General features: G+C 51.2%; 1 protein-coding gene across 1 annotated transcript; it reads left to right on the forward strand.

Moving 5' to 3' along the window:
- The first annotated feature begins 32,059 nt into the window (after nt 1–32,059).
- LOC144511357 (mRNA decay activator protein ZFP36L1-like) lies at nt 32,060–34,562 on the forward strand. Its single transcript, XM_078241643.1, has 2 exons — nt 32,060–32,172; nt 33,020–34,562. The coding sequence occupies exons 1-2, from the start codon at nt 32,134–32,136 to the stop codon at nt 33,899–33,901; spliced, it is 921 nt and encodes a 306-aa protein (XP_078097769.1). The 5' UTR covers nt 32,060–32,133; the 3' UTR covers nt 33,902–34,562.
- The last annotated feature ends 24,988 nt before the right edge of the window (nt 34,563–59,550 follow it).

Here is a 59,550-nt window from a genome sequence, read left to right on the forward strand (position 1 = left end):
TGCAGAAGAGGCCATTCGGCCCTTTGGGCCTGCACTGGCTCTCTGACAAAGCATCTTACCCCGGCCCTAGCCTCTGCCCTATCCCTGTAACCCCACACATTTAGCATGGCCAATCCACCTAATCTGCACATCTTTGGATACTAAGAGGCAATTTAGCATGGCCAATCCACCCAACCCGCACATCTTTGGACACTAAGGGGCAGTTTAGCATGGCCAATCCACCTAACCTGCACATCTTTGGACACTAAGGGGCAGTTCAGCATGGCCAATCCACCTAACCTGCACATCTTTGGACACTAAGGGGCAATTTAGCGTGACCAATCCACCTAACCTGCACATCTTTGAACACTAAGGGGCAATTTAGCATGGCCAATCCACCTAACCTGCACATCTTTGGACACTAAGGGGCAATTTAGCATGGCCTATCCCCCTAACCTACACATCTTTGGACACTAAGGGGCAATTTAGCATGGCCAATCCACCTAACCTACACATCTTTGGACACCAAGGGGCAATTTAGCATGGCCAATTCACCTAACCCGCACATCTTTGGACACTAAGGGGCAATTTAGCATGGCCAATCCACCTAACCTGCACATCTTTGGACACTAAGGGGCAATTTAGCATGGCCAATCCACCTAACCTGCACATTGGACACTAAGGGGCAGTTCAGCATGGCCAATCCACCTAACCTGCACATCTTTGGACACTAAGGGGCAATTTAGCATGGCCAATTCACCTAACCTGCACATCTTTGGACACTAAAGGGCAATTTAGCATGGCCAATCCCCCTAACCTACACATCTTTGGACACTAAGGGGCAATTTAGCATGGCCTATCCCCCTAACCTACACATCTTTGGACACTAAGGGGCAATTTATCATGGCCAATCCCCCTAACCTACACATCTTTGGACACCAAGGGGCAATTTAGCATGGCCAATCCACCTAAACTGCCCATCTTTGGACACTAAGGGGAAATTTAGCATGGCCAATTCACCTAACCTGCACATCTTTGGACACTAAGGGACAATTTAGCATGGCCTATCCACTAACCTGCACATCTTTGGAGTGTGGGAGGAAACTGGAGCAACTGGACGAAACCCATGCAGACACGGGGAGAATGTGCAAACTCCACACAGACAGTGACCCGAGGCCGGGAATCGAACCCGGGTCCCTGGCGCTGTGAGGCAGCAGTGCTAACCACTGTGCTGTCCAATTTACCAGCCGAGAGCAAGCCCAAGGAAAGGGGAGCAAAATGGCTTGCGATGCAGCAACTTTTCTAATACTCTGGAAACACGGAATTCAAATCCCATCCCGACATCTGGGAGAATTTCAATGGAACAGATTAAAACATCTCAAATGGATATAACCATAAACAATTTGATTAACAATAACGTCCCATCTGATTTGTCAATGTCCTTCGGAGCAGGAGATCTTTTTGTTTAAATCATTCGTTGGATATTGGCGTCCCTGGCTGGGCCAGCATTTACTGCCCATCCCTAATTGCCCCTTGAACTGAGTGTCTCGCTCAGCCATTTCAGTTGGGAGTCAACCACATTGCTGTGGCTCTGGAGTCACATGTAGGCCAGACCGGGTAAGGACAGTAGATTTCCTTCCCTAAAGGACCTTAGTGAAGCATCAGCTATCATTAGCTAGTCTGGCCTACATGTGAATCCAGATCCACTTAATACAGCTTACTCATGGGGAAGCATTGGTGTCGTGGTATTGTCACTGGACTAGTGATCCAGAGACCTACGGTAATACTCTGGGGACCTGGGTTCGAATCCCACCATGGTAGATGGTGAAATTTGATTCAATAAAAATAAGGAGTTAAAATCTGGAGGTGAGGATGGAACAAGCAGAATATGACTACAAAACCCCATCCATACAGAAATGTTAGGCCCTCAGTGAATCAGGACCTTCCATTGGTCGGCACCAGGAGATTGACATCACTTCCGACTAATTAAAATCTACCAAAGTCACCCAGACACACCCACTTTATTGACTGATCCCGGGGAGGTGGGGTGGGCCCTGCATCCTCTGAGTTGAACTTGATCAGTCATTCCTGGTTAGGATATTCCTACACCGGCCATATAAACACAGTGGCTACAAGGGCAGAACAAAGGCTAAGAATACTGCGGGGAGTAACTCACCCCCTGACTTCCCAAAGCCTGTCCACCATCTACAAGGCACAAGTCAGGAGTGTGATGGAATACTCCCCACTTGCCTGGATGGGTGCAGCTCCGACAACACTCAAGAAGCTCGACACCATCCAGGATAAAGCAGCCCCATTTGATTGGCACCACATCCACAAGCATTCACTCCCTCCACTACTGACACACAGTGGCAGCCTTGTGTACCATCTACACGATGCACTGTAAGAACTAACCAACGCTCCTTCAACAACACCTTCCAAACCCACGACCATCTAGAAGGACAAGGGTAGCAGGCACATGTGGACGCCACCACCTGGAGGTTCCCCTCCAAGTCACTCACCATCCTTACTTGGAAATATATCGATCACTCCTTCACTGTCGCTGGGTCAAAATCTTGGAACTCCCTCTCTAACAGCGCTGTGGGGCGGCACTGCTGCCTCACTGTGCCAGGGACCCAGCTTCAATTCCCGGCCTTGAGTCACTGTCTGTGTGTGGAGCCTGCACATTCTCCCCATGTCTGCGTGGGTTTCCTCCGGGTGCTCCCGTTTCCTCCCACAGTCCGAAAGACGTGCTGGTTAGAGTGCATTGGCCGTGCCAAATTCTCCCTCAGTGTACCCGAACAGGCGCCGGAGTGTGGCGACTAGGGGATTTTCACAGTCACTTAGTTGCAGTGTTAATGTAAGCCTACTTGTGACACTAATAAATAAACTTTAAAAACTGGGAGTGCCTACACCACAGGAACTGAAGTGGGTTCATGGAGGCAGCTCACCTACACCTTATCGAGGGGCAATTAGGGATGGACAATAAACGCTGGCCCAGCCAGCGATATGCACATCTCATAAAGTTTTTTTTATAAACTGGGGACGGGCTTCAGGAAGAGGGGATTGTTGGGGCCACTCTCTGCCTGGGGACATTGGAACTCACTGGAGTAGGGTGTGCAATCACCCTATCCTGCACCAACACAAAGCAAGGTGACCAAAATAGAATCATTCCTTTGTGATAAATTGAGCTCAGTGACGTTCTGTTAATCAGTCAACTGAAATTAGTTTCCCTGGGTTGTAACAATTCCCAAACAGGTTTGTGCTGTTTATCAGCCAAGGGACTTTTTGCTGATTAGTATTCCTTTGCAAAATCGACACACCCTCTAATTATTCCAGTCCTACCATTAAGCCACATTAGAATAACTCACACATCATTGTCCCCATCAAACACTCCCAGGACAGGTACAACACGGGGTTAGGAACAGAGTAAAGCTCCCTTTACACTGTCCCCTTCAAACACTCCCAGGACACGTACTGCACGGGGTTAGATACAGAGTAAAGCTCCCTTTACACTGTCCCCATCAAACACTCCCAGGACACGTACTGCACGGGGTTAGATACAGAGTAAAGCTCCCTTTACACTGTCCCCATCAAACACTCCCAGGACAGGTACAGCACGGGGTTAGATACAGAGTAAAGCTCCCTTTACACTGTCCCCATCAAACACTCCCAGGACAGGTACAGCACGGGGTTAGATACAGAGTAAAGCTCCCTCTACACTGTCCCCATCAAACACTCCCAGGACAGGTACAGCACGGGGTTAGATACAGAGTAAAGCTCCCTCTACACTGTCCCCATCAAACACTCCCAGGACACGTACAGCACGGGGTTAGATACAGAGTAAAGCTCCCTCTACACTGTCCCCATCAAACACTCCCAGGACAGGTACAGCACGGGGTTAGATACAGAGTAAAGCTCCCTCTACACTGTCCCCATCAAACACTCCCAGGACACGTACAGCACGGGGTTAGATACAGAGTAAAGCTCCCTTTACACTGTCCCCATCAAACACTCCCAGGACAGGTACAGCACGGGGTTAGATACAGAGTAAAGCTCCCTTTACACTGTCCCCATCAAACACTCCCAGGACAGGTACAGCACGGGGTTAGATACAGAGTAAAGCTCCCTCTACGCTGTTCCCATCAAACACTCCCAGGACAGGTACAGCACGGGGTTAGATACAGAGTAAAGCTCCCTCTACACTGTCCCCCATCAAACACTCCCAGGACAGGTACCAGCATGGGGTTAGATACAGAGTAAAGCTCCCTTTACACTGTCCCCATCAAACACTCCCAGGACAGGTACAGCACGGGGTTAGATACAGAGTAAAGCTCCCTCTACACTGTCCCCATCAAACACTCCCAGATAGGGATAGACCATGAATAAATTTGCTGAGTTCCTGTGTGGCGCTCCTCTCAGTTTTAAACAATCTACACAGCAGAGCATTGACTTTTGTTTATATGTTTCCAGTTTTTAAAAATGTCCACTTTTCAAATAGCATTGTCAAAATAATTTGAGATACTAAATCCAACTCCCAGCCTAAACCCCAGATTACAGAATCGTTACGGTGCAGATGGAGGCCATTTGGCCCGTTGTGTCTGCACTGGCCCTCCAAACGAGCACCATGACTTAGTGCCGTTCCCCTGCCTTTCCCCCCCGTGACCCCCCTGCACATTGTTTCTGTTCAAATAATCATCTAACGCCCTCTCGAATGCCTCGATTGAAGCTGCCTCCATCACACTCCCAGGCAGCGCATTCCAGACCCCAACTGCTCGCTGGGTGAGAAAGTTTTTCCTCACATCACATTTGCTTCTTTTGTAAATCTCTTTAAATCCGTGTCCCTCTCCCTCTCGATCCTTTTCCAAGCGGGAACAGTTTCTCCCTGTCTACTCTGTCCAGACCCCCTCATGATTTTGAACATCTCCATCAAACCTCCTCTTAGCCTCCTTCTCTCCAAGGAAAACAGTCCCAACCTCTCCAATCTATCCTCATAACTGAAGTTTCTCATCCCTGGAACCATTCTGGTAAACCTCTTCTGCTCTCTCTCCAATGCGTCCACATCCTTCCTATAGTGTGATGCCCAGAACTGTCCACAATATTCCAGCTGAGGTCTAACTAGAGTCTTGTATAAGTTCAGTATAACCTCCTTGCTCTTGTACTCTGTGCCCCTATTAGTAAAGCCCAGGATACTTTATTAAGTATCTTAATAAAGATGCCACATTGATGAGTAATTTGTTGGGTGACAGAAGCAGTGATAAAGGAATGCATCTCTGATTGGCGGGATGTAGCCCCTCTTCCGCCTTCCACCAAAGACATTCCTGATTTGAGGAAGGAGGGAGGCTTTGCCTTTTGACATAATTCAGTGATGAGAACCAGTTTGATATATTGTTGGGAATGTGCAGAGCTGAGGTGTTGGGAGTCCAGTCTGGTGACTTGTAAGGTCATCCTCTTGGCATCCAAGAAAGATCATAAGAATATTTTTTGAGTAAGGGGTTTATGCAGGAACGGGCCGGTTAGCAGAGCCCAAGGCAGAAATTGATACGTGTGGATGAACAGAAGAGTTATGGAAAAGCGTAATGGGATGTTGGTCTTTATCCCCAGAGGATTAGAATAGTGCAAGGACCCAGGTTCAATTCCGGCCTCGGGTCTATGTCGGTGTGGGTTTCCTTTGGGTGCTCCGGTTTCTTCCCACACTCTAAAAACGTGTATGCTAGGTGGATTGGCCATGCTAAAGTGCCCCTTAGTGTCCAAAGATGTGCAGGTTAGGTGGATTGGCCATGCTAAATTGCCCCTTAGTGTCCCAAAGACGTGCAGGTTAGGGGGATTGGCCATGCTAAATTGCCTCTTAGTGTCCAAAGATGTGCGGGTTAGCTGGATTAGCCATGCTAAATTACCTCTTTGTGTCCAAAGATGTGTAGGTTAGGTGGATTAGAGATGCTAAATTGTCCCTTAGCGTCCAAAGATGTGTAGGTTAGGTGGATTAGCCGTCTAAATTGCCCCTTAGTGTCCAAAGATGTGCAGGTTACGTGGATTGGCCTTGCTAAATTGTCCCTTAGCGTCCAAAGATGTGTAGGTTAGGTGGATTAGAGATGCTAAATTGTCCCTTAGCGTCCAAAGATGTGCAGGTTAGGTTGATTGGCCGTGCTAAATTGCCTTTTAGTGTCCAAAGATGTGCAGGTTAGGTGGATTGGCCGTGCTAAATTGCCCCTCAGTGTCCAAAGAGTGAAGGTTGATAAGTGGAACTTTCCAATTTACAGATTTCTGCTGGGGAAACAATGCAAAGGGAACCCAAGCTGGGGAAAGGAAGTGAAGATACAGATTGGCCGTGATCTGACTGTACGACAGAATAGGTTTGTGGGGCTGAACGGCCTCCTCTTGTGTTGAAGAATCCCCCCACCTTGCTCGGGGGATAATGGATGATAAATAATCCAGCGGATTGTCTCAGAGAGTGTGGAAAGGAAGTTGTCGATATTGGCCGGGCACTGCTGGAGATGTTTCGACTAAAACTCTGATCTGCAACTGCCCCACCCAGTTAAATAGCCTCTTTACCACTGCTTTTCCCCCCCCCCCCCCATCCCCCGCAACCCCTGCACCTCCAGTGTCCAATATTTTAATAAATAATGAGTGAAGGTATTGGAATGAAATGCTAAAAAAACACACACAATTAGATTCAGATTTTTCCCCTGTTGCTTGTGTGATCTGGAGATTAATTTTCAATTGCGTGTAGGCCAAGTGAAAGGTCTAGTGACGCAGCGGAGAACAATCTCTGGCGTGTCCGCACTCGCAAACTAATGTGGGGGGGCGGAGGGGGAGGCGGAGGATGGGGGGGGGGGTGAGGAAGGGGGGAGAGGCTGAATTAAGATTGAAGTTTGCAGCCAGCATCTGACTCGTATGAATGAATTCTTTGGCACAGGCTGTGACAAAAGGCCCAGCTTGATCTCTAGAGAGTGCGTCACGGAGTGAGTTCCGAGCCAAAAAACACCAGTGAGAGAGAGAGAGAGAGTTAAGCAGCTCAGGTTATTTATTTCCGAGTGACCCAAAAGTTCTTCAATCTGCGCAACAGAAAAACTCACCTGAGGAAGGAGCGGCGCTCCGAAAGCTCATGATTCCAAATCAACCTGTTGGACTTCCACCCCTGGTGTTGTGACACTCCTCACTATGAAAAAGGGGATTTTAGCACAGGCCCCGGGGTGGGGCGGAGATGAGGGGGGGTTTCCCTGCCTCTCCTCTTGTCTGGGAGAGGCGGGAGTTGCAGACTTCTCGGAGAGTTGCACTTTCACATTTCCCAAATTCCCCTTTCCTGAAAAAATTCTTGGAAGGGGAGATATCATCCGTTTGGAACAAAACATTCCACATTCCAGATTTGGCTGCGTGAAAGGGCTTGGTGTGTGTGTGTGTGTGCTGTCGTTGTCATGGAGATCAGTTCTAATCAGTGTGTGGAGGGGGATTTACTGATTTGATTTTGATTTGATTTATTATTGTCCCGTGGTGGCACGGTAGCACAGTGGTTAGCACTGCTGCTTCACAGCTCCAGGGACCTGGGTTCGATTCCCGGCTTGGGTCACTGTCTGTGTGGAGTTTGCACATTCTCCTCGTGTCTGCGTGGGTTTCCTCCGGGTGCTCCAGTTTCCTCCCACAGTCCAAAGAAGTGCGGGTTAGGTTGATTGGCCATGCTAAAATTGCCCCTTAGTGTCCTGGGATGCGTAGATTAGAGGGATTAGTGGGTAAAATATGTAGGGATTTGGGGGTAGGGCCTGGGTGGGATTGTGGTCGGTGCAGACTCGATGGGCCGAATGGCCTCTTTCTGTACTGTAGGGTTTCTATGATTTTCTATGATGATATATTGGGATACAGTGAAAAATATTGTTTCTTGCACAGACAAAACATACCGTTCATAGAGAAGCAAACGAGAGAGTGCAGAATGTAGTGTTACGGTCATAGCTAGGGTGTAGAGAAAGATCAACTTAATGCGAGGTAGGTCCATTCAAAAGTCTGACAGCAGCAGGGAAGAAGCTATTCTTGAGTCGGTTGGTACGTGACCTCAGACTTTTGTATCTTTTTCCCGATGGAAGAAGGTGGAAGAGAGAATGTCCGGGGTGCGTGGGGTCCTTAATTATGCTGGCTGCTTTGCCGAGGCAGTGGGAAGTGTAGACAGAGTCAATGGATGGGAGGCTGGCTTGCGTGATGGATTGGGCTACATTCACGATCCTTTGTAGTTCCTTGCGGTCTTGGGCAGAGCAGGAGCCATACCAAGCTGTGATACAACCAGAAAGAATGCTTTCTATGGTGCATCTGTAAAAGTTGGTGAGAGTCGTAGCTGACATGCCAAATTTCCTTCGTCTTCTGGGAAATTAGAGGCGTTGGTGGGCTTTCTTAACTATGGTGTTGGCATGGGGGGGGAGCAGGACAGGTTGTTGTATTCGGAAGGTTCCCCATTCCCCACAGCAACCTGGTCATTGCAATGCTGTTGCTGGGAGCTTGCTGTGCCTACTTTGGCTACTCCATTATCAATTGCGCAGACTTTTCAACTGTTTCCATTGTGGGTTTTTCTCGGAACAGGCCGCTAAGCTCTCACCAGGGGCTTATAACTTGAGAGGGCGCTACTCTCCATCAAGCCATTGACGCGATTGGAAGGATTTACAGGTTGACACTCAACCTGTTTGGCCGCGTTATGAACGCACCTTCCTCAGCCACCAATTCCTGGGGTGGGATTCGAACCCGGAGCTTCTGGCTAAAGGCAGGGACGCTAAACCCATTGTGCCACAAACCCTCCTATTACCACAGCGATGGCACTTCTTAAAAGTATTTTATTGTCTGTAAAGCACTGAGCTGTCCCAAGTCGGTGGCACAGTGGTTAGCACTGCTGCCTCACAGTGCCAGGGACCCGGGTTCAATTCCCGGCTTGGGTCACTGTCTGTGCGGAGTCTGCACATTCTCCCCGTGCCTGCGTGGGTTTCCTCCGGGTGCTCCGGTTTCCTCCCACAGTCCGAAAGACGTGCTGGTTAGGTCCATTGGCTGTGCTAAATTCTCCCTCAGTGTACCCGAGTGTCGGAGTGTGGCGACCAGGGGATTTTCACAGTAACTTCATTGCAGTGTTAATGTAAGCCTACTTGTGACACAAATAAAGTAACTTAAACTTCACTGTTCCAAGGCCAGTGTTCAATCAGTGAAGCCTTTGGATTCGTGCAGGGCCAGTTATCACGGCCTGGCTCTCTAGCTGCTGCAGGCCTCTGCTTCACTGAAGAAGGCACCTGTTACCATGGTGACTCAGCCAGGCCTGCATGAGCTGACTGAATTTTGGCTTTAGTGTCAGTGGCGTCGATAGCGTGTGTGGTTTCTTTTTAACTCTGCTAAGTTGTTCCGTGCCCTTGCAGGCTGATTCTTCTGGTTTTGGTGGCTAGCGTTCCCTCAGATCGATTGGCAGAAGCTTGTGCGTTCAAAGTCCCACTCCAGTGACTCAAACACAACATGGAGGCTGACATGCCCAGTGCGAGGTGGGTGGGGTGCTATAGTTAAGAAAGCCCACCAACGCCTCTACTTCCTCAGGAGGCTAAGGAAATTCAGCATGTCCACTACGACTCTCACCAACTTTTACAGATGCACCATAGAAAGCATTCTTTCTGGATGTATCTCAGCTTGGTATGGCTCCTGCTCTGCCCAAGACTGCAAGAAACTACAAAGAACAAAGAACAAAGAACAAAGAACAATACAGCACAGGAACAGGCCCTTCGGCCCTCCAAGCCCGCGCTGCTCCCCGGTCCAGGATTGAATCCTGAATCCAGGATCCCCGCCCAAAAGGGTTGTGAACGTAGTCCAGTCCATCACACAAACCAGCCTCCCATCCATTGACACTGTCTACACTTCCCGCTGCCTCGGGAAAGCAGTCAGCATAATTAAGGACCCCACGCACCCCGGACATTCTCTCTTCCACCTTCTTCCGTCGGGAAAAAGATACAAAAGTCTGAGATCGCGCACCAACCGACTCAAGAACAGCTTCTTCCCTGCTGCCATCAGACTTTTAAATGGACCTACCATGTATTAAGTTGATCTTTCTCTACACCCTAGCTATGACTATAACACTACATTCTGCACTCTCTCCTTTCCTTCTCCCCTATGTACTCTATGAATGGTATGCTTTGTCTGTATAGCGCGCAAGAAACAATACTTTTCACTGTACACCAATATGTGTGACAATAATAAATCAAACCAAATCAAATGAGGGAAAGCCGCACTGAGGGAGGGCTCAGATGGGTGTTAAGTCAAGGCCCCTCCCTCCCCCACTGCCCGCCCTGTAAATAAAAGTCCATGGCTATATTCCAAAGAGGTACACAGGAAGTCTCTCTGTGTTCTGGCCAATATTAATCTCTCTATCAACATCACTGAAGGAACGAAAGCAAGATTATCTGGTCATTACCACACTGGTGTCGGTGGGTGCCTGCTGTACACAAATTGTCACATTTCCTACTCTCTCATTACACTTTGAAATGCAAAGCTTTCTCTCCAGGTCAGGTTGCATAATTCACCAAGGTTAAAATTGGAATAGACACATTTGCAATGGGTTTGGTTTGACACTGGATTAGACGCAGGGAGATCTTCACAGAATCATAGAATCCCTACAGCTCAGACAGAGGCCATTCTGCCCATCGAGCCTGCACTGACAACAATCCCACCCAGGCCCTATCTCCATAACCCCAAGTATTTACCCTGCTAGTCCCCCCGACAATTTAGCATGGCCAATCCACCTAACTCGCACACCTTTGGACTGTGGGAGGAAACTGGAGCACCCGGAGGAAACCGACGCAGACGCGGGGAGAACGTGCAAACTCCGCACAGACAGTGACCCAAGGCCGGAATTGAACCCAAGTCCCTGGCGTTGTGAGGCGGCATTGCTAACCACCATGCTGCCATGCCGGGTCAGGCTTTGGGATAGTTGGTCAGAGACAGAGAGAGAGAGTTTGAGGAACAGGGGGAGAGAGACAGAGATGGGAGGGAGAGACTTAGGGGAGCCATTTCCAGACCTAAGGGACAGCAGCTTAATCTATGGATTCCAATGTAGCAGCACAGTGGCACTTCTGCCTCACAGCGTCAGGGAGCCGGGTTCAATTCTGGCCATGGGTGACTGTGTGGAGATCACACATTCTCCTCGTGTCTGCGTGGGTTTCGTGCAGGGGCTCCGGTTTCCTCCCACAGTCCAAAGATGTGCCGGTTAGGTGGATTGGCCATGCTAAATTGCATCTGAGTGTCCAAAGATGCATGGGTTAGGGGGATTGGCCATGCTAAATGTGTGGTGTTACGGACATAGGGTGGGGGGCTAAGGCTTGGGCAAGATGCCCTGTCGGAGAGTTAGTGCACACTCGATGGGTCGAGTGGCCTCTTCTGCGCTGTAGGTATTCTAAGATTCCATGAATGAGGAAAATTGGGTGATCCGAAGGAGACCGGAATTACAGGAGCAGAGATATCTCAGAGAGTTTTAGGGATTGGGGGAATTTACGGAGATAGGGAAGGGTGAGATATTGGAGGAATTTGATCAGAAGGGTGAGAATCATAGACACTGTTGGAAGAGGAACCAATGTAGCTCAGTGCGCATAGGGGATAGGGTAATGGGTAGCAGAGTTTATGGAGTCTACAGAGGGTGTAAGATATCGCCTGTCCCGCCAATGGCACAGTGGTTAGCACTGCCACCTCACAGCGCCAGGGACATGGGTTCGATTCCCGGCTTGGGTCACTGTCTGTGCGGAGTCTGCACATTCTCCTCGTGTCTGCGTGGGTTTCCTCCGGGTGCTCCGGTTTCCTCCCACAGTCGGAAAGATGTGCTGGTTAGGGTGCATTGGCCATGCTAAATTCTCCCTCAGTGTACCCAGGCAGGCGCCGGAGTGTGGCGACTAGCGGATTTTCACAGTAACTTCTTTGCAGTGTTAATGTAAGCCGACTTGTGACACTGAATAAATAAGCTTTAAAAAGCAGTTTTGACACCCTGTCCTGCGGAAGTATAAAGTTTTAAAATCCACTTTGTCCCTGTTGATACCAGCTCCCAGATCATCACCAGCTCACTGATAGGAAGTGTCGCCTTTCCTGTGGGTGCTAGCTGTTGACGCGAGGCGTTGGTTTCCGACTGTTTGGGCTGGCTACTGGTGAGAAGCGTCACATCACAATAAATGGGTTGCTCCAGTAAGAATACGTCAGCAGACCCCTGCATCGATGTTGTGGCTACGAGATTGTTGGGTATTGTGAAATAGTTCCTACCCAAAAATCAGAGAGCAGCAATGAATTTCCACCAAAACAAGCTGATCTCCCCACTCCCAGCCACATTGCCTTCCTCATTCCCAATCCCATTCCCATTCCCATTCTAATCCCATTCCCATTCTAATCCTGTTCGCATTCTATTCTCATTCCCACGTACAGAGTTACTGTTTATTCAGCAGGGTAAGGATTATTCTGTAACTGCACAGAGTCACTGTTTATTCAGCAGGGTGGGGGTTACTCTGTGTATCTGTACAGTGTTACTGCTTATTCAGCAGGGTAAGGATTACTCTGTAACTGTACAGAGTCACTGTTTTATTCAGCAGGGTAAAGATTACTCTGTAACTGTACAGAGTCACTGTTTATTCAGCAGGGTAAGGATTACTCTGTGTATCTGTACAGAGTCACTGTTTATTCAGCAGGATAAGGATTACTCTGTAACTGTACAGAGTCACTGTTTATTCAGTAGGGTAAGGATCACTCTGTAACTGTACAGAGTCACTGTTTATTCAGCAGGGTAAGGATTACTCTGTGTATCTGTACAGAGTCACTGTTTATTCAGCAGGATAAGGATTACTCTGTAACTGTACAGAGTCACTGTTTATTCAGCAGGGTAAGGATTACTCTGTAACTGTACAGAGTCACTGTTTATTCAGCAGGGTAAGGATTACTCTGTAACTGTACAGAGTCACTGTTTATTCAGCAGGGTAAGGATTACTCTGTGTATCTGTACAGTGTTACTGTTTATTCAGCAGGGCAAGGATCACTCTGTAACTGTACAGAGTCACTGTTTATTCAGCAGAATAAGGATTACTCTGTAACTGTACAGAGTCACTGTTTATTCAGCAGGATAAGGATTACTCTGTGTATCTGTACAGAGTCACTGTTTATTCAGCAGGATAAGGATTACTCTGTGTATCTGTACAGAGTCACTGTTTATTCAGCAGAATAAGGATTACTCAGTAACTGTACAGAGTCACTGTTTATTCAGCAGGGCAGAATTTTACTTTCCATTTTGGTCTCTGCAGAGTGAGCTGCTGCTTTATTCTGAAACTCTGCCTGAGGTACTGCAGATCGCAGTTCATTTAAACTCGTCTGCTGGGAGTTATTGCCACCCCTGCAGTTTTCCCAGAAGTTGTCCATGCGGGTCGGGGGTTGGGGGGTGGTACACGGAATGCTGCAGAGTGAGCTCTGACTCACCGAGGACTGGAGCGACATTACAACTGCGAGGAGTTGCACGTACAGCCGCCCGTACACGATAACATCTGTGTCCCAGCGTCAGACTACATGCCTGAGGCAGCCAGTTTATGTGTGGTTACCGTGGTGAACTGCTGCACTGATGAAATACATCACACAGTGTTTAGGAAGATGTTCTTGTTTAATATTGGCAGCCCACACTCTATCCAGTGTACATACCCAAGTCACAGTCAGTGAATATATTCATAAAACTCAACATTTTATATCTGTAGCACATTTACAAAGTATACACACTGCAGGGTAGCTGCTGTGGCTCAGTTAGTAACACTCTCACCTCTGAAACCGAAGGTTTTTAAAAATTCATTTTAGGACATGGGTGGGTCAGCATTTATTGACCATCCCTAGTTGCCCTTGGCCTGAGTGTCTCACTCGGCCATTTCAGAGGGCAGGTGAGAGTCAACCACATTGCGGTGGCTCTGGAGTCACATGTAGGCCGAACCGGGTAAGGACGGCAGATTTCCTTCCCTAAAGGATATTAGTGAACCAGATGGGTTTTTCCGACAAAGGTTTCAGGGTCATCGGGAGATTCTTAATTCCAGATATTTTTTATTGAATTCAAGTTCCACCATCTGCCGTGACGGGATTCGAACCCGGGTCCCCGGAACCTTAGCTGAGTTTCTGGATTAATAGTCCCGCGATAATACCACTAGGCCATCGCCTCCCTTCTTTTGTGGGTTCAAGTCCCACTTCTGAAACTTGAAAGCTTCAATCTTAGCTAACACTCCAGTGCAGGTCGGAGGGAGTGCTGCACTGTTGGAGATGCTGGCCGAAATTCTCCGGTCCCACTCGCCCGGCTGCCAGCGAGAACGGAGAATTTGGCGCTCAGCCAAATCTCCATTCACTGCAGCGGGACTGGAGAATCGCAGCCGCGGGTGAGGTCGGTGAATCCCAGCCTCGGGCGGGGTGGGAGAATCCCAGCCAAGGGCGGGGTGGGAGAATCCCAGCCTCTGTCCTCTGTCTCCCAGGCGAGGTGTGTATTTAAGGCCCTTCAATGGGGTGGCGGGGAGTGGGGGTTGGGGGTGGGGGGGGGGGAATGCGGGGAGAGATCCAAGGCTCTGCAAGGAAGGAAATCCTGGCCAACGTTTATCTTTCAATCAAAGGTCAATAAAATCAGGATCACAATTCTGTTTGTGGGATCTTGCTGTGCACAAGTGGGCAGCTGTGTTGACTGCGTTACAGCAATGACGACACTTCATATAAGTCACTTTGAGGCATCCTGGGGTTGGCTAAGGAGATATGTAGCTGCAAGACTATCTTTTATTTCAAATAAAAAGGTGAATCTATAAACACAACATCTACACAGGTGTAGCGGGAGCTTTACTCTGTATCTAACCCCGTGCTGTGCCTGTCCTGGGAGTGTTTGATGGGGACAGTGTAGCGGGAGCTTTACTCTGTATCTAACCCCGTGCTGTACCTGTCCTGGGAGTGTTTGATGGGGACAGTGTAGCGGGAGCTTTACTCTGTATCTAACCCCGTGCTGTACCTGTCCTGGGAGTGTTTGATGGGGGACAGTGTAGAGGGAGCTTTACTCTGTATCTAACCCTGTGCTGTACCTGTCCTGGGAGTGTTTGATGGGGGACAGTGTAGAGGGAGCTTTACTCTGTATCTAACCCCGTGCTGTACCTGTCCTGGGAGTGTTTGATGGGGGACAGTGTAGAGGGAGCTTTACTCTGTATCTAACCCTGTGCTGTACCTGTCCTGGGAGTGTTTGATGGGGACAGTGTAGAGGGAGCTTTACTCTGTATCTAGCCCTGTGCTGTACCTGTCCTGGGAGTGTTTGATGGGGACAGTGTAGAGGGAGCTTTACTCTGTATCTAACCCAGTGCTGTGCCTGTCCTGGGAGTGTTTGATGGGGGACAGTGCAGAGGGAGCTTTACTCTATCTAACCCCGTGCTGTGCCTGTCCTGGGAGTGTTTGATGGAGACAGTGTAGAGGGAGCTTTACTCTGTATCTAACCCCGTGTTGTACCTGTCCTGGGAGTGTTTGATGGGGGACAGTGTAGAGGGAGCTTTACTCTGTATCTAACCCCGTGCTGTACCTCTCCTGGGAGTGTTTGATGGGGGACAGTGTAGAGGGAGCTTTACTCGGTATCTAACCCCGTGCTGTACCTGTCCTGGGAGTGTTTGATGGGGACAGTGTAGAGGGAGCTTTACTCTATCTAACCCCGTGCTGTGCCTGTCCTGGGAGTGTTTGATGGGGACAGTGCAGAGGGAGCTTTACTCTGTATCTAACCCCGTGCTGTACCTGTCCTGGGAGTGTTTGATGGGGACAGTGCAGAGGGAGCTTTACACTGTATCTAACCCCGTGCTGTACCTGTCCTGGGAGTGTTTGATGGGGACAGTGTAGAGGGAGCTTTACTCTGTATCTAACCCCGTGCTGTGCCTGTCCTGGGAGTGGTTGATGGGGGACAGTGTAGAGGGAGTTTTACTCTGTATCTAACCCTGTGCTGTACCTGTCCTGGGAGTGTTTGATGGGGACAGTGCAGAGGGAGCTTTACTCTGTATCTAACCCCGTGCTGTACCTGTCCTGGGAGTGTTTGATGGGGACAGTGTAGAGGGAGCTTTACTCTATCTAAACCCAGGCTGTACCTCTCCTGGGAGTGTTTGATGGGGGACAGTGTAGAGGGAGCTTTACTCGGTATCTAACCCAGTGCTGTGCCTGTCCTGGGAGTGTTTGATGGGGACAGTGTAGAGGGAGCTTTACTCTGTATCTAACCCCGTGTTGTACCTGTCCTGGGAGTGTTTGATGGGGGACAGTGTAGAAGGAGCTTTACTCTGTATCTAACCCCGTGCTGTACCTCTCCTGGGAATGTTTGATGGGGACAGTGTAGAGGGAGCTTTACACTGTATCTAACCCCGTGCTGTGCCTGTCCTGGGAGTGTTTGATGGGGGCAGTGTAGAGGGAGCTTTACTCTATCTAAACCCAGGCTGTACCTCTCCTGGGAGTGTTTGATGGGGGACAGTGTAGAGGGAGCTTTACTCGGTATCTAACCCAGTGCTGTGCCTGTCCTGGGAGTGTTTGATGGGGGACAGTGTAGAGGGAGCTTTACTCTGTATCTAACCCCGTGTTGTACCTGTCCTGGGAGTGTTTGATGGGGGACAGTGTAGAGGGAGCTTTACTCTGTATCTAACCCCATGCTGTACCTCTCCTGGGAGTGTTTGATGGGGGACAGTGTAGAGGGACCTTTACTCTATCTAAACCCATGCTGTGCCTGTCCAGGGAATGTTTGATGGGGACAGTGTAGAGGGAGCTTTACTCTGTATCTAACCCCATGCTGTGCCTGTCCTGGGAGTGTTTGATGGGGGCAGTGCAGAGGGAGCTTTACTCTGTATCTAACCCCGTGCTGTACCTGTCCTGGGAGTGTTTGATGGGGACAGTGTAGAGGGAGCTTTACTCTATCTAAACCCAGGCTGTACCTCTCCTGGGAGTGTTTGATGGGGGAAAGTGTAGAGGGAGCTTTACTCGGTATCTAACCCAGTGCTGTGCCTGTCCTGGGAGTGTTTGATGGGGGACAGTGTAGAGGGAGCTTTATTCTGTATCTAACCCCGTGTTGTACCTGTCCTGGGAGTGTTTGATGGGGGACAGTGTAGAGGGAGCTTTACTCTGTATCTAACCCCGTGCTGTACCTCTCCTGGGAGTGTTTGATGGGGGACAGTGTAGAGGGAGCTTTACTCGGTATCTAACCCAGTGCTGTGCCTGTCCTGGGAGTGTTTGATGGGGGACAGTGTAGAGGGAGCTTTACTCTGTATCTAACCCCGTGCTGTACCTGTCCTGGGAGTGTTTGATGGGGACAGTGTAGAGGGAGCTTTACTCTATCTAACCCCGTGCTGTGCCTGTCCTGGGAGTGTTTGATGGGGACAGGGCAGAGGGAGCTTTACTCTGAATCTAACCCCGTGCTGTACCTGTCCTGGGAGTGTTTGATGGGGACAGTGCAGAGGGAGCTTTACACTGTATCTAACCCCGTGCTGTACCTGTCCTGGGAGTGTTTGATGGGGACAGTGTAGAGGGAGCTTTACTCTGTATCTAACCCCATGCTGTACCTGTCCTGGGAGTGTTTGATGGGGGACAGTGTAGAGGGAGTTTTACTCTGTATCTAACCCTGTGCTGTACCTGTCCTGGGAGTGTTTGATGGGGACAGTGCAGAGGGAGCTTTACTCTGTATCTAACCCCGTGCTGTACCTGTCCTGGGAGTGTTTGATGGGGACAGTGTAGAGGGAGCTTTACTCTATCTAAACCCAGGCTGTACCTCTCCTGGGAGTGTTTGATGGGGGACAGTGTAGAGGGAGCTTTACTCGGTATCTAACCCAGTGCTGTGCCTGTCCTGGGAGTGTTTGATGGGGGACAGTGTAGAGGGAGCTTTACTCTGTATCTAACCCCGTGTTGTACCTGTCCTGGGAGTGTTTGATGGGGGACAGTGTAGAGGGAGCTTTACTCTGTATTTAACCCCGTGCAGTACCTGTCCTGGGGAGTATTTGATGGGACAGTGTAGAGGGAGTTTTACACTGTATCTAACCCCGTGCTGTGCCTGTCCTGGGAGTGTTTGATGGGGGCAGTGTAGAGGGAGCTTTACTCTATCTAAACCCAGGCTGTACCTCTCCTGGGAGTGTTTGATGGGGGACAGTGTAGAGGGAGCTTTACTCGGTATCTAACCCAGTGCTGTGCCTGTCCTGGGAGTGTTTGATGGGGGACATTGTAGAGGGAGCTTTACTCTGTATCTAACCCCGTGTTGTACCTGTCCTGGGAGTGTTTGATGGGGGACAGTGTAGAGGGAGCTTTACTCTGTATCTAACCCCGTGCTGTACCTCTCCTGGGAGTGTTTGATGGGGGACAGTGTAGAGGGAGCTTTACTCGGTATCTAACCCAGTGCTGTGCCTGTCCTGGGAGTGTTTGATGGGGGACAGTGTAGAGGGAGATTTACTCGGTATCTAACCCTGTGCTGTACCTGTCCTGGGAGTGTTTGATGGGGGACACTGCAGAGGGAGCTTTACTCTGTATCTAACCCCGTGCTGTACCTCTCCTGGGAGTGTTTGATGGGGGACAGTGTAGAGGGAGCTTTACTCGGTATCTAACCCTGTGCTGTGCCTGTCCTGGGAGTGTTTGATGGGGGACAGTGTAGAGGGAGCTTTACTCTGTATCTAACCCCGTGCAGTACCTGTCCTGGGGATTATTTGATGGGACAGTGCAGAGGGAGCTTTACTCTGTATCTAACCCCATGCTGTCCCTCTCCTGGGAATGTTTGATGGGGGACAGTGTAGAGGGAGCTTTACTCTGTATCTAACCCTGTGCTGTACCTGTCCTGGGAGTGTTTGATGGGGGACAGTGCAGAGGGAGCTTTACTCTGTATCTAACCCCGTGCTGTCCCTGTCCTGGGAGTGTTTGATCGGGACAGTGCAGAGGGAGCTTTACTCTATCTAAACCCATGCTGTGCCTGTCCTGGGAATGTTTGCTGGGGACAGTGTAGAGGGAGCTTTACTCGGTATCTAACCCCGTGCTGTACCTGTCCTGGGAGTGTTTGATGGGGGACAGTGTAGAGGGAGCTTTACTCTATCTAAAACCATGCTGTGCCTGTCCTGGGAATGTTTGATGGGCATGATGTGGAGATGCCGGCGTTGGACTGGGGTAAACACAGTAAGAAGTTTAGCAACACCAGGTTAAAGTCCAACAGGTTTATTTGGTAGCAAAAGCCACACAAGCTTTCGGAGCTCTAAGCCCCTTCTTCAGGTGAGTGGGAATTTTGTTCACAAACAGAGCTTATAAAGACACAGACTCAATTTACATGAATAATGGTTGGAATGCGAATACTTACAGCTAATCAAGTCTTTAAGAAACAAAACAATGGGAGTGGAGAGAGCATCAAGACAGGCTAAAAAGATGTGTATTGTCTCCAGACAAGACACTCTGCAGGTCCACGCAACTGTGGGAGTTACAAATAGTGTGACATGAACCCAATATCCCGGTTGAGGCCGTCCTCGTGTGTGCGGAACTTGGCTATCAGTTTCTGCTCAGCGACTCTGCGCTGTCGTGTGTAGCGAAGGCCGCCTTGGAGAACGCTTACCCGAATATCAGAGGCCGAATGCCCGTGACCGCTGAAGTGCTCCCCAACAGGAAGAGAACAGTCTTGCCTGGTGATTGTCGAGCGGTGTTCATTCATCCGTTGTCGCAGCGTCTGCATAGTTTCCCCAATGTACCATGCCTCGGGACATCCTTTCTTGCAGCGTATCAGGAAGACAACGTTGGCCGAGTTGCAAGAGTATGTACCGTGTACCTGGTGGATGATGTTCTCACGTGAGATGATGGCACCGACCTCCTCAGAAGACAAACACGGGACACAGTGGACAGAGTACCCTTCGTTGTCCAGTACTTCCCCGGAGCGGAGAAGCTACGGCATCTCCTCCGGAGCCTTCAACGTGTCATTGATGAAGACGAACATCTCGCCAAGGCCATCCCCACACCCCCACTTCTTGCCTTCAAACAACCGCACAACCTCAAACAGACCATTGTCCGCAGCAAACTACCCAGCCTTCAGGAGAACAGTGACCATGACACCACACAACCCTGCCACAGCAACCTCTGCAAGACGTGCCGGATCATCGACACAGATGCCATCATCTCACGTGAGAACATCATCCACCAGGTACACGGTACATACTCTTGCAACTCGGCCAACGTTGTCTACCTGATACGCTGCAAGAAAGGATGTCCCGAGGCATGGTACATTGGGGAAACCATGCAGACGCTGCGACAACGGATGAATGAACACCGCTCGACAATCACCAGGCAAGACTGTTCTCTTCCTGTTGGGGAGCACTTCAGCGGTCACGGGCATTCGGCCTCTGATATTCGGGTAAGCGTTCTCCAAGGCGGCCTTCGCGACACACGACAGCGCAGAGTTGCTGAGCAGAAACTGATAGCCAAGTTCCGCACACACGAGGACGCCTCAACCGGGATATTTGGTTCATGTCACACTATTTGTAACTCCCACAGTTGCGTGGACCTGCAGAGTTTCACTGGCTGTCTTGTCTGGAGACAATACACATCTTTTTAGCCTGTCTTGATGCTCTCTCCACTCCCATTGTTTTGTTTCTTAAAGACTTGATTAGTTGTAAGTATTCGCATTCCAACCATTATTCATGTAAATTGAGTCTGTGTCTTTATAAGCTCTGTTTGTGAACAGAATTCCCACTCACCTGAAGAAGGGGCTTAGAGCTCCGAAAGCTTGTGTGGCCTTTGCTACCAAATAAACCTGTTGGACTTTAACCTGGTGTTGTTAAACTTCTTACAATGTTTGATGGGGACAGTGTAGAGGGAGCTTTACTCTGTATCTAACCCCATGCTGTGCCTGTCCTGGGGAGTGTTTGATGGGGGCAGTGTTAAGGGAGCTTTACGCTGTATCTAACCCTGTGCTATACCTGTCCAGGGAGAGTTTGATGGGGACAGTGTAGAGGGAGCTTTACTCTGTATCTAACCCCGTGCTGTACCTCTCCTGGGAGTGTTTGATGGGGGACAGTATAGAGGGAGCTTTACTCTGTATTTAACCCCGTGCAGTACCTGTCCTGGGGAGTATTTGATGGGACAGTGCAGAGGGAGCTTTACTCTGTATCTAACCCCATGCTGTCCCTCTCCTGGGAATGTTTGATGGGGGACAGTGTAGAGGGAGCTTTACTCTGTATCTAACCCTGTGCTGTACCTGTCCTGGGAGTGTTTGATGGGGGACAGTGTAGAGGGAGCTTTACTCTGTATCTAACCCTGTGCTGTACCTGTCCTGGGAGTGTTTGATGGGGGACAGTGTAGAGGGAGCTTTACTCTGTATCTAACCCCGTGCTGTACCTGTCCTGGGAGCGTTTGATGGGGGACAGTGTAGAGGCAGCTTTACTCTGTATCTAACCCCATGCTGTACCCGTCCTGGGAGTGTTTGATGGGGACAGTGTAGAGGGAGCTTTACTCTGTATCTAACCCCGTGCAGTACCTGTCCTGGGAGTGTTTGATGGGGACAGTGTAGAGGGAGTTTTACTCTGTATCTAACCCCGTGCTGTACCTGTCCTGGGAGTGTTTGATGGGGACAGTGTAAAGGGAGCTTTACTCTGTATCTAACCCCGTGCTGTACCTGTCCTGGGGAGTATTTGATGGGACAGTGTAGAGGGAGCTTTACTCTGTATCTAACCCCATGCTGTGCCTGTCCTGGGAGTGTTTGATGGGGGCAGTGTTAAGGGAGCTTACGCTGTATCTAACCCTGTGCTATACCTGTCCAGGGAGTGTTTGATGGGGACAGCGTAGAGGGAGCTTTACTCTGTATCTAACCCCGTGCTGTACCTGTCCTGGGAGTGTTTGATGGGGACAGTGTAGAGGGAGCTTTACTCTGTATCTAACCCCGTGCTGTACCTGTCCTGGGAGTGTTTGATGGGGACAGTGTAAAGGGAGCTTTACTCTGTATCTAACCCCGTGCTGTACCTGTCCTGGGACTGTTTGATGGGGGGACAGTGTAGAGAGAGCTTTACTCTGTATCTAACCCCGTGCTGTACCTGTCCTGGGAGTGTTTGATGGGGACAGTGTAGAGAGAGCTTTATTCTGTATCTAACCCCGTGCTGTACCTGTCCTGGGAGTGTTTGATGGGGGGACAGTGTAGAGGAAGCTTTATATTTCAATCTGACTCTGGAGTTTACTTGCTCTTGAGGAGTTTAGTTCAATTTAGAGTGATGTTTGCAGGATGCAGTGCTGGTGTGGATGGGAACGTGATCAGTATCCTTAGACTAACAGAATACCCAATCCACACAGACAACATCAAACCCAGATCTCAGGACAGAAAGTGAAAATTACGACTGCTTCCTGTGGTGACTCACTGGACAAACTGAATGCAGTCTTTTATTGAGATAGTTCAGGAAAACACACGCCTAGAATTCCTGGATTCAGTCCCAGAGTCACAATAGAGTTGGGTGCCTGCACAGCTTCTGGACAGTCCCTGGTCACTCCCCAGTCAATCTCCAGTCAGTTTCTGGTCAGTTTCTGATCAGTTTCTGGTTGGTCTCTGATCAGTCCCTGGTCAGTTTCTGATCAGTCTCTGGTGGGTCACTGGTCAGTTTCTGATCAGTTTCTGATCAGTCTCTGGTCAGTTTCTGGTCAGTCCCTGGTCAGTTTCTGATCAGTCTCTGGTGGGTCACTGGTCAGTTTCTGATCAGTTTCTGGTCAGTTTCTGGTCAGTCTCTGGTCAGTCTCTGGTGGGTCACTGGTCAGTTTCTGGTCAGTTTCTGGTCGGTCTCTGGTCAGTCCCTGGTCAGTTTCTGGTCAGTCTCTGGTGGGTCACTGGTCAGTTTCTGGTCAGTTTCTGGTCGGTCTCTGGTCAGTCCCTGGTCAGTTTCTGGTCAGTCTCTGGTGGGTCACTGGTCAGTTTCTGATCAGTCTCTGGTGGGTCACTGGTCAGTTTCTGGTCAGTTTCTGGTCGGTCTCTGGTCAGTCCCTGGTCAGTTTCTTGTCAGTCTCTGGTGGGTCACTGATCAGTTTCTGGTCAGTTTCTGGTCGGTCTCTGGTCAGTCCCTGGTCAGTTTCTGGTCAGTCTCTGGCAGGTCACTGGTCAGTCTCTGGTCAGTCTCTGGCCAGTCTCTGGTCAGTCTCAGTCTGATCTCACTCTGCAATCTGGATCGGGCACACTCCTGGCACCTGATGTGGTCCCTCCTGGAGAAGGTGATGTCAAATTATGAGGAGTTATATTCATAGAGTCATCGAACCCCTCCAGTGCAGAAAGAGGTCATTCGGCCCATCGAGCCTGCACCGGCAGCAATCCCACCCAGGCCCTACCCCCATAACCCCAGGTATTTACCCCACTAATCCGCCTGACACTAAGGGGCAATTTAGCATGGCCAATCATGCTAATCCGCACATCTTTGGAGTGTGGGAGGAAACCGGAGCACCCGGAGGAAAGCCACGCAGACACAGGGAGAACGTGCAAACTCCACACAGGCAGTGACCCAAGCCGGGAATCGAACCTGGGTCCCTGGCGCTGTGAGGCAGCGGTGCTCACCACCATTCTCCTCATTATCCATAGCTCATTACTGTGTTTTCTCAATGATGCTCCCCCCACCGTCCCCCTTCACACCCCCACCCAGGATCCGAGCCGCTTTCCTGTCTGTCTCACAGCACAGAAAATGCTGGAAAATCTCAGCGGGTTTGACAGCATCTGTGGAGAGAGAATAGAGCCAACGCTTTGAGTCTATATCTCTTGGGCCTTAAGGGAATAAAGGGATATGAGGGGAGGGGGGGTGCAGAAGGCGGGGTCAGGATCTTGAATTTGACCAGCCAGTCCAAAGATGTGTGGGTTAGGTGGATTGGCCGTGCTAAATTGCCCCTTCGTGTCGGGGGATTAGTAGGGTAAATATGTGGGGTTACAGGGATAGGGCCTGGGTGGGATTGTGGCCAGTGGGAGCTCGATGGGCTGAATGGCCTCTTTTGGCATTGTAGTGATTCTCTGATTCTATGATCATAATGAATAGCGGAGTAGGTTCGAAGGGCTGAATGGCCTTCTCCTGCATCTAGAGTCTATGTTCCTATGAGTCTAGATGACGCTTTGTCAGAGCTCCAGCACCCACCGCATCTTGCTTTTATCTTTTTGTTTCCGATTCCATCATCCGCAGTGATTTGCTTTTATCTCCTGTCTCGCTGAGGCCCCCTACCCCCCCCCCCCCCCCCGCACCCCACCCCACCCACAGCACTCTAACCTGGAGGCTGCCTCACTGATAACTGACGCTGCGCCCACCATTTTGCCCCCATGAGCTTTACTGAGATTCACTTCGCTGGGGCTCTGGCCACGGGGAAGCCAAAGTCAACTTGCATCTCCCAGTTCCCGGAAGAACAGTAGCGAGCTTCCAGCCTGGCCCTCACTCAATTGCCCAGGGTTTGTGGGATGATTGCACAGCTGGGTGAGTCACAGAAAGCTGAGGGGGCAGTCCCGGGCCTTGACACCTCTCCTTGAACCTCCGTAGAAGGGAAAGGGAGGCAGCCAAGTCCAACACTGCGGACTGTGGCAGGCTTCATGTTTAAATACCCACCTGTTTCATTCAGGAAGAATACGACCTCATCACCTTCGTGTGTCAGTACTGCCTGAGAGACCTGAGCTACCCACTCAGGGGCCAGTGGGGGGGACGGGGAAGGGGGGGGGGGCGAATAAAGGTTTAAAGTTTATTTATTAGTGTCACAAGTCAGCTTACATTAACACTGCAATGAAGTTACTGTGAAAATCCCCCAGTCGCCACACTCCGGCGCCTGTTCGGGTACACTGAAGTCATAGAAGTCATAGAAACCCTACAGTGCAGAAGGAGGCCATTTGGCCCATCGAGTCTGCACCGACCACAATCCCCCCCACATATTTACCCGCTAATCCCTGAGGGATTATTACTGAGGGAGAATTTAGCACGGCCAATGCACCCTAACCAGCACGTCTTTCGGAGTGTGGGAGGAAACCGGAGCACCCGGAGGAAACCCATGCAGACACGGGGAGAATGTACAGACTCCACACAGACAGTGACCCAAGCCGGGAATCGAACCCGGGTCCCTGGCGCTGTGAGACAGCGGTGCTAACCACTGTGCCGTCCTATTATTTCAATTTTCCCAATTCCCAGTAACAACTTCAGGACGTCCCGAAGGGCGTCGCAGCCGATGAAGAACTTCCCGCTGCACTGTTGCACTGCAGGAAACCCAACCGCCAATCGGCACACAGCAAGATCCCACCATATTCCAAATGTCTGGACAACACCTTGCAGATGTCGACGCAGTACATAGGGGATAAAAAAGGAGAGGGTGCAGAATGTAGTGTTACAGTCATAGCTAGGGTGTAGAGAAAGATCAACTTTGCGCGAGATAGGTCCATTCAAAAGTCTGACAGCAGCAGGGAAGAAGCTGTTCTTGAGTCGGTTGGTACGTGACCTCAGACTTTTGTATCTTTTTCCTGAAGGAAGATGGTGGAAGAGAGAATGTCCGGGGTGCGTGGGGTCCTTGATTATGCTGGCTGCATTCCCGAGGCAGCGGGAAGTGTAGACAGAGTCAATGGATGGGAGACTGGTTTGTGTGATGGATTGGGTTACGTTCATGACCTTTTGTAGTTTCTTGCGGTCTTGGTCAGAGCAGGAGCCGTACCAAGCTGTGATACAACCAGAAAGGATGCTTTCTAAGGTGCATCTGTAAAAGTTGGTGAGAGTCGTAGCTGAGATGCCAAATTTCCTTAGTCTTCTGAGGAAGTAGAGACGTTGGTGGGTTTTCTTAACTATAGTGTCGGTATGGGGGGACCAGGACAGGTTGTTGGTGATCTGGACACCTAGAAACTTGAAGCTATCGACCATTTCTACTTCGTCCCCGTTGATGTAGACAGGGGCGTGTTCTCCTCTACGCTTCCTGAAGTCGATGACAATCTCCTTTGTTTTGTCGACATTGAGGGAGAGATTATTGTCTCCCTGATTCCTATTCTCTCTAGTTTTACTCGGGCTGCCTGATGTCACGCTTGGTCAAGTGCTGCCTTGATGTCAAGGGCAGTCACCAAATCATCCCAGAATTCAACTGTTTTGTCCATGTTTGGACCAATGGCAGGAGCTGGGGGTGACTCTGGTGGAACTGAGCGACGCTGAGTTGAATAAATGTTGTTCGATAGCTCCGTCAACAACACCTTCCATCACTTTGCTAATGATCGAGGGTACACTGAGGGGCGGTAATTGGCCGGGTTGGATTGTCCTGTTTTTTGTGTGCAGGACATACCTGGGCAATTTCCCACATTGCCCTCTACATCAGTATCAGTCTCAATCCAGGGGCGGGAAGCTTTACAATTAAACCTGGAGCTAGGCAGGGCTGCCCTCGCTCCTGTCCTGTTTGTGTGTTGTGTAGAACCCTTTGCTGGGTCCATCAGGAAGGATCCGGGCATAAGAGGAGTGACGATCCCTGGCAGCGGAGGCAAAGTCTCCCTGTACACGGACGACGTCTTGGTCTCGGATTCACTGTCACTGCGCAGACTGATCAACATCTGCAACCAGTTGCCACCAGGGTGGCATGGCGGCACGGTGGTTAGCACTGCTGCCTCACAGCGCCAGGGACCCGGGTTCGATTCCCGGCTTGGGTCACTGTCTGTGCGGAGTTTGCACGTTCTCCTCGTGTCTGCGTGGGTTTCCTCCGGGTGCTCCGGTTTCCTCCCACACTCCAAAGGTGTGCGGGTTAGGTTGATTGGCCAGGTTAAAAATTGCCCCTTGGAGTCCTGAGAGGAGAAGGTTAGAGGGGTTAGCAGGTAAAATATGTGGGGGTAGGGCCTGGGTGGGATTGTGGTCGGTGTGGACTCGATGGGCCAAATGGCCTCCTTCTGCACTGTAGGGTTTCTATGATTCTACTTGTGACTTATAAATAAACTTTAACACAGTTTGAACAGGCCTCGGGAGCCAAGGCAAACCGGGGCAAAAGTGAGGCCATGTCCACCGTCAGGTTACACAGCCTGAAGGTGCTGGGGAAATGGTTTGGAGGGACCAGGACATTCCAGTTAGAAACTGGAAGGAGTGAGTAGGTATAATGAACCCAAAAGCCCGGGCATGTGGGAGCAATGCTCCCTCTCTATTGCAGGTAGGAACCTGGTCATGAGGTGTGAGGCACTCTCGGTGTTGCAGGTCTGGCCCATTCCCACTCCTCAGCTGATGTTCCAGGGGACCCGGGTTCGAATCCCGCCACGGCAGTTGGTGGAACTTGAATTCAATAAAAAATATCTGGAATTAAGAATCTACTGATGACCATGAAAACATTGTGGGAAAAACCCATCTGGTTTGCCAAGCTCCCTTTAGGGAAGGAAATCTGCCGTCCTTACCCGGTCTGGCCTACATGTGACTCCAGAGCCACGGCAATGTGGTCGACTGTCAACTGCCCTCTGAAATGGCCAAGCAAGAATGTGATGTACAAACCTCGAGATAAAGAGGGGAGAAATGGCCCCAACATCACCCTATTCCTGATGGCCACTTTTGTGTGCGGCTGCATCGAGGAGATGCTCGGTACGCAGAGTGTCACTGCGTACTGAGGTTCTACCTGTCCCAAGTGTTGCGGAGGATGGCTCTGGCCACACTGCCGCGTAATGCTCCAAGTAGTTGGACCGTACCGCAGCACCTGTCCTTCGTGGAGAAATTCTTCCAGAAACACAACTTTGACCACATGGCGATCAAGCAGTGGTCCTTGAGGCCCTGAGGGAAAAGGAGATGGTGGATCCTGTCGGATGGCTCCCTGAGCAGACTGTCAGTATCATCTGGCAAAACGCCTCATCATCAGAACTTTCAAACAAGCACCAAGACCTGCCTTGGTAGGTTGTGAGAAGGGCACTCCCCGTCAGATCCTTCATGCACGCCCGAGGTCTCAACACCACCGCACGCTGCCCTGAAAGCGGCTGCAGGGGCGATGAGACGGTCGCACGCCTCCTTGTGAAATGTGCCTTTGCCACGGAGGTCCGGAGTGAGATGCAGTGACATTTGTCGAGGTTCATCCCAAGCGGCTCTGTGGCACAGGACTCTGTTTTCTACGGGCTGTTTCCGGGGACGCACACCGAGACAACTATCAACTGCTGCTGGAGGGTCATCAACTCGGTGAAGGATGCTCTTTGGTCCCAAACTTGCTGATCTTCCAGTGCAAAGATTTGTCTTCAACCGAGTGTTGCAGACTGGCACATTCCAAGGTCCAGGACTACGTGCTGAGGGACACTCTCAAGCTCGGGGCGGCCACCACAAAGGCACAACGGGAAAGGCCACCGTTTAAAGCCTTTCAACCAAGGCAGACCGAGGGGAGAGGAATTGTATAGAACCCGCTCGGCCTGTGTGACAGTGGAAGTATTACATGTATCACAATGGTATGGAAGCACCTTAGAGTGTAACATGATCTGTGTGGAGAACTGGAATATTATTGTATTTGTGTGTTGGCCAGTTTGAAATGTTTGCAAAGTTCTTTCAGGATATTTTATGAATAAAGTATAATTTTGCTAATAAACATTTTCCACATTGCTGGGTAGATGTCAGTGTACTGGAACAGCTTGGCCAGGGTCACGGCCAGTTCTGGAGCTCAGGTCTTCAGTGCTATTGCTGGAATATTGTCAGGGGACTTGGCCTTCACAGTATCCAGTGCCTTCAGCCATTCCTTGATCTCACTGGGGTCAATCGAACTGGCTGAAGTCTGGCTTCTGTGAGATGGTGGAGACTTCAGGAGAAGGCCCAGATGCATCATCCTGGTGTAACTCTGTCTGAAGATGCTGTGGATCCTGGGCTCTCCCCCACTGTCTCTTTGCCCCACTCACACCTACCCTCTGCTCTGGCATTCTCCCTCAAGATGTCACATTATCAGTAACCCCCACTGCTTGCCTCCTGGACTTGCAGGCTGCCCTGTCTGGAGACAATACACATCTCTTTAACCTGTGCTTAATGCTCCCTCCACCCACATTGTCTGTATCTTTAAGATCTGGCTGGTTGTAGGGATTCGCATTCTAATCAATATTCCGTAACTTGATTTTTGTGTCTCTGTGCCCTGTTTGAGAGCACATTTCCACTCCATCTGACGAAGGAGTAGCGCTCCAAAAGCGAATGGCATTTGCTACCAAATAAACCTGTTGGACTTTAACCTGGTGTTGTTAAAACTCTTACTGTGTTTACCCCAGTCCAACGCCGGCATCTCCACATAGTGACTACACAGGAGCACTCCAGCACTCTCTGATACCTGAACACTTCACACAGTTAGCTAGAGAGAGATAGAGACAGAGAGAGGGATACAGCGACAGAATCACAGAGGAACACATGTCCAGACACATGTGCAAACACCCAGACACAGAGGCACAGACACACAGAAACATAAAGAGATAGGAACACCGATAGAGGCAGAGAAACACAGACACACAAAGACACACAGGAACAAAACACACAAACACTCAGATAGAGAGAGGCACACACAGACACTCTCACACACACAGATACACAGGAACAAACACACAGATAGAGAGGCACTCACACACACACACACACACACACACAAATAGATTGAAACACCGGCTGATACAGAGGCAGAGGGACACACACACAAAGATGGATGAGCAAACACACAGGGAGACACACACACACTCTCACGCACACACAGATACACAAATAGAAACAGGGATACAAAGACACAAAAAAGGTGAACAGACACAGACTCAGACACAGACAGAGATATCAGTGTCCACAGACGACAGGAAGCTATTCATAGAGACAGAGACAGACTTACAGAGGGAGAGAGACTCGGATAGAAGAGAGAGACAGAGAGAGACAGAGAGAGAGAGATACACGGGGAAAGGACAGATTAGGCACCAACAGTTCCAGCAACATTTTCAACGAGGTTCGTTATTATTTGTTTAACTTTTGGGATTTTTATTGTTGGTGTGAATTCAATCATGGATTAATGACAGGGAGAGGAATATAGAGAGTGAGAGAGGGTGAGGGAGAGCTCCCCCACCCCACCCCGGGCTCAGACTCTCCCCAGGTTCAGACCCCCCCCCCCCCCCCCCCCCACCCCTCTCCCCAGGCTGAGAACCCCCCCTCTCTCCCCAGGCTGGGACCTCACCCCTCTCCCCAGGCTGTAACCACCCGCCTCACTCCCCAGGCTGGGACCTCACCCCTCTCCCCAGGCTGGGGCCCACCCCTCTCTCCCCAGGCTGAGACCCCCTATCTCCCCAGCGTGAGACCCCCCTCTCTCCCCAGGCTGAGACTCCTCCTCTCTCCCCAGGCAGAGATCCCCCCCTCTCTCCCCAGGCTGAGACCCCCTCTCTCCCCAGGCTGAGACCCCCTCTCTCCCCAGGCTGAGACACCCCTCTCTCCCCAGGCTGAGACACCCCCCTCTCTCCCCAGGCTGACCCACCCCTCTCTCCCCAGGCTGAGACCTCCTCTCTCCCCAGGTTGGGACCTCCCCCCTCTCCCCAGGATGGGACCCTCCCCTCTCTCCCCAGACTGAGATCCCCCCTCTCCCCAGGCTGACCTCCTCTCTCTCCCCAGGCTGAGACCCACTCTCTCCCCAGGCTGAGACCCCCTCTCTCCCCAGGCTGAGACACCCCCTCTCTCCCCAGGCTGAGACACCCCCTCTCTCCCCAGGCTGAGAACCCCCTCTCTCCCCAGGCTGAGACCCCTCTCTCTCCCCAAGCTGAGACCCCCTCTCTCCCCAGGCTGAGACACCCCCTCTCTCCCCAGGCTGAGAACCCCCTCTCTCCCCAGGCTGAGACCCCCCTCTCTCCCCAGGCTGAGACCCCCTCTCTCCCCAGGCTGAGACACCCCCCTCTCTCCCCAGGCTGAGACCCCCTCTCTCCCCAGGCTGAGCCCGCACCCTCTCTCCCCAGGCTGACCTCCCCTCTCTCCCCAGGATGGGACCCTCCCCTCTCTCCCCAGACTGAGATCCCCCCTCTCCCCAGGCTGACCTCCCCTCTCTCCCCAGGCTGAGAAACCCACTCTCTCCCCAGGCTGAGAACCCCCTCTCTCCCCAGGATGAGACCCCCCTCTCTCCCCAGGCTGAGACCCCCTCTCTCCCCAGGCTGAGCCCGCCCCCTCTCTCCCCAGGCTGACCTCCCCTCTCCCCCCAGGATGAGACTTCCCCTCTCTCCCCAGGCTGAGACCCCCTCTCTCCCCAGGCTGAGCCCGCCCCCTCTCTCCCCAGGCTGAGATCCCCTCTCTCCCCAGGCTGAGACCCCCCTCTCTCCCCAGGCTGAGACTCCCTCTCTCCCCAGGCTGAGAACCCCCTCTCTCCCCAGGCTGAGAACCCCCTCTCTCCCCAGGCTGAGACCCCCTCTCTCCCCAGGCTGAGACCCCCCTCTCTTTCCCGAGGCTGAGACCCCCCTCTCTCCCCAGGCTGAGACCCCCCTCTCTTTCCCCAGGCCGAGACCCCCCTCTCTCCCCAGGCTGAGACCCTCTCTCTCCCCAGGCTGAGACCCCCCTCTCTCCCCAGGCTGAGACCCCCCTCTCTCCCCAGGCTGACCGGCCCCCCTCTCTCCACAGGCTGAGACCCCCCCTCTTCCAGTGGCTGAGACCCCCTCCCCAGGCTGGGACTCCCCTCTCCCTGGGGCTGAGACCTCCACCCCCCCTCTCCCCCCAGGCTGAGACCCCCCCTCTCCCCCCAGGCTGAGACACCCCCCTCTCCCCAGCCTGAGACCCCCCCTCTCCCCAGCCTGAGACCCCCCTCTCTCCCCAGCCTGAGACCCCCCTCTCTCCCTAGGCTGAGACCCCCCCTCCCTCTCTCCCCAGCCTGAGACCCCCCTCTCTCCCCAGGCTGAGACCCCCTCTCTCCCCAGGCTGAGACCCCCTCTCTCCCCAGGCTGAGACCCCCCCTCCTCCCCCCTCCCCAGGCTGGTGACCGCCGGGATTCCGCGCCCTCCTGGCCGGCCGGGCGAGTTGCCCGCTGCCTCTCTGCCGCCTCCCAGTGGTCCCTCCCGGGATTTTCCGGAATCGCCGCTCCGCCCCCGCAGGCTGACTCAGAGCCGCGAGTTGCAAAGAGTGAGTCAGTGAGAAGCAGGCGGGGCGGGGCGCCAAGCGGGGCGGGGCGGGACGGTCCGAGCGGGCGGGGCGCCAGCGGCAATCCCGCCCCTCCAGCGAGCGCAACGCGATATAAGCGGCGGCGGGAAGGGCGGCTCCAGCAGAGCGGAGATCGCGGAGCTCAGCGGAGAGAATGAGCGGACTGAAGGAGCTGTATGAGCTGGTCTCTGGGGTAAGTGACAGGCTGTGCCTACCCCAACAGTGTACAGCAAGATCCCATTAACCACTGTCGATTCAGACTGTGCCCCTTCTGATATTGATTGAGTGATGAATGTCTCTATATTAAAACTAATAGCAGGAGGGGGTAAAATTGGGCTGTGCTTTATGTCTGGTGGCAGTCCCTTTGTGGGTTAAATTGCTGTTTGCCCAAATTTCTGGGTGAACCAGCACCTTTTCTGTGGCTGAGAGGGTCCCAGGACGGGGGAGCGAGGCATGCATTTGATGTGGTTAACTTGGAAATCGATTTGATTTGATTTATTATTGTCACATGTATTAACATACAGTGAAAAGTATTGTTTCTTGCGTGCTATACAGACAAAGCATACCGTTCATAGAGAAGGAAAGGGAGAGAGTGTAGAATGTAGTGTTACAGCCATAGCTAGGGTGTAGAGAAAGATCAACTCAATGAGAGGTAGGTCCATTCAAAAGTCTTGATGGCCGCAGGGAAGAAGCTGTTCTTGAGTCGGCTGGTGCGTGACCTCAGACTTTTGTATCTTTTACCCGACAGGGGAAGGTGGGAGAGAGAATGTCCGGGGGGTGTGTGTGTGGGGTCCTTAATTATGCCGGCTGCTTTTCCGAGGCAGCAGGAAGTGTAGACGGAGTTAATGGATGGGAGGCTGGTTTGCGTGATGGGCTGGGCTATGGTGCAGTTTGTAGTGGTCAGACCCCCCCTCTACCCCCCTCCCCTTATAGTTTCTTGTGGTCTTGGGCAGAGCAGGAGCCATACCAAGCTGTGATACACTCAGTTGTCGGGGTGTTGTTTTATCCTTGTTTCTGACTTTCTTTCTCTTTCCTTCCAGTTGAACATCCTGGAAGCTGATGACTTGTGCCATTTTCGACCCCAGCTGGATTACCGAGCGGTCAAACCTCCGGCTGGATTCCGCCGGCACTCCACCAGCCTGGTGCCCCAGGGGCGAAGCCAAACCCTGGCCCTGGACGACGGCCCCTGGTCCCTGGGTCTGAGCCGCTGCCTGAGCCACGGGGACGCGCCGGAGGAATTCGGCAAACCCGCCACCAGGTCCACCCTGCCACCACCGCAGCAGCAGCAACAGCAGCAGCCGCCGAGCCCCCGCTACAAGACTGAGCTGTGCCGGCCCTTCCAGGAGAGCGGCCTCTGCCGCTACGGGGACAAGTGCCAGTTCGCCCATGGCCACGGGGAGCTCCGCATCCTCAGCCGTCACCCCAAGTACAAGACCGAGCTGTGCCGCACCTTCCACTCCTGCGGCATCTGCCCCTACGGCTCCCGCTGTCACTTCATCCACCTCCCGGACGGGGAGCGGGCGTCCCGTACCCCGCCCCAGCTGCCAGCCCGTCCCCGCCTCCGTCAGAGCACCAGCTTCTCAGGGTTCTCCTCCTCGGACCGGCTGCCGGGGCTTTGCCTGGGCTCCGGCTGTCCCCCATCCCTCTCGCCGCCGCCCTGCTCCTCCGACCTGCCCGACTGGGACTCGCTGAAGGCCGTCGTCAGCCAGGAGTTTTCCCGGGTCATGAAGATAACCTGCCACAGCTGCCAGAAGCACCTAAGCCTGGCGTCCCATCCACAGGCGGAACACTCCTTCAGAAGCCCCTACGCGGACTCTCTCTCTGACCAGGAGGACTACAGCAGCAGTGGCTCCGAATCTCCGATCTTCGACCAGAACAGGCGACTACCCATTTTCAGCAGAATCTCGGTGTCTGATGACTGAAACCTACCTGGGGACAATTCTATCTTCTCGCTCTTTCTCTCTCTCTTTCTGTTTGAACTCCCCATAAACTCTGAGGAGGCCAAACCCCCCCCTCCCAATTTCTCCCTTTACCCTTGCAATCTGGTTCCAATCTCGTGAATTGCGCGAGGGTCTTTGGAATTTATTCAAGGCAGGTCCCAAGAGTTATGGGAAGGGCAGTGGAGGGGGAGGGAGTTTGAGATCAGGAACCATCTTGCTGGAATGGCCTACTCCACTGACGACCTTTTGCCTGGTGAAGGGGTGGGGCGGTGGAGGGTCTGGATTTCGGCAGAATGGATGTAGCAAAAACTGTGAATCACCTCTTTTATAAAAATAAATGCACAGATTCTGCAAATCTCTGGTGATCTGAGCAGAATCAGGGAGCCACAGCCCACTTTATTATATATCAACCTACCTTGTACCAAGTATTTTTACCAACTTTCTAAGCTGTCTACTGCACAATATACAGTTTATTTAAATTATTTATTAAAGATTTTTTGAAATGTTTTGTATATTTAATGACATATATATATTTTATTAGATAATTTATGATCTTATTGGAAAAAAAATAACTAAATGACCTTTATTCCATTTTAAAAATGTTGCTTTAGGCTTTTATTTCACTTGTGAAATAAAGAAGGAAAATGTAAAAATCCTGGTGTCTGTAGTTTTGGAAATATTTGAGGCGTGTGTGTTGTGTGTGCATGCATCATAGAAATCATAGAAACCCTACAGTGCAGAAGGAGGCCATTCGGCCCATCGAGTCTGCACCGACCACAATCCCACCCAGGCCCTACCCCCACATATTACCCGCTAATCCCTCTAACCTACGCATCTCAGGACGCTAAGGGGCAATTTTTAACCTGGCCAATCAACCTAACCCGCACATCTTTGGACTGTGGGAGGAAACCGGAGCACCCGGAGGAAACCCACACAGACACGAGGAGAATGTGCAAACATGTACATGAATATGCATGTGTTTGTGTGCCCATGTGGCGTGTGTACATGTGTGTGCACACCTGTATGTGTTGTGTGTCCAATAATAAGTATCTTCTTACTGTGCCCACCCCAGTCCAACGCCGGCATCTCCGCATCAATGATAATTATAGTCAGCTGAATGTTTACCCCTGCAGCCCATCGCTTGTGCTTTTCACGCACATCCCTATATATGGTGTTAATGCACTGTAGGGTACCTATGGAAACTCTCCGCCAGCATGTGTGTTGTTTAACTAATAATTAACTATGATACAAGCTGCACAACATCCTGCTGCCTTGGTGCGGCAGCAGCCCTGTGACGTACACAAGTTACCTGAACCCGCCTGGGTTTTTAGATTGGGCAATGCAAGGGTGTAAAGCAACTGGGCTTTTAACTTGCTGAGCAGCGGCTGTACCTGGCCTGTGTGTGTCTCTGATTTACAGTTTAACACCCCCACTGTCCCAGTGTCTACAAGTACCCGCACTCTTGTCCCCTGGCAAGGTGCCCAGAGCTAAAACAAGGAAGTCTTTTATGTGCGAGGCTCACGCCCAGACCCGAGGGGTGGGGGGAGGTGCAGCATTGGTGGTTCGTTGCAGACTGGGACTACGTGGGAGTTACATGGGAGTCTGATACCCAGATCTCACTCTGTGCTTCAGTGTGTATTTAGCAATCTCCTAGGGAAAAAGCTGACGTTTCAGACACATATGTTTTAAATGTTCTTTTTCATTTTGCAACGTTCAGCCCTGCGATTGCATCATTTGTTTCAGATCAGATGTAAGTTTTAAAATGAAACTGAACTCATTCCCAGATCAGTACTAACTGCATTCCAATATTCCAGTAAATATGTTTTCCCTTATTATCAGCTGAGTAATGGTACAAAAATAGCTTATGAGTTTTTTCTCATTCAACCCCCGCGCCAGTGTGCGTGGCAGGGGGAGTGTGGATTTTCTGCCTCTCTCTCACATAATCTTGTTCTGAGAGACACACATGTACACGTGATTTGCAGAGACACACACACACGTGATTTGCAGACACACGTGATTTGCAGAGACACACACGTGATTTACAGAGACACAGACACAAACGCACATACATGATTTGCAGAGACGCACAGAGATAGTCATCGACTTCAGGAAGTGTAATGGAGAACACGCCTCTGTCGACAGCAATGGGGACAAAGTAGAAATGTTCGAGAGCTTCAAGTTTTTAGTTGCCCTGATCACCAACAACCTGTCCTGGTCCCTCCCATGAGGATGCAATAGTTAAGAAAGCCCACCAACGCCTCTGCTTTCTCAGGAGGCTAAGGAAATTTGGCATAGAACATAGAACATTACAGCGCAGTACAGGCCCTTCGGCCCTCGATGTTGGGCCGACCAGTGGAACCAATCTAAAGCCCATCTAACTTACACTATTCCAATATCATCCATATGTTTATCCAATAACCATTTGAATGCTCTTAATGTTGACGAGTCCACTACTGCTGTAGGCAGGGCATTCCACGCCCTTACTACTCTCTGAGTAAAGAACCTACCTCTAACATCTGTCCTATATCTCTCACCCCTCAATTTAATGCTATGTCCCCTCGTGTTAGCCATCACCATCCAAGGAAAAAGGGTCTCACTGTCCACCCTATCTAATCCTCTGATCATCTTGTATGCCTCTAATAAGTCACCTCTTAACCTTCTTCTCTCTAACAAAAACAACCTCAAGCCCCTCAGCCTTTCCTCATACGATTTTCCCACCATACCAGGCAACATCCTGGTAAATCTCCGCTGCACCCTTTCCAACACTTCCACATCCTTCCTATAATGCGGCGACCAGAACTGTACGCAATACCCCAAGTGTGGCCGCACCAGAGTTTTGTACAGTTGCAACATGACCTCCTGGCTCCGAAACTCAATCCCTCTACCAATAAAAGCTAACACACCGTACGCCTTCTTAACAACCCTATCAACCTGGGTGCCAACTTTCAGGGATCTATGCACATGGACACCCAGATCCCTCTGTTCATCCACACTACCAAGTATCTTACCATTAGCCCAGTACTCTGTATTCCTGTTACTCCTTTCAAAGTGAATCACTTCGCACTTTTCCGCATTAAACTCCATTTGCCACCTCTCAGCCCAGCTCTGCAGCTTATCTATGTCCCTCTGTAACCTGCCACTTCCCTCCGCACTGTCTACAACTCCACCGATTTTAGTGTCATCCGCAAATTTACTAACCCATCCTTCTATGCCCTCATCCAGGTCATTAATAAAAATGACAAACAGCAGTGGCCCTAAAACAGATCCTTGCGGTACACCACTAGTAACTGAACTCCAGGATGAATATTTCCCATCAACCACCACCCTCTGTTTTCTTCCAGCTAGCCAATTCCTGATCCAAACCGCAAAATCACCCTCAATCCCATGTGTCCGTATTTTCTGCAAAAGCTTACCATGGGGAACCTTATCAAACGCTTTGCTGAAATCCATATACACCACATCAACCGCTTTACCCTCATCCACCTCTTTGGTCATCTTCTCAAAGAACTCAATAAGGTTTGTGAGGCACGACCTACCCTTCACAAAACCGTCCAATAAAACTCCCAACAATCTTTACAGATGCACCATAGAAAGCATCCTTTCTGGTTACAGCTTGGTATGGCTCCTGCTCTGCCCGCAAGAAACTACACAGGGTTGTGAACGTAGCCCAGTCCCATCACGCAAACCAGTCTCCCATCCATTGACTCTGTCTACACTTCCCACTGCCTCGGGGGAAAAGCAGTCAACATAGTCAAGGACCCCACACAGCCCAGACACTCTCTCTTCCACCTTCTTCCGTTGGGAAAAAGATACAAAAGTCTGAGGAGTCTGAGGACAGCAACATTTCAAATTGCATGTGTGTGTCTGCAAATCATCAAGACAAAAGTCTGAAGTCACGTCCCAATCGATTCAAGAACAGCTTCTTCCCTGCTGCCATCAGACTTTTGAATGGACCAACCTTGCATCAAGTTGATCTTTCTCTACACCCTAGCTATGACTGTATCACTACATTCTGCACTCTCTCCTTTCCTTCTCTATGAACGGTACGCTTTGCATAGCGCGCAAGAAACAATACTTTTCACTGTATCCCAATACATGTGACAATAATAAACCAAATCAAAAAGACACGCATGCACACACGATTTACAGACACACACGCACGCGCGCACACATGATTTGCAGAGACATACACAGACGCATGAGCATGCACATGAGGCACACACACAACAGACACATGTGCATACATATGATTTGCAAGGACGCACACACATAGACAAACACGTGCACACGTGATTTGCAGACACACACACAAACATGCAATTTGAAATGTTGCTGTCAGGACATCACTTTGGGGTTTATTTGTGCAGGGTCTATGATTTCCCTGCCCCAATCCTCTTCTCAAACTGAGAAGCAACATGAAGGACGTGTTTATATCTGTTTCTGTGGCGTGTTTTCCCCTGGAACAGATCACTAGCCTGCTGTCAGTGTCCATAACTTGAGGAGACACCACTCTTTGGCCAGGAGACTCAGCCACTCGCCACAGGCGCAGTGTGAGGGTTTACAGGTTGTTAAAAAGCCTGTTTGGCCGCAGTTGAATCCACCTTCATGGCCGTCAAGTCCTGGTGCGGGACTCGAACACAGACCCTCTGGCCCAGACGGAGGGAGGCCACCCACTCTGCCACAAGACCTCCTCTGCACACTGACCGTGGATGCTATAAATTGACCTCCACCCTGCAGAGGAAGACTTACTCCTGATCATGAGGGGGGTGGGGGTGGGGCGGGGAGGCGGGGGGGGGGGGTGGTGCAAATCTCAAAGACCTACTCAAAAAGCACAACATCCCTTCATGTGGTTAGCACTGCTGCCTCACAGCGCCAGGGACCCGGGTTCGATTCCCAGCTTGGGTCACTGTCTGTGTGGAGTTTGCACGTTCTCCCCGTGTCTGCGTGGGTTTCCTCCGGGTGCTCCGGTTTCCTCCCACAGTCCAAATGCGTGCTGGTTAAAAAGTAAAGTTTATTTATTAGTCACAAGTAGGCTTACATTCACACTGCACTGAAATTACTGTGAAAATCCGAGGCCCCGTCTGCTTGCTGGGACGGTTGTAAAAGACCCCACAGACATTACAGAATGAGGCCATTTGGCCCATCGGACCGGTGCTGCCACACTCCAGAGCCTGTTCGGCTACACTGAAGGAGAATTTAGCATGGCCAATCCGCCTAACCTGCACATCTTCGGACTGTGGGAGGAAACCGGAGCACCCGGAGGAAACCCACGCAGACACGGGGAGAATGTGCAGAGTCCGCACAGACAGTGACCCAAGCCGGGAATCGAACCCGGGTCCCTAGCGCTGTGAGGCAGCAGTGCCAACCACTGTGCCACCGTTAGGTGCATTGGCCGTGCTAAATTCTCCCTCGGTGTACCCGAACAGGCGGCGGAGTGTGGCAACTAGGGGATTTTCACAGTAACTTCATTGCAGTGTTAATATAAGCCTACTTGTGACACTAATAAATAAACTTTGTGTCGTGCTGGTGTTTTTTTCACGACTTGAGTTGTGTATCAATCCATCAAACCTGTATTTATTCCCACACCCATCTACCCATTCAGCCACCCAACTAACCTGTTCTGAAATGTTGGCGTGATCTCTGCTTTGATCATTATCTCTGCTAGAGGATGCCACTAACTCCACAAACCGATTTGTGTAAAGTCTGATCTGCTGTCCATCCTACATCTATCTGGGTGAGATTTTCCAATCTCACTCACCCCGCCCATGCTGCCAGCAAGAACGGAGAACTTGATGCTCAACCAAAACTCTATTCACTGCAGCGGGACTGGAGAATCCCAGCCGCGGGTGAGGTCAGAGAATTTCGGCCAATGGAATATAAAGTCAGTCGCAGTAATGGTGACCATGAAACTATTCTCGATTGTCGGAAAAACCCATCTGGTTCACTAATGTCCTTTAGGGAAGGAAATCTGCCGTCCTTACCCGGTCTGGCCCACATGTGACTCCCGACCCACAGCAATGTGGTTGACTCTCAACTGCCCTCTGAAATGGTCGAGAGAGACAGACACTCGGTTCAATGGGCAATTAGGAATGGGCAACAAATGCTGGCCCAGCCACCGACACCCACAACCCATGAAGGAATAATCATACAATCCCTACAGTGCAGAAGAAAGCCATTCAGCCCATCGAGTCAACACTGACTCAATGACAGAGTGTCTTATCCAGGCCCTTTTGCCCATCCCTATCTCCGTAACACCACAGATTTACCAAGGCCAATCCACCTAACCTACACGGACATTAAGGAGAAATTTAGCCTGGCCAATCCACCTAACCTGAACATCTTTGGACACGAAGGGACAATTTAGCATGGCCAATCCCCCTAACGTGCACATCTTTGGACACGAAGGGACAATTTAGCATGGCCAATCCACCTAACCTGAACATCTTTGGACACGAAGGGACAATTTAGCATGGCCAATCCCCCTAACGTGCACATCTTTGGACACTAAGGGACAATTTAGCATGGCCAATCCCCCTAACGTGCACATCTTTGGACACTAAGGGACAATTTAGCATGGCCAATCCCCCTAACGTGCACATCTTTGGACACTAAGGGACAATTTAGCATGGCCAATCCACCTAACCTGCACATCTTTGGAAACTATGCGACAATTTAACATGGCCATTCCCCCTAACCTGCACATCTTTGGACACTAAGGAGCAATTTAACATGGCCAATCCACGTAACCTACACATCTTTGGACACTAAGGGACAATTTAGCATGGCCAATCCACCTAACCTGCACATCTTTGGACACTAAAGGGCAATTTAGCATGGCCAATCCACCTAACCTGCACATCTTTGGACACTAAAGGGCAATTTAGCATGGCCAATCCACCTAACCTGCACATCTTTGGACACTAAGGGGCAAATTAGCATGGCCAATCCACCTAACCTACACATCTTTGGACTGTGAGGAAATCGGAGCACCCGGAGGAAACCATGACAGACACGGGGAGAATGTGCAAACTCCACACAGACAGTCACCCAAGGCCGGAATTGAACCCTGGTCCCTGGCGCTGTGAGGCAGCAGTGCTAACCACTGTGCCACCGTGCTACATCCCCTCATCTGGCACCGACTCAGGGACTGGCACCCAGGCTGCTGCGGCCCCCTCAGTGTTCTGTCAGCTGCCAGCTCTGTAGTCAGTCCAAAAACCTGGGAGTCGAGTAAAAGCTGGACTCAGCGCTCCCTCCCGCACTGGGAAACGCAGACTGACAATTCTACATTGAGTTTGTCAGCACCTGGCTATCTCTGACAGAGCTCAAATGAAGAGGAGGTGACACTTCGAGTGGAGCCAAGGTGAGCTGCAGCAGGAATTCTGAGGCAGCGTACACGAAACCTGCTGAATAACAGAGGTGAGAGCAGGGGGCAGGAGTCTGCGCTGGTGGGGTGGGCGTGGTGGGGCATGGGGTGGGTCCGGTGGGGCATGGGGCGGGTGTGGTGGGGCATGGGGTGGGCACGGTGGGGTGTGGGGAGGGCGCGATGGGGCGGCGCGGTGGAGTGTGGTGTGGCGTGGGAGGGTGGGTGTGGTGGGCTGGGTGGGGGGGGGGCGTGGGGAGGGCGCGGTGGGGCTTGGGGCGGGTGCGGTGGGGCATGGGGTGGGCGCGGTGGGGCGTGGGGTGGGCGCGATGGGGTGGCACGGTGGGGTGTGGTGTGGCGTGGGAGGGTGGGTGAGGTGGGCTGGGTGGGGGGGGGAGCCGTGTGGTGGGCACGGTGGAGCGTAGGGTGGGAAATAGTGCTGGGAAACAAGAGGAGTTTGAAGCAAAGGTGAGGGCCAATGCACACAATTGCTGTGATTTGCAGTTGACTGAAAGGGTGCTGGGAGCAGATTCAACTGGAAATCTCCAAAGGGGAAATGGATAAACACCTGTACGGGGAGAAAAATGCATGGATGTATGGAGAGTAAGAAGTTTAACAACACCAGGTTAAAGTCCAACAGGTTTATCTGGTAGCAAAAGCCACACAAGCTTTCGGAACTCTTAGCCCCTTCTTCAGGTGAGTGGGAATTCTGTTCACAAACAGAGCTTATAAAGACACAGACTCAATTTACATGAATAATGGTTGGAATGCGAATACTTACAACTAATCAAGTCTTTAAGAAACGAAACAATGTGAGTGGAGAGAGCATCAAGACAGGCTAAAAAGATGTGTATTGTCTCCAGACAAGACAGCCAGTGAAACTCTGCAGGTCCACGCAACTGTGGGAGTTACAAATAGTGTGACATGAACCCAATATCCCGGTTGAGGCCATCCTCGTGTGTGCAGAACTTGGCTATCAGTTTCTGCCTCGGGACATCCTTTCTTGCAGCGTATCAGGTAGACAACGTTGGCCGAGTTGCAAGAGTATGTACCGTGTACCTGGTGGATGGTGTTCTCACGTGAGATGATGGCATCTGTGTCGATGATCCGGCACGTCTTGCAGAGGTTGCTGTGGCAGGGTTGTGTGGTGTCATGGTCACTGTTCTCCTGAAGGCTGGGTAATTTGCTGCGGACAATGGTCTGTTTGAGGTTGTGCGGTTGTTTGAAGGCAAGAAAGGATGTCCCGAGGCATGGTACATTGGGGAAACTATGCAGACGCTGCGGCAACGGATGAATGAACACCGCTCGACAATCACCAGGCAAGACTGTTCTCTTCCTGTTGGGGAGCACTTCAGCGGTCACGGGCATTCGGCCTCTGATATTCGGGTAAGCGTTCTCCAAGGCGGCCTTCGCGACACACGACAACGCAGAGTCGCTGAGCAGAAACTGATAGCCAAGTTCCGCACACACGAGGATGGCCTCAACCGGGATATTGGGTTCATGTCACACTATTTGTAACTCCCACAGTTGCGTGGACCTGCAGAGTTTCACTGGCTGTCTTGTCTGGAGACAATACACATCTTTTTAGCCTGTCTTGATGCTCTCTCCACTCACATTGTTTCGTTTCTTAAAGACTTGATTAGTTGTAAGTATTCGCATTCCAACCATTATTCATGTAAATTGAGTCTGTGTCTTTATAAGTTCTGTTTGTGAACAGAATTCCCACTCACCTGAAGAAGGGGCTAAGAGCTCCGAAAGCTTGTGTGGCTTTTGCTACCAAATAAACCTGTTGGACTTTAACCTGGTGTTGTTAAACTTCTTACTGTGTTTACCCCAGTCCAACGCCGGCATCTCCACATCATGTATGGAGAGAGCAGAGGAGCAGACTAATGAGATCGTTCATTCAGAGAATCATTGAATCCCGACAGTGCAGAAGAGGCCAATCAGCTCATTGAGTCGTCACCCACTGTCCGGCAGAGTATTTAACACAGGCCCTCTCACCTTTATTATCAGGACATGAACACACTCGACCTCCCTCTCTGCGGTAACAGTCTACGATGATAAGAATTTTATGGATTGGAGTCAGGAGTGTGTAAGGGTAGAGAGAGAAATACAACCGAAGAACCTGGCAAACACACACACTGACTCTCACTGGGGTACGGGTTCCACACACACTGACTCTCACTGGGGTACGGGTTCCACACACACTGACTCTCACTGGGGTACGGGTTCCACACACACTGACCCTCACTGGGGTACGGGTTCCACACACACTGACTCTCACTGGGGTACGGGTTCCACACACACTGACTCTCACTGGGGTACGGGTTCCACACACACTGACCCTCACTGGGGTACGGGTTCCACACACACTGACTCTCACTGGGGTACGGGTTCCACACACACTGACTCTCACTGGGGTACGGGTTCCACACACACTGACTCTCACTGGGGTACGGGTTCCACACACACTGACTCTCACTGGGGTACGGGTTCCACACACACCGACTCTCACTGGGGTATGGGTCCCACACACACTGACTCTCACTGGGGTACGGGTTCCACACACACACTGACTCTCACTGGGGTACGGGTTCCACACACACCGACTCTCACTGGGGTATGGGTTCCACACACACTGACTTTCACTGGGGTATGGGTTCCACACACACTGTCTCTCACTGGGTTACAGGTTCCACACACACGGACTCTCACTGGGGTACGGGGCCCACACACACTGACTCTCATTGGGGTACGGGTTCCAGACACACTGACTCTCACTGGGGTACAAGTTCCACACACACTGACTCTCACTGGGGTACAAGTTCCACACACTAACTCTCACTGGGGTACGGGTTCCACACACATTGACTCTCACTGGGGTACGGGTTCCACACACACTGACTCTCACTGGAGTACAGGTTCCACACACACTGACTCTCACTGGGGTACAGGTCCCACACACACTGACTCTCACTGGAGTACAGGTTCCACACACACTAACTCTCACTGGGGTACGGGTTCCACACACACTGACTCTCACTGGGGTATGGGTCCCACACACAGTGACTCTCACTGGGGTACCGGTTCCACACACAGTGACTCTCACTGGGTACTGGTTCCACACACACTGAGTCTCACTGGGATATGGGTTCCACACACACTGACTCTCACTGGGATATGGGTTCCACACACACTGACTCTCACTGGGGTATGGGTTCCACACACACTGACTCTCACTGGGGTACGGGTTCCACACACACTGACTCTCACTGGGGTATGGGTTCCACACACACTGACTCTCACTGGGGTACGGGTTCCACACACACTGACTCTCACTGGGGTACGGGTTCCACACACACTGAACCTCACTGCGGTATGAGTCCCACACACATTGACTCTCTCTGGGCTACGAGTTCCACACACACTGACTGTCACTGGAGAACAGTGGCAACAAGAGAGACTCTCGGATGGTATGTTGCCTCCCGGATGCCAGGCTCCATGACATCTCCGACCGTGTCTTCAGGATTCTAAAGGGGGAGGGGGAACAGTCACAAGTCGTGGTGCACGTCGGCACCAAAGGCATAGGTAAGAGAGGGGACGGGGATTTAAAACAGGAATTCAGGGAGCTTGGGTGGAAGCTGAGAGCCAGGACAAAACAGGTTGTCATCTCTGGTATGTTGCCGGTGCAATGGGATAGCGAGTTGAGGAACTGGGAGAGAGTCCAGTTAAACACATGGATGCAGGGATGGTGTAGGAGGGAGGGTTTCAGCTGTGTGGATAATTGGAACACTTTCTGGGGAAGGTGGGACCTGTACCAACAGGACGGGGTGCACCTGAACCAGAGGGGCACCAATATCCTGGGAGGGAAATTTGCTACAGCTCTTCGGGGGGGTTTAAACTAATTTGTCAGGGGGATGGGAAAAGGAGTCGTAGTCCGGAGGTCAGTGAGTGTAGTGAGGTACTGGGAAGGGTATCATGGTCAAAGGTGGGTACCAGCAGACAAGAAGGTGGGTGGAAGTGTGTCTACTTCAATGCAAGGAGCATCCGAAATAAGGCAGGTGAACTTGGGGCGTGGATTGGCACTTGGGACTACGATGTTGTGGCCATTACGGAGACATGGGTAGAACAAGGACAGGAATGGTTGTTGGAAGTTCCGGGGCATAGATGTTTCAGTAAGTGTAGGGTAGCTGGTAAAAGAGGTGGAGGAGTAGCATTGTTAATCAAGGAGAGTGTAACGGCTGCAGAGAGGCATTTCGAAGGGGATCTGCCTACAGAGGTAATATGGGCTGAGGTTAGGAATAGGAAAGGAGCGGTCACGTTGTTAGGAGTTTACTATAGGCCCCCAAATAGTAATAGAGATGTGGAGCAAGAAATTGCTAAGCAGATTATGGATAGGTGTGGGGGTCACAGGGTAGTTGTCATGGGGGACTTTAACTTTCCAAATATTGATTGGAGCCTTTATAGGTCGAATAGTTCGGATGGGGCAGTTTTTGTGCAGTGTGTGCAGGAGGGGTTCCTGACACAATATGTGGATAAGCCGACAAGAGGTGGGGCCACATTGGATTTGGTAATGGGAAATGAACCGGGCCAAGTGTTGGATTTGGTTGTGGGAGAGCACTTTGGAGATAGTGACCACAATTCGGTGTCTTTTGTTATTGCAATGGAGAGGGCTAGGGCCGTACGGCAGGGCAAGGTTTACAATTGGGGGAGAGGTAATTATGATGCAATCAGGCGGGAATTAGGAAGCATAGGATGGGAACAGAAACTGTCAGGGAAAGGCACTAATGAAAAGTGGAACTTTTTCAAGGAACAAATACTGCGTGTCCTTGATAGGTATGTCCCTGCCAGGCAGAGAGGAAATGGCCGAGTGAGGGAACCATGGTTCACAAAAGAGGTGGAATGTCTTGTCAAGAGGAAGAAGGAAGCGTATGTAAGGTTGAGAAAACAAGGTTCAGTTGGCTCGATGGAGGGTTACAAGTTAGCAAGAAATGAGCTGAAAAAGGGGCTTAGGAGAGCTAGGAGGGGGCACGAGAAGTCCTTGGCGGGTCGGATCAAGGAGAACCCCAAGCCTTTTTACTCTTACGTGAGGAATAAAAGAATGACCAGGGTGAGGTTGGGGCCGGTCAAGGACGGCAGTGGGAATTTGTGCATGGAGTCAGAAGAGATAGGAGGGGTGATGAATGAATACTTTTCTTCAGTGTTCACCAAGGAGAGGGGCCATGTTTTTGAGGAAGAGAGGGTGTCACAGGCTGATAGGCTGGAGGAAGTAGATGTTCGGAGGGAAGATGTACTAGCAATTTTGAATAAACTGAAAGTTGATAAGTCCCCTGGGCCTGATGAAATATATCCTAGGAGTCTTTGGGAGGCAAGGGATGAGATAGCAGAGCCTTTGGCATTTGATCACTGTCCACGGGGGTGGTGCCAGAGGACTGGAGAGTGGCGAATGTGGTTCCTCTGTTTAAGAAAGGGAATAGAAATGACCCTGGTAATTATAGGCCGGTTAGTCTTACTTCGGTGGTCGGTAAGTTGATGGAAAAGGTCCTCAGGGATAGGATTTACGACCATTTAGAAAGATGCAGCTTAATCCGGGATAGTCAGCACGGATTTGTGAAGGGCAAGTCTTGCCTCACAAATTTGGTAGAATTTTTTGAGGAGGTAACTAAGTGTGTAGATGAAGGTAGTGCAGTTGATGTCATATACATGGATTTTAGTAAGGCGTTTGATAAAGTCCCCCATGGTCGGCTTATGAAGAAAGTAAGGATGTGTGGGATAGAGGGAAGTTTGGCCAATTGGATAGGTAACTGGCTATCTAACAGAAGACCGAGGGTGGTGGTGGATGGAAAATTTTCGGACTGGAAACCGGTTACCAGCGGAGTGCCACAGGGATCAGTGCTTGGTCCTCTGCTATTTGTAATTTTTATAAATGACTTGGAGGAGGGGGCTGAAGGGTGGATCAGTAAATTTGCTGATGACACCAAGATTGGTGGAGTAGTGGATGAGGTGGAGGGCTGTTGTAGGCTGCAAAGAGATATAGATAGGATGCAGAGCTGGGCTGAAAAATGGCAAATGGAGTTTAACCCTAACAAATGCGAGGTGATTCATTTTGGTAGGACTAATTTAAATGTGGATTACAGGGTCAAAGGTAGGGTTCGGAAGAATGTGGAGGAACAGAGAGATCTTGGGGTTCATATCCATAGATCTCTGAAGGTTGCCACTCAAGTGGATAGAGCCGTGAAGAAGGCCTATAGTGTGTTGGCGTTCATTAACAGGGGGTTTGAGTTTAAGAGCCGTGGGGTCATGCTGCAACTGTACAGGACCTTGGTGAGACCACATTTGGAATATTGTGTGCAGTTCTGGTCACCTCACTACAAGAAGGATGTGGAGACACTGGAAAGAGTGCAAAGGAGATTTACCAGGATGCTGCCTGGTTTGGAGGGTAGGTCTTATGAGGAAAGGTTGAGGGAACTTGGGCTTTTCTCTTTGGAGCGGAGGAGGTTGAGAGGAGACTTGATAGAGGTTTATAAGATGATGAGGGGGATAGATAGAGTGAACGTTCAAAGACTATTTCCTCGGGTGAACGGAGTGGTAACAAGGGGGCATAACTATAGGGTTCATGGTGGGAGATATAGGAAGGATGTCCGAGGTAGGTTTTTTACTCAGAGAGTGGTTGGGGTGTGGAATGGACTGCTTGCAGGGATAGTGGTGTCAGAAACTTTAGGAACATTTAAGAAGCTATTGGATAGGCACATGGAATACTTCGGGATGATAGGGAGGAAATAGCTTGATTTGGGTTTCAGACAAAGCTCGGCACAACATCGTGGGCCGAAGGGTAGGTTCTGTGCTGTACTGTTCTATGTTCTAACAGGTTCCACACACATACTGACTCTCACTGGAGAACAGGTTCCACACACACACCGACTCTCACTGGGGTACAGGTTCCACACACACTGACTCTCACTGGGATACTGGTTCCAGACACACTGACTCTCACTGGGATACTGGTTCCAGACACACTGACTCTCACTGGGGTACAGGTTCCACACACACTGACTCTCACTTGGGTACGGGTCCCACTCTCACTGGGGTACGGGTCCCACACACACAGACTCTCACTGGGGTACAGGTTCCACACACACTGACTCTCACTGGGGTACTGGTTCCACACACACTGACTCTCACTGGAGTACGGGTTCCACACACACTGACTCTCACTGGGGTACGGGTCCCACTCTCACTGACTCTCACTGGGGTACGGGTCCCACACACACAGACGCTCACTGGGGTACAGGTTCCACACACACTGACTCTCACTGGGGTATGGGTTCCACACACACTGACTCTCACTGGGGTACGGGTACCACACACACAGACTCTCACTGGGGTACAGGTTCCACACACACTGACTCTCACTGGGGTACAGGTTCCACACACACTGACTCTCACTGGGATACTGGTTCCAGACACACTGACTCTCACTTGGGTACGGGTCCCACACACACTGACTCTCACTGGGGTACGGGTTCCACACACACAGACTCTCACTGCGACACGGGGTCCACACACACCGACTCTCACTGCGGTAGAGGTTCCACACACACTGACTCTCACTGGGATATGGGTTCCACACACACTGACTCTCACTAGGGTACAGGTTCCACACACACTGACCCTCACTGGGATATGGTTCCACACACACTGGCTCTCACTAGGGTACAGGTTCCACACACACTGAACCTCACTGCGGTATGAGTCCCACACACATTGACTCTCACTGGGGTATGGGTCCCACGCACTCTGACTCTCACTGGGCTACGGGTTCCTCACACACTGACTCTCACTGGGGTACGGGTTCCACACACACTGACTCTCACTGGGGTACGGGTCCCACACACACTGAATCTCACTGGGGTATCGGTCCCACACACACTGAATCTCACTGGGGTACAGGTTCCACACACACTGACTCTCACTGGGGTACAGGTTCCACACACACTGACTCTCACTGGGGTATGAGTCCCACACACGCTGACTCACACTGGGGTACAGTTCCACACACACTGACTCTCACTGGGGTAGAGGTTCCACACACTCTGAACCTCACTGCGGTATGAGTTCCACACACACTGACTCTCACTGGGGTACGGGTTCCACACACACTGACTCTCACTGGGGTACGGGTTCCACACACACTGACTCTCACTGGGGTACGGGTCCCACACGCACTGAATCTCACTGGAGTACAGGTCCCACACACACTGACTCTCACTGGGATACTGGTTCTACACACACTGACTCTCACTGGGGTACGGGTTCCACACACACTGACTCTCACTGGGGTTACGGGTCCACACACACTGACTCTCACTGGGGTACGGGTTCCACACACACTTACTCTCAATGGGGTTCGGGTTCCACACACACTGACTCTCACTGGGGTACGGGTCCCACACACACTTACTCTCAATGGGGTTCGGGTTCCACACACACTGACTCTCACTGGGATACGGGTTCCACACACACTGACTCTCACTGGGGTACAGGTTCCACACACACTGACTCTCACTGGGGTACAGGTTCCACATACACTGACTCTCACTGGGGTACAGGTTCCAAACACACTGACTCTCACTGGGGTACGGGTTCCACACACATACTGACTCTCACTGGATTACGGGTTCCACACACACTGACTCTCACTGGGGCACGGGTTCCACACACACACTGACCCTCACTGGGGTACGGGTTCCACACACACACTGACCCTCACTGGGGTACGGGTCCCACACACACTGACCCTCACTGGGGTACGGGTCCCACACACACTGACTCTCACTGGGAAACGGGTTCCACACACACTGACTCTCACTGGGGTACGGGTTCCACACACACTGACTCTCACTGGGGTACGGGTTCCACACACACTGACTCTCACTGGGGTACAGATTCCACACACACTGACTCTCACTGCGACACGGGTTCCACACACACAGACTCTCACTGGGGTACGGGTTCCACACACACTGACTCTCACTGGGGTACAGGTTCCACACACATTGACTCTCACTGGGGTACGGGTTCCACACACACTGACTCTCACTGGGGTACGGGTTCCACACACACTGACTCTCACTGGGGTACAGGTTCCACACACATTGACTCTCACTGGGGTACGGGTTCCACACACACTGACTCTCACTGGGGTACGGGTTCCACACAGACTGACTCTCACTGGGGTACGGGTTCCACACACACTGACTCTCACTGGGATACGGGTTCCACACACACTGACTCTCACTGGGGTACGGGTCCCACACACACTGACTCTCACTGGAGTACAGGTTCCACACACATTGACTCTCACTGGGGTACGGATTCCACACACACTGACTCTCACTGGGGTACGGGTTCCACACACACTGACTCTCACTGGGGTACGGGTTCCACACACACTGACTCTCACTGGGGTACAGGTTCCACACACACTGACTCTCAGGTTCGGGAAGCAGAGTGAGGTCAGCAGCGTGGGTTCAACCACTGTCCCGGCTGCAGGCCCTGCGTTCTCAGTCTTGCCTGAGGTGTGGTGATCCACAGTTTAAATCACCAGCGGTCAGCTCTCCTCCATGTGGGACTGATATAACATTTCCTTGTTGTGTGGGGCGGGGTCCCTGATTGTAAACTCTGCACCGCTTGGGTTTGAGTCTATCGTTTCAGTTTAAGGCTCAGTGAGTTTGGGTCTGGTTCCTGCGTTGCGTCACAGCGAGCATCTGTAATTGTGTCGACTCGAGTCAAGAATGTGTTCGGGGGCCGGATGTGTCAGAAGACTGACTGTAAAAGGGATATTGTGCAGAACGGAGAGACCGCTGGTGTCAGCTGCCTGCTATTTCCTCTGTTTCCACATAAACCAAACTCCTTTCGTTCTCCCGAGGATCCCCGCACACAATCAGGGGAAGGAGGGCGTGGGATCCGTTCGTTTAGAATAGACGTCGGCACAACTGGTTCAAAGTGGAAACGTTTTATTCAGCCTCCTTCAGTGGGGCGGTACAGTGGTTAGCACTGCTGCCTCACAGCGCCAGGGACCCGGGTTCGAATCCCGGGGGCACAGTGGTACAGTGGTTAGCACTGCTGCCTCACAGCGCCAGGGACCCGCGTTCGAATCCCGGGGGCACAGTGGTACAGTGGTTAGCACTGCTGCCTCACAGCGCCAGGGACCCGGGTTCGAATCCCGGGGGCACGGTGGCACAGTGGTTAGCACTGCTGCCTCACAGCGCCAGGGACCCGGGTTCGAATCCCGGGGGCACAGTGGTACAGTGGTTAGCACTGCTGCCTCACAGCGCCAGGGACCCGGGTTCGATTCCCGGGGGCACGGTGGCACAGTGGTTAGCGCTGCTGCCTCACAGCGCCAGGGACCCGGGTTCGATTCCCGGGGGCACGGTGGCACAGTGGTTAGCACTGTTGCCTCACAGCGCCAGGGACCCGGGTTCGATTCCCGGGGGCACGGTGGCACAGTGGTTAGCACTGCTGCCTCACAGCGCCAGGGACCCGGGTTCGATTCCCGGGGGCACGGTAGCACAGTGGTTAGCCCTGCTGCCTCACAGTGCCAGGGACCCGGGTTCGATTCCCGGCTTGGGTCACTGTCTGTGCGGAGTCTGCATGTTCTCCCCGTGTCTGCGTGGGTTTCCTCCGGGCGCTCCGGTTTCCTCCCACACAGTCTGAAAGACGTGCTGGTTAAGGGTGCATTGGCCGTGCTAAATTCTCCCTCAGTGTAACCCGAACAGGAGTGTGGCAACTCGGGGGAATTTCACAGTCACTTCATTGCAGTGTTAATGTCAGCCTTACTTGTGACTAATAAATAAATTTTACTTTATAATTAGCATTTTAAAGTGAAATAGATTAATTTAACTAGTTAGTGAGACAGAGAGAGAGAGAAAGAGAGAGAGAGAGAGGTGCCTCAAAAGCTTGTCCAGGACTTAAACAGCAACTGAAGTGTGTACATCGCTGTTATTAACAATATAGCTTTTTGGTTTCTGTGTTATTAAAGAGCTGGATACAAACAGTCTTTAGCTGCGTAAACTGTTGGCATCTGTGACCATGAAACATTGCTGTTTAACTTCTGAGAAAACCTGTTTACCTTACATTGTACTTTCAAAGAATGTAGCCAATTTCCTCAGTTGAATCCAGAGTTCCAAGCTGCTGTAGCCAAATTAGCTTAAGTTAAGCTTCAAAGCACAGCACAATTAGTTACATTAGACAGAAATACCTTCAAGTGGAGCCTTATAACTGGGCAAATCATACAGAGGATCCCACAGAGAGGGAGAGATTATTCTGGGAGGTGGTGGGGGTGTGTGTGTGTGTGTGTGGGGCGGCGGGGGGGGGGGGGGGCGGGGTGGGGGGGGGTGTGTGTGCGGGGCGGGGGGTGTGGAGCGAGGACATTATTCATTGGGGGGGGAGGATGTTAGAATTTGGCAAACCCCAGCAAGGGTGGGTTGCCCTCAGATTCACCGCCACAGAGGCAGCAGTCAGTCAGTAGAAGTTGTAAATGGGACCACATGATATTGGAGCAGAATTAGGCCATTCGGCCCATTGAGTCTGCTCCGCCATTCGATCATGGCTGATATTTTTCAAAACCCCAGTCTCCCGCCTTTTTCCAGTCACCTTTGACCCCCTTACCAATCAAGAACCGACCTATCTCTGTCTTAAATACACTCAACGACCCGGCCTCCCACAGCCTTCTGTGGCAATGAGTTCCACAGATTCACTACTCTCTGGCTGAAGAAATTCCTCCTCATCTCGGTTCTAAAGGGTCATCCCTTTACTCTGAGGTTGTGCCCTCGGATCCCAGTTTCTCCGACTAATGGAAACATCTTCCCCACGTCCACTCTATCCGGGCCTTTCAGTATTCTGTAAGTTTCAATGAGATCCCCCCCCTCATCCTTCTAAACTCCATCGAATGCAGATCCTGGGGTGGGATTTTTCTGCTGCGCTCGCCCCCCCCAGACTGGAAAATCCCATCCGAGGATGACCTTTGCATGGTTCCACCGCCCCCCCGCCCGCCCCCCCCCTCCCCCCCACCCCGCCTGCTACGGTTCCCGGGAAACTTCCATCCCCAGAGTCCTCAAATGAATGATGCATCAAGCTCTTAGCTCTGACTCTGTAAGGCTTAAAAAACCTCCTGAAATTCAGGCCGGTTGAGTTCTTAACAAGAGATGGAACGGAGCCAGGTGCTGAGTGTTGATTCTGGCACAGTTAGAGTGTGAGATTATCCTGGACTCATCGGCCAATATTTAGACAGGAGAGTGCTGGGTAATATAATTCATTTTGAACAGCAGGGTTAGGTCATTGGTTTCTGTTGGAGAAAAGCAGGCACTCTGATGGCGCAGTGGGTCGTAGCGTCCCTGTCCTCTGGGCCAGGAGCTCTGGGTTCGAGTCCCAAGATGTGGAGATGCCCGCATTGCGCTGGGGTAAGTCGGAGTAGGCCTTCGAGTCTCACCCCAGGGTATGTTCTTAACGTGGACAAAAGAGTGGAGTCTCACCTGCCAATCCTTCCAACCCCCCCTCCCAACGGGAGGTGGTGAAGGAGAGACTCACTGTGTGCGTACCCCGGGGGTTTGAAACCTTGCTTTTCCCCTGAGGGAGATGATGGGACCAAAGAACAAAGAGCAAAGAAAAGTACAGCACAGGAACAGGCCCTTTGGCCCTCCAAGCCTGTGCTGACCATGATGCCCTAACTAAACTAAAAAAAAATCTTCTGCCCTTATTCGGTATCCCTCTATTCCCTCCCTATTCATGTACCATCCAGTTGCCTCTTAAATGTTGCTGATGTACCTGCTTCCACCACCTCCTCTGGCAGTGCGTTCCAGGCACCCACCACACTCTGCGTGAAAAACTTCCCCCGCACATCTCCCTTAAACTTTCCCCCTCTCACCTTGAACCTGTGCCCCCTTGTAATTGATACTTCTACCCTGGGGGAAAAGCCTCTGACTATCCACCCTGTCTGTGCCTCTCATAATTTTGTAGACCTCTATCAGGTCTCCCCTCAGCCTCTGTCTTTCCAGTGAAAACAATCCTAGTATATTCAATCTCTCCTCATAGCTGAGACCCTCCATACCAGGCAACATCCTGGCGAACCTTCTCTGCACTCTCTCCAAAGCTTCCATATCCTTCTGATAGTGTGGCAACCAGAACTGCACGCAATACTCCAAATGCGGCCTAACCAAGGTTTTATATAGCCGCAACATGATTTCCCAACTCTTGTACTCAATATAGCCGGCAATGGGGAAATGCCAAAGACAAACAATCTTTTTTTAACATCCCGGTGATTTTTCTCCAGGGACCTGGAAATCGATCTTTCGTTCCTGGAGACTCCAGGCCGATCTTGGAGGGTCGGCAACCCGACTTGCATCACCGCTTTTGCTTCACGGAGTTCTCCTTCATCTAACCCATCGTCTATCCAACTCCTTTCTTCCTTCTATAATCATTCAGATTTTCTTCAATATGAACAGGCCAACTAGGAGCCAGAGTAAGCCATTCGGCCCCTCAAACCTGCTCTGCCATTCAATGGTTGGTTGTGGCCTCAACTTCACACTCCTGTCTACCCCTCCCCCACTGCCCCCCCCTGATAATCTTTCACCCCCTTGTTAGTCAAGAATTGACCTAACTCTGCATGGTAAATATTCGGTGACCTTGCCGCCACGGTTCTCTGGGGAAGAGATTTCCAAAGGCTCACCCAATATTTTTGAGAAAATATTTCTTCTCAACTCCATCTTAAATGGGGGACCCTTTATTTTTAAGCAGTCCCTCCAGGTTCTCAGATGCGTTCTGTGGTGCATTTGTAAAAATTCGTGAGTCATAGAATCCCTACAGTGCAGAAGGAGGCCATTCGGCCCATCGAGTCTGCACCGACCACAATCCCACCCTGGCCCTATCCCCATAATGTGGAGATGCCGGCGTTGGACTGGGGTAAACACAGTAAGAAGTCTCACAACACCAGGTTAAAGTCCAACAGGTTTATTTGGTAGCAAAAGCCACGAGCTTTCGAAGTGCTGCCCCTTCGTCAGGTCACCTGATGAAGGAGCTTAAGGCTTCGAAAGCATGTGGCTTCTGCTACCAAATAAACCTGTTGGACTTTAACCTGGTGTTGTGAGACTTCTTACTGTGCCTATCCCCATAACCCATGCATTTACCCTGATGCACTATCAATCAAGCAAAGACTAGTTTGTATGCAAGAACAAATAGGCTTTTATTACCAAAAGACTTGGAGCACACCCATGCCGATGAACTGGTCCAGAGACTGAGGCAGGGGGGTGGGGAGCAGTCACCTTTATACCTGGACCAGGGGGGGGGAGGAGTCCCGGGCGGGGCCGGCAGGGGCATGTCCAGGCATGTCACACACACACAGGCAACAAGCTAACAGTGGTTTACCACATACCCTAGCTGGTCCCCCTGACACTAAGGGGCAATTTAGCATGGCCAATCCACCTAACCCGCACATCTTCGAAGTGTGGGAGGAAACCGGAGCACCCAGAGGAAATCCATACAGACACGGGGAGAACGTGCAAACTCCACACAGACAGTGACCCAAGCCGGGAATCGAACCCAAGTCCCTGGCGCTGTGAGGCAGCAGTGCTAACCACTGTGCCACCGTGCCGCCCTCGTAGCTGACATGCCAAATTTCCTTAGCCTCCTGAGGAAGTAGAGGTGTTGGTTAACTATGGCATCGGCGCGGAGGAACCAGGACAGGTGATGGATACCTAGAAACTTGAAGCTCTGAATCATTTCTACTTTATCCACATTGATGTAGACGGGGACACGGGTTTTACTGACAAAGCATTGAAATGTCTCTGCCATGCTTCAGTCTCTGGCTTCCAGCTCTTCCTATAGGCTGGAATCTTCCCGTTCCACTCACCACGGGAATCGGCGTGGGCGAGGGGCGGACCATGGAAAGATCTGTTGACCTCGGACGGGATTTCATGGTTTCGGGACAAGCAAGGCCGTAAAATCCCTCTTATAGTCTTTTTTCACTTCTCCTGAGTCCACATCCGGAATCCACTGACCTCGCCCGTGGCTGGGATTATCCGGTCCCGCTGCGGTGAACAAAGATTCGGCCGAGGGAGGCGTGCGAGACCGGAGAATTCTAGCCCACATCCAGGCTTGACCAATCAAGCGCAGTGAGCATCAATAGTGAGCCAGGCTGTCATAATCGAACACAGAACAGCTGAACACGACAGGGGGCGATGGGCAGGAAAGTGTCCTGCAGGTTGTGGTACTTGAAGGTGCTGATCCGGATAACTTCCCAATGTGTTGAGAGTTCGTGCCTCAGACTGTGAGTTCCAGATCCCCCCCCGCTCCCCAGCCACCCTCCCCCCCGCCCCCTCCCCGCGTGCCCCCACCCCTCCGCCCGCTCCTCCCATGCCCCCGGCCGCCCCCCCGGCCACACTCTTTTCCCTCACCTCCCCTCAAAGTTTTCTGGCAATTAATTTAAATCCATGCCCCCTCGTCACTCACCTCTCTGCTAAAGTAAACAGACTCTCTCTCCATCCCCTCTCTCCAGTGACAATGAGGTACCTTTTTATAGAATTCTACAGTGCAGAAGGAGGCCATTCGGCCCATTGAGTCTGCACTGACCACAATCCCAACCTGGCCCTATTCCCATAACTCCACGTATTTACTCTGCTAATCCCCCTGATACGAAGGGGCAATTTAGCATGGTCAATCCACCCAATCTGCACATCTTTGGACACTAAGGGACAATTTAGCATGGCCAATCCACCTAACCTGCACATCTTTGGACACTAATGGGCAATTTAGCATGGCCAATCCACCTAACCTGCACATCTTTGGACACTAAGGGACAATTTAGCATGGCCAATCCACCCTAACCTGCACATCTTTGGACTGTGGGAGAAAACTGGAGCACCCGGAGGAAATTCACGCAGACACGGGGAGATCGTGCAAACGCCACACAGACGGTGACCCAAGCCGGGGATTGAACCCGGGTCTCTGGCACTGTGAGGCAGCAGTGCTAACCGCTGTGCCACCGTGACTCCCCACAATTTTGAACACCTAAATCAAATCTCCTCTCAGCCTGCTCTGCTCCACGGAGAACAACCTCAGCCTTCCTATCTCTCCTCAAAGCTGTGAATTCTGCAACCCTTTCAGTAATCCAGACAAAAACAGAACTATTCGCCCTCAGGGCATTCCGTACATGCTTAAGATTCTGCGGACCTTCGACTGTCCGAGTCCTCCTTACCCCACCTTGTCCCAGTGGCTGCTGGGAGGCAGCTGCCTTGTAAGACGTCTTCGAGCAGCTCCAGGGAGGGGGGGGGGGGGTGGGGGGGCTTAAGGGTCACTGTTTCCGACCTCCTTAGCCCCTGGACGGGGTGGGGTGTGGGGGGGTGGTAGCTGCCGTCTGGGGTAACTGATTGAGAAACGGCAGCAAGGGCATGCAGAGTGGGGGTCAGTGGGGGGGCCGGGGGGGGGGGGGGGGGGGGTCACATGCTGCCATCTCGAGCGAGAGAGAGGACAGCAGGTCCTGCTCCATGGGGTTGTTGCCATCTTCTTTCCTCCCATATGAATTAAGGATAGCGTTAGATGACAGGAAATAGACAAGCGATACATGATAAATGGCAGCACCCTGAGAAACACCGAGGATCAGAGGGACATTGGTGTGCATGTAAACCGGTTCCTTGAGGTAGCAGGACAGGTGGATTAAGTGGCTAAGAAGGCATATGCTATACTTGCCTTTATTAGCCGAGACATAGAGTTTAAGAGAAGGAAAGTTATGCTGGAACTATATAAAACGTTGGTTGGGTCACAGATAGAGTATTGTGTGCAGATCTGGAACCCACATTATAGGAGGGGTGTGATCGCACTGGGAAGGGTGGAGAGGAATTTTACCAGGATGTTGCCTGGGCTGGAGAGTTTTAGTTATGAAGAGAGATTGGATAGACTGGGGTTGTCACAAAGGAGAAAGTGCTAGAGAAACTAAAAGGTCTGAAAATTGATAAATCTCCGGGCCCAGATGGGCTACATCCTAGAGTTCTAAAGGAGATAGCTGAAGAAATAGTGGAGGCGTTAGTTATGATCTTTCAAAAGTCACTGGAGTCAGGGAAAGTCCCAGAGGATTGGAAAATCGCTGTTGTAACCCCACTGTTCAAGAAGGGAACAAGAAAAAAGATGGAAAATTATAGGCCAATTAGCCTAACCTCAGTTGTTGGCAAAATTCTAGAATCCATCGTTAAGGATGAGATTTCTAAATTCTTGGAAGTGCAGGGTCGGATTAAGACAAGTCAGCATGGATTTAGTAAGGGGAGGTCGTGCCTGACAAACCTGTTAGAGTTCTTTGAAGAGATAACAAATAGGTTAGACCAAGGAGAGCCAATGGATGTTATCTATCTTGACTTCCAAAAGGCCTTTGACAAGGTGCCTCACGGGAGACTGCTGAGTAAAATAAGGGCCCATGGTATTCGAGGCAAGGTACTAACATGGATTGACGATTGGCTGTCAGACAGAAGGCAGAGAGTTGGGATAAAAGGTTCTTTCTCAGAATGGCAACCGGTGACAAGTGGTGTCCCGCAGGGTTCAGTGTTGGGGCCACAGCTGTTCTCTTTATATATTAACGATCTAGATGACGGGACTGGGAGCATTCTGGCCAAGTTTGCCGATGATACAAAGATAGGTGGAGGGGCAGGTAGTATTGAGGAGGTGGGGAGGCTGCAGAAAGATTTAGACAGTTTAGGAGAGTGGTCCAAGAAGTGGCTGATGAAATTCAACGTGGGCAAGTGCGAGGTCGTACACTTTGGAAAAAAGAATAGAGGCATGGACTATTTTCTAAACGGTGACAAAATTTATAATGCTAAAGTGCAAAGGGACTTGGGAGTCCTAGTCCAGGATTCTCTAAAGGTAAACTTGCAGGTTGAGTCCGTAATTAAGAAAGCAAATGTAATGTTGTCATTTATCTCAAGAGGCTTGGAATACAAAAGCAGGGATGTACTTCTGAGGCTTTATAAAGCACTGGTTAGGCCCCATTTGGAGTACTGTGAGCAATTTTGGGCCCCACACCTCAGGAAGGACATACTGGCACTGGAGCGGGTCCAGCGGAGATTCACACGGATGATCCCAGGAATGGTAGGCCTGACATACGATGAACGTCTGAGGATCGTGGGATTATATTCATTGGAGTTTAGGAGGTTGAGGGGAGATCTGATAGAAACTTACAAGATAATGAACGGCTTAGATAGGATGGACGTAGGGAAGTTGTTTCCATTAACAG

The sequence above is a fragment of the Mustelus asterias genome, chromosome 24 (genome assembly GCF_964213995.1).
Source record: "Mustelus asterias chromosome 24, sMusAst1.hap1.1, whole genome shotgun sequence".
Classification (NCBI taxonomy): domain Eukaryota; kingdom Metazoa; phylum Chordata; class Chondrichthyes; order Carcharhiniformes; family Triakidae; genus Mustelus; species Mustelus asterias.

Bases quoted from the DNA above. Each gene is read 5' to 3' on its own strand.
- LOC144511357 (XM_078241643.1), top strand. From the start codon at position 32,134: ATGAGCGGACTGAAGGAGCTGTATGAGCTGGTCTCTGGG. The intron at 32,173-33,019 runs GTAAGTGACAGG...CTTTCCTTCCAG, and splicing joins TGTATGAGCTGGTCTCTGGG to TTGAACATCCTGGAAGCTGA.